At 38.1% G+C, this 70,616-nt stretch overlaps 6 protein-coding genes and 1 long non-coding RNA gene across 10 annotated transcripts in view; 3 read left to right on the top strand and 4 right to left on the bottom strand.

Annotated features, from left to right (window-relative positions):
* LOC116258057 (transcription termination factor MTERF9, chloroplastic) overlaps window positions 1-3,019 on the bottom strand; it is a 5,057-nt gene extending 2,038 nt beyond the window's left edge. The window contains exons 1-4 of the mRNA XM_031635133.2: window positions 2,319-3,019; window positions 862-952; window positions 595-785; window positions 1-517 (exon numbers count right to left, since the gene is read on the bottom strand). The exon at window positions 1-517 is cut by the window's left edge and continues 176 nt beyond it. Coding sequence (XP_031490993.1) covers window positions 1-517; window positions 595-785; window positions 862-952; window positions 2,319-2,612 — 1,093 coding nt within the window. The 5' untranslated portion in view covers window positions 2,613-3,019. The remainder of the gene's footprint in view (window positions 518-594; window positions 786-861; window positions 953-2,318) is intronic.
* A 1,770-nt stretch (window positions 3,020-4,789) lies between these two features.
* LOC116257291 (ergosterol biosynthetic protein 28) lies at window positions 4,790-9,632 on the top strand. Its single transcript, XM_031633903.2, has 3 exons — window positions 4,790-5,264; window positions 6,075-6,281; window positions 9,385-9,632. The coding sequence occupies exons 1-3, from the start codon at window positions 5,150-5,152 to the stop codon at window positions 9,450-9,452; spliced, it is 390 nt and encodes a 129-aa protein (XP_031489763.1). The 5' UTR covers window positions 4,790-5,149; the 3' UTR covers window positions 9,453-9,632.
* Window positions 9,633-15,260: 5,628 nt separating this feature from the next.
* On the bottom strand, window positions 15,261-21,333 carry LOC116257908 (uncharacterized). 2 transcript variants are annotated; one of them, XM_031634932.2, is made up of 7 exons: window positions 21,037-21,333; window positions 19,742-20,356; window positions 19,173-19,402; window positions 18,255-18,498; window positions 17,706-17,791; window positions 16,962-17,053; window positions 15,261-16,216 (listed from the first exon to the last, which is right to left on the bottom strand). In XM_031634932.2, exons 2-7 carry the CDS (start codon window positions 19,844-19,846, stop codon window positions 15,990-15,992), a joined length of 984 nt encoding a protein of 327 aa, XP_031490792.1. In that variant the 5' UTR covers window positions 19,847-20,356; window positions 21,037-21,333; the 3' UTR covers window positions 15,261-15,989. The 2 variants fall into 2 exon arrangements, with proteins under 2 accessions (XP_031490792.1, XP_031490793.1); XM_031634933.2 differs by lacking the exon at window positions 21,037-21,333 and adding an exon at window positions 20,775-21,007.
* Window positions 21,334-30,609: 9,276 nt separating this feature from the next.
* Window positions 30,610-32,045, bottom strand: LOC116257958 (chlorophyll a-b binding protein 5, chloroplastic). Its single transcript, XM_031634984.2, has 2 exons — window positions 31,812-32,045; window positions 30,610-31,351 (listed from the first exon to the last, which is right to left on the bottom strand). The coding sequence occupies exons 1-2, from the start codon at window positions 31,952-31,954 to the stop codon at window positions 30,700-30,702; spliced, it is 795 nt and encodes a 264-aa protein (XP_031490844.1). The 5' UTR covers window positions 31,955-32,045; the 3' UTR covers window positions 30,610-30,699.
* A 4,277-nt stretch (window positions 32,046-36,322) lies between these two features.
* On the bottom strand, window positions 36,323-56,071 carry LOC116257373 (nuclear pore complex protein NUP133). 3 transcript variants are annotated; one of them, XM_031634047.2, is made up of 9 exons: window positions 55,641-56,071; window positions 52,530-52,654; window positions 50,634-52,439; window positions 45,102-45,808; window positions 44,167-44,325; window positions 43,435-43,774; window positions 42,850-42,914; window positions 39,777-39,917; window positions 36,982-37,119 (listed from the first exon to the last, which is right to left on the bottom strand). In XM_031634047.2, the coding sequence occupies exons 1-8, from the start codon at window positions 55,829-55,831 to the stop codon at window positions 39,810-39,812; spliced, it is 3,501 nt and encodes a 1,166-aa protein (XP_031489907.1). In that variant the 5' UTR covers window positions 55,832-56,071; the 3' UTR covers window positions 36,982-37,119; window positions 39,777-39,809. The 3 variants fall into 3 exon arrangements, with proteins under 3 accessions (XP_031489905.1, XP_031489906.1, XP_031489907.1); XM_031634045.2 differs by lacking the exon at window positions 39,777-39,917 and having other exon boundaries at window positions 36,323-37,119; XM_031634046.2 differs by lacking the exon at window positions 39,777-39,917 and having other exon boundaries at window positions 36,323-37,119; window positions 52,530-52,651.
* An 846-nt stretch (window positions 56,072-56,917) lies between these two features.
* LOC116257065 (uncharacterized) lies at window positions 56,918-62,671 on the top strand. The gene is made up of 10 exons (XM_031633680.1): window positions 56,918-57,022; window positions 57,799-57,899; window positions 58,018-58,137; window positions 59,450-59,517; window positions 59,639-59,747; window positions 59,852-59,920; window positions 60,248-60,305; window positions 61,058-61,293; window positions 61,389-61,440; window positions 62,429-62,671. The coding sequence occupies exons 2-10, from the start codon at window positions 57,897-57,899 to the stop codon at window positions 62,494-62,496; spliced, it is 783 nt and encodes a 260-aa protein (XP_031489540.1). The 5' UTR covers window positions 56,918-57,022; window positions 57,799-57,896; the 3' UTR covers window positions 62,497-62,671.
* Window positions 62,672-65,059: 2,388 nt separating this feature from the next.
* Window positions 65,060-68,060, top strand: LOC116257281 (uncharacterized). Its single transcript, XR_004173329.1, has 2 exons — window positions 65,060-65,311; window positions 67,824-68,060. It is a non-coding gene; the product is annotated as an uncharacterized LOC116257281 (long non-coding RNA).
* The last annotated feature ends 2,556 nt before the right edge of the window (window positions 68,061-70,616 follow it).

Raw genomic sequence — 70,616 nt, 5'->3', positions numbered from 1 at the left:
AGAATCGGGATCGCCAGGAGTTGTCTATTTTTTGAACCAGAATCTGTGGGCTCAACTGAACAACTTTGCCCAAATCTTCCTGGCTAAGACCAACCTCCTCAACCAGATACTTGACTGTTGGCTTTAATGAATGCTCTATGCTATAAGAAAGTAGAGATGGAGCAGCAGCAATTACCTGCCCAACTTTAGAATCAGGCACACCAATGTCTGTCAAAAATACAACATGCGGCTTCAGAATATTGTCAATGGTGTACTCCAAAACCTGAGGCTGCCTCAGAATTATCTTAGCAACATCCCTCTGCTTGACACCAACACTCAACAAGTATTCTAGTCTTTCACGTGCAGAAGCAACATTTATCTGGAGACTGGGCATGTGCCTTTCATATATTTGGACGAAGTGGGACTCTTTTAAACCAAATGTGCTCAAGTACTGAATCAAGGGAAACCATTTTTCATCAAAATCCAATTCCTCCAACATTTGAAGGAGTTTGCTTTCTGTCATGGTACCAAGCTGATCCTGGAAGCAACAGAAACACAAAGTCAGATAGATTTATGAATCCAAAACATGTATTTGAGATTCTTACAAGGAAATACCTTTCTGATACTGTTTTTGCATGCAGACCCTGCCCTTTGATATCTCGCCATTATAGAAGCATCTCTGGTATTTATCTTATCCGGGATGTTTCTGTCCTGTTTAACCTCTCTAATGTAAGTTGAACTGGTATTGGTATTTATTAATGTCCCGCATTTGCTATTCCGATCTGGAAGTGAAGGCCTCCAAATGCCTGTTCATATTGCAGAAGAAACTAAGCAACATCTAAATTTCTCACAAGCTTCCCAACATACACTAAAAATTTATACCTTGACGAAGGTCCTTCCTGGAATCAAGACCCATTGATGTAGAACTAGCACTAGAATTAACATCATTTTCGCTACTTTGAAGAGGTTCATCCTGAAAGAAAGTTTATACAAGTCAATCAATCAATACACACAAAAGAGATGGATCCATATGCAGAATACGACTAAGCCATCCCAGGTTAACACTGACAGTTTCAAAAACTTGAGACACAGGGCATGTATACCAATTAGCTGCCAAAAAGGTGTTTGCATTTTCATCAGTGAACACTGGATCCTTTCCTAGGATAACAACAGCAGATAGGTGTTTCACAGGAAGCAGGGCATACTCTCCCTTCACAAGATCAAGTGATAAAAGGGAATGAGAGCCATCCTCTTTCGTGCCAGTGTTGCCTAAATTGGCCTTCAGCAAAATGATACTTTCTTCAAAAAACTCAGAAGTTTCATTTACCAAAACACACAGAGGGTGTAAAAGCCAATAAAAACGTCACAAAATACAATGGAAAATACAATATGGTGAATGTTGCAATGCCCTGAAATGCAGTGGAGTTAACGCATGTTACGGTAAAGGTAAAATACACATAACAGAGGCAGAAACTTGTCTTGATGCTTGGTGTGACCATGTAGAAAAGAAAATCTCATCTCAATAAAATGCATGATAAATTTGCTAACAACAAAACTGGCACGCAATGACCATGTTTGGCTAATGAGAAAATCCTAACCACATCATGTGCATCATAAAACATTGTTAGATTAGTTACCCACTTAATATCTACACACAATATGGGTTAAAGAAAATAAAAACAGTAAGAAAAAGGGTAGTAAAACAGAAGACCTCACACAATTAGCAAATAGTTCGGCCCTCTTGCTTTACGAAAGCCAACCCTAGTAAGTTCCTTACAGAGCAATGAATTCTGCAAAATCCATGGGGCTTAAGCCATGGAGGAATAAGGGTGGATTTTACTTGACAATAAATGTTGTGCATTCCTTTCGAATCAACAGTACCATGCCTTCGAGGGTTCACCAGACCACTGAACAATCTCATCCTCAAGCAATATAAAAGAAGGTTGGAGAAAAAAAGGAAGGAAGAGTTGTTGCAATTCTGCAAGCCTCCACAAAAACCAAAGATTTTGTGGAACCCAAGACTTCCTCCAAGTTACAATTACAAAGTTATCATAACGAATTCAATGATGCCAATTTCATTCACTAACACTCTGACACATATGGTAGCCGGAAAACCCCCATTCATTTCCCAAAGAACCACAAGGAGATAAGTTAACCAGCAAAATGTACAGTATAAAATCAACCTCCCATATCCTCCAATGCTAATTTCTTCCAATGAATTTCAGAAAGTTAAAAAGAAGAGAAGGAAGAACAAGAGCTGCTCAAGAACATATACCAAAGAAGACGACATCGACCAACAAACTAAAAACCCCCAACACACGAGAGAGAGAGGGACTCACGCCCGAAGCATCCGAGAAACCTTTACCATCTTCACTCTCATCGTCGTCGGAGGCGTAGAGCTGATACCCACTTCGGGATTTCCGATTGTTTTTAAGAATCCGGTGGTTGGAATGGGAGGAGAAGACGACGACCACTCTGCTTCTGCACCCGCCCCTCCCCTTCATACCCCTCGGGAATTCCACTTGTCTACCAAACCTGGACGCCGTCCTCAAGTGGCTGGTGGAGGCCGAGAAGAGTAGCGAATAAATGAGGGGCGTCGACCGGAGGAGGTCGGAACCACCAGCAACCGCCATGGGGCGAACAGAAGAGGAATGCACAAGAAAATCCTCCTCCGCCGCCAATCCAAGCTAAGTGTTCCGCAATGCCCACCTTGAGAACAAGCTTCCTCACCCTCCCTCCGTTATCCTGTTCTCCGCCTTCCCATCACATCTCCTCCGTCTTAGCCAGTGATTTGGAGAGAGAGCGAGAGAGCGAATCAAGAAACAAGTACTTGTTAAATGCAGAGAACAAAGCCGGGATGTGTGTGTGAAGCTGAAGCAGACCACGTCTCTGGTCACGTCTGTATCTCTCCCTCTCTCTTTCACTCTCAACATGGACGCATGGATTTCATTTTCGACACAGGCGACCCAGGTACAGAAAGACTCGGTTTCTCAACCCCCGGAATCGGCAAGTGCCCATAGGACCTGGTGGAGCCATGGAAGAACCAGAGTTCCTAACCGAGAGTAGGATGTTCCCAATATTAATAGAGAGTAGGGTGTCCCAAATTTTAATCGAGAGTAGGGTGTTCCAAATTTTAATCGAGAGTATGTTGTCAATGTCCCGAAATTTCGGACTGAAATCGAGTCTGGTTAGTCAGATTCTACTAGAAAATTAACAACTGTTCATTAAAGAACCAAAGAACATGTCTCATTCTAACAAATATCCTACATATAAAGGTCTGAATTTGGTTTCTATTTTATACAGTATCTGATTAGTAGAACTTTGTGGCAATTTAGAGGCGTTTGCCACGATAATACTGCCTTCTTCGAAACTTTATGTCCCTAGTATGGCAAATGATGCCGATGCTTACACACACATACAAACTATATACATATACCATGACCACTTCTGTAAGGAATAAAAACTAAACCCATTAAATTTGTGTTAAAGAGTGTTCTAAACAAAATATGAATCATGTGTTTATAAACACTAATTTTATATAAATCATATTTTAGTTCAAGTTGTTTTTGTGAAAAAGGAAATTATTTGTACTATCAAAATTTTGATGTTGTAAGAGACCTTTGTTTTTTGGATTATTATTAAAGTAAAAAATGACTAACTTAATACGTTTCTCACCAAATTACTTTTTAGATCATAGTCATAAGATTAGATGAAAAATTATTTTAGTCATTAACTTCAATAGGTCAAGTTTTTGTCTCTTACCCAAGTAATATGGTTTATATATATATACACATATAATCTTTGAATTTCTCCGTTTAGATGGATGAAGAAATCCCACTTCCTCTCGTAGCATACCAAGCATACCACTCGATGTATTGCATCACACGATGTGTTTAATCATACATGCCCCATGTAAGGCATTGAGCTGCTGTGATTAGAGTAAGATACAGATAGGCTAGCATATTTCACATTCTATCTCTCTTGATATATATATATATATATATATATATATATATACATACCAAGCATACCACTCGATGTATTGCATCACACGATGTGTTTAATCATACATGTCCCATGTAAGGCATTGAGCTGCTGTGATTAGAGTAAGATACAGATAGGCTAGCATATTTCACATTCTATCTCTCTTGATATATATATATATATATATATAAACAGACTATATTGGCATTAAATAACGGTTTATGATGCGGTGATGCCATGGTGTATGTTAGCTTTGGATACAATTTGGTCCTTTTAGTAATGCGTTTTCAAATTTAGTTATTCTACAATATTTGACTTTATATATATTGTTTTACTTTTATTCAAGTGCTTTCATATGATTTAACTTTTATTCAAGTGCTTTCCAATTATATCTAAGGCCCAAAACCACTTAAAAAGCATAATCTCCTTAACTGATTGTGTAAAGCCGTAAAGTACATTGATAAACAAATGAATGACTTGGTTAGCAAGTCTACTTGATAAATGGAAGCGTTAGGTGATATCATTTGAAGGATGAAATGAAGCGGATCATTAAGATGTCAACTAAATCCGTTCTCCTTGTTGTGATGGCTGTACTTCCAACTAAACGTTACCTTTAAGATCATTTTGAGAGCAAGAGAAAATTCTCCCAGATACGAGCAATTTCATGGTTTGTAATTGTGGATATAGATTGTTTGGTAATGGTTGACCGATGAGTCTGTGAACTTGTAAGAAAAAATATAGAGTAACCCATGAGCAGATATGGGTTTGAAACGTCCATTGATTGGAAAAATGTAATCATGAAAATGAGGATCAAACTTGACAGAATGGAAGAAAAATTTAGACCAGAAAACCATTTCTTTTCAGATATGCTTGTAAAATTTGATGTTTGATTCTTGTCGAATATAGTCATTTGCTGTGCATTGATGCTTTTTTTTGTTCGATCATCGATGCCTGGAAAGGGATTTGTTGATGCGTTTAAGAACTTCCCCAAAATAATTTGTTGTTTGGTATTCTGTAAACCGTCGCCATTTTGTCGTTACTGCAAATCTTTTGCGACTACGGTGAAATACCCAGAGGCAGCAGTGTCAAGCTGCAGCTGACGACGCTAGGGGGCAGAGGTGGTGGTGGCATTTGACGCGACGCGACAGAGAGAGAGAGGGAGAGAGAGAGAGAGAGAGGTGTGGGAATGGAGGCGCTAGGTTGGTGGTTGATGCTGGTGGGGTCTCTTCGCCTCGCCTCCGTCTGGTTCGGCTACTTCGACATCTGGGCTCTCCGCCTCGCCGTCTACTCCAAATCCTCCCGTCAGTCTCTGTCTCTCTCACATTGTAGCTGCTTGCAAGCGATGCTTCCCATTATTTGCATGTGGTGGTTTTCTCATGTCTCTGCGCTTGGCCTTGCTAGGTTTCTGGGTCCCAGTGCGTTCTTTGATTTGTTTATGATGTTGGTTTTCCATTTAGCTTCTGTCTTGGAAGAAATGAATATTGAGCTCTTCTAGATCTGTTGTTGTATTCATGCAGTTGGTTCCATTTAGCCCTTATTTGGGGGAAATTCATTTTGCATTCTCCTTCTGCAACTCGAGCCGAGCAGTTCTATATTATATGTAGAAAAGGAAACTTTTTTGGTCGTTTTTGAGCGGAACTAACTGCCTCAAGTATCTCCTGTCGACCATGCCCCTTCGTTCCATATATATCGAAAAGCCTTGAGTGCCAATTTTTCTCATTTTTCCATTCTCCTATTTCTTCCCCTTTTCTCTGTTTTTTGTCGTCTGTTTATATATATGAGTTTTTCTTAAAAGTGGCTCAGTTGTGCTGGTTATCACTTAGACATAAGTGTGTGAAATAATTGTGGGGGTCGTCTTTCTTCAATTCCTTGCCTCTTGCTTATTCAATATTGGATGGTATAGAGCAGTTTTTTCCTTTTCGATTATGCTCCCTGGTTTACATCCTCGCATAACTTTTTACGTTTGTTGTTTGATATGTTGAAGCTACAAGAAGTTTGTCTTTCTTTTTTTTAATTTTATTTGATTGCTAATTAGACCTATTCGCAGCATGTTCTCCACAGATGTGGTAATTTTTATGATTTGCTTTGTAAAACCTGGGTTCTCTGTGCAGTTACCGAAGTGCACGGAAGGACATTTGGAGTGTGGACACTTTTGACTTGCACACTTTGCTTCCTCTGCGCATTTAATCTAGAGAACAAGCCTCTCTACCTTGCCACGTTTCTTTCTTTTATTTACGCGCTGGGCCATTTCGTCAGTGAGTACTTGATATATGAAACCATGGCAATCACAAACCTTACGACAGTTGGTTTCTTTGCTGGTATGTGTTCTTTCTTGGTGCTTCTAATTTGATATTGTGTTTTAAAAAATTTCTGTTATTTTCCAGATTTTAATATGAAACCGATCAAAATTTTTCTCCTTATCTGAATTGTCTTTACTAAGAACATTTAAACTTCTCAGCAAAAGCTAGATGCTGCAGCAAGTCTGAGCAATAGTTTCTCTCTACGTTAATTCTTCAAGCCAGGCCGTTAAGAGAAGCTTATGATAATTCATAAAAGAAATAGGGACAGGAGCATGCAAAAATAGAAATGTGAAAAAAAAAACTCCTTGAGATGAATGCAGCTTCTCTTTGTGGTTTGTTTCAAGTTTGAATTTAATTTCTAGCTTGAGACTGGGAATTGGAAATTCTTAAAAGTTATATTGATCTAGTTAGATGGCCTTTAATTTTATGTGAATAGCGTGGGTTTGTAGACAGACCTACAATCTGCTTCAGATTTATAAGACTGTAGGAAATATTGTCTATGTATAAGGCACAAGCTTATGGCATGTCATCCATTTCAAAACCTTTGTTTGGGATTTCATGCCAAGTATCCAAGAAACCTGCTGATAATTCCTGAAAGCACTGTCATGAATGTTGTTCTTGACAAGAACTTCTCCAAAGTATGGTTTTCAAAAAAAAAAAAAAAGTTGAGTCCAAACTGTGACTTGAAATTGTATAGAATATAGATCAATAGAATAGGTTAGGAAATACTAGACTTTCTGTCCTGGTGTTTCAAGCAAAAATATAAAAGAAAACAACTGAAAAATTGTTTTAGAGCATAAAAGGAACACTGTAAAAGAAATCATATAAATGAAAATACGAAAGGTAGTAATAAGGATGGCCATGATCCGATTCCTAAGTACATCTGTCACTTGTGAAATCAACAGCCCAATATCCTGTGTAGGCCTTCTTTAGAACAGCTGATTCCTTTAAGTTAACAACGTCAGTTTATATTTGCTGCCGGTGTTGGGTTCAGGCTGCCTAAGTGTAAGCAAGTTCTTATGCAACTTTACTTCAGGTGGTCCAGTTTTCTATATAGGTGAACAATCAAAAAGGGAAAAAAAGAAGTGCTTGTGTTTCTCCTGGAAAAGTACCTTACATGCATGAGCATTGTATCATGTTGGTTATGTCTAGCATGTGCACTGCATTCCAAGGTGCTGAGTGATTTTTTGTTAACTCAGAGTTGGCCTTTTTGAGTAATAGCAAGTAGAATTGCCAATTGCATGGAAAGTGTTACTATTTGGGAATAAAGTGGTGAGGTCCCATATGCCAGTTGGTTATATAAAAAAGAAAAGATTGAATTGGTTTCCATTTCTGAGTTGTTGATTAGTGGGGAAAAGATATGGAAGCACTATAAGATCTTAGGTTTGAATTTTGGTAAAACTCAGTGGTCAAAGAATATAATGCTGTCAATCTTTTTGCTAATCGCTTGATGATACCTTGCAAATATGAGATGTGTTAGTGGAGGATGAAGCTTAGCTGGTTGTATGACTCCAAAACCAAGCTGTTGAAATATCAATTCAATCCAGATAATCAATTTAACTGAATATGTTCAGGTAGGTTAGATCCTATCCAAACTTAGATACAACCTTTGGAGGCATTAAAAAGACATTATCGTGTATTCTAAAGGGCAGAGTATGTCGAAAATTCCTGAATTTGGAAAAGAAACTTATAAATTAAAAAGTAGAATGGACTGAATGCAAGAAATATGTGTAGCTAATGGTTTTGACTTTCGATGAAATAGGAATATTCACCTTTATTTCTAGGTTCTTTGTCTGATCTTGTTTGGCAGCTAGCAAACTTAACTCGATCACATTGTAATTGGTTAATTTTGTGAACACCTAAATGCTAATTTATCATGTGCACTGGATGGCATCCTTTTTTCAAGGTAAAACTTATCTGTATTTTGGGAGGACTGAGAAGCTTCCAGGACTGTGCCTTGAAGTACAATCATTAACTCATTTTTTCAAAGGACACTTAAGATGTCTATGTTATATAGGATGTAGATTGCTCATGCTTCAAACTATAGCCCTTTCTGAAACCCTGTTGAACAATCTATGTTTGCCTTAAAACGGTATAGCAATTGATTTTTGCATTTTAGAACTTGGATCGTGATTTTTTGTCTATGGTTGTTTCTCAGACAAGTAATCTGGACTCAAAAATATGGAAATTGGATTTTCTTAGGGAATACTAAGGATTCCTGATAATGGAATTCAGATAATAAGTGGAGATATAGAGGGCTTTTTATTCCTGTTCATGGATCTCCTAGAATGGGGCATTCTCTGCCTGGCATTCCAGGAGTGGAAAGAATGAACACTAGGGCCTGCATTTGCTTTGTAATAAATGGATGCTCTGGTAACTGTGGCCATCTGTTCCTCACTGTCCGAGGGCATTCCATGTTTGCATTAATGTCTGATTTGCAGAATGCTGGGAATCAAACACTCTCTAGGTTTTGATGACATTACAAAAGATTAGTTTTCTGTGTGGAGCAGTTTGCAGTGAATGCGGGTTGACGCTGGTTGTCCTATTCATCTGCATCGTGTAGGAATCTCAAGTTATTCATACCCCAGATTAATAATAATATCTTGGAGAATTTTCCTAGTGGTTGATGATGAATATTTTCATTGTGAAGCCATTACAGCTTCTTGCTCAAAATAGGTCCAAATATATTGCCGTGAAAATCCAGTCTAACATGCATCCAACAAGTGGTGAAAGAGGAGAAACTCAACCTAATCGAGCTTAGCTTAGAAACATATGTTTTTTTTTGGCATCCAACGCAAGTTGGAGGATAAGGATCATAGTGGAATAGTATTGAAGTCAACATGTCAAAGGTGTTTCGTTTCCCTTTGTCTCTTCTATATATCTTATTTGAAAAGGTGTAACGGCTTCAGTTCTTGATCATGGTTTGCAAAGAAGTTAGATTTAATAATTTTGCAGGTCAGACTGCATTCAAGTATCTTATCCTGTTGGCCTGGCTTGCCCATGTGCAAACAAGCCTGATTGGAAGGCCATTGTTGTTTAGAACCATCATCCATATTTTAGTATATATCAAAATTTGGTTTCTAATGCAATCCATGTCTCACTTCCAAATGGTGTGAATCAGGTACATCGATCCTTTGGATGATCATCAGGTGGAATGCTCATAAACCTCAAGCAATGAAGCAGGAATAAACCATGTCATTGTTTTGTATATGCAGAGAGGACTAGCCTAGCTGATATCTGTTGAGTGGTCTACTGTCACAAACCTTTTGTCTCTCTGGTTACTCTGCTACCCTTTACCTCATGTTTGTTTGTTAAGCATATGAAAGATTGTCCTGTCAATGCACTTGAAATACGGGTCTCTTTGTTCGATTCCTTTTGCAGTTACTCAACTGCGAGCAAATTTTTTTTTTGGGTGCACCAAATTGCTTAGTGAGGGTTAATGTAGAAGGTAATTTTCAGACCCAAAAAGTTCGTTTGGTGGGGTGGACCACCAAGCTGTTGGATACGGTTATATTTTGACTCTCATGGGTTTCCGTAACCTCTTGCCAAGCTGAAGAAGTTTGTGTGCTTCTTTGGGTTGGGTAGATACATTTAGAGGATTTTACTGTTTCCCCAACGGCTACAGGTTTAGGTTTGCATTTCTGATTTGTTTGCGGTATGAAAATGTGATTTCCTGATAAAAGTTTAGATATCCATGTTATGTTCGACATTGTTTTTGAGTTTGTACAAGGCCGAGTTACTTATGATGCCTGTCGAATGTGTAACCTTGGATTAGCCTCAATATAATAGGGTATGTGTAATTCTTTCTGCAAAGTTCTATGTTGTCCTTTCTTTCTTCTCAACTGCTAAGATGGGTTGGGCAGATTCCTTCGAGTTCATTGAACACACAACTGATATAAGACCAGCAACAGGAAAGTGCAACCTGCTGGCTTACAAGGGTAGAGGGAGGATGCCGTAAGGTTGATTTTCTTTCCAACGGTAATTTTCAAAGCACAAGCCTGTAACAGCGAATGAGTGGATAGAAGAGGATTCAGATCTTTTATTATAAATGCTTTTAATGTGGTTGCTTGACAAGAAGTAAATAAAACCAGTCAAAGGTTGCAACTAGAAGGCAAAACTCTCACTGCGATCTGAGATTCTGAATAACATTGAGTATATTATGTGAAAGCAGAGAAGGGAGAATACAAAACACAAGCTATTTCCTCTCTTTACGTTCTCCTCCAACAGAAGAGTTTGGTACTCAGATATCTAGTTAGCTGAATCAACCAGTTCTGAACTGAATGGAAAAAACACAGAGCTAAGAAAACCCAATCCGCGGTATCTTAAGTAAATGATAGTAATATCTTAAGGAAAAATACAATAATAACACTTCTGTTTGGACGCACACATGTAGATGGGCTATCAATCGCACATCGTATCAGCTGTTCTTGTATTATCTCATAGCCAACATTGCAGTAATTGTTTTTTATTTCAGTCAAAAGTAAACACTTTGCATATAACTGCTAATGTGAGAAACTATCTTTTAACAATTATATAATTGTAACAATGCTATTTACATCTTAAACATAAACCAGATCAAATTTCCTCACCATTCCATGCTTTTAAAAAATACTAAATCTCTCTTTGTTATGTCAAGACATGCTTTTCTTGAGGACATTTGATAAAAAGAACATTGTGCTATTGGAACACATGGTGTTATAATGCTCGTCTAAAAAATCAGTATGCTATTCTTAAATCCAACAACAAATAGCTGGACATAATCACATAGGAATATAGTATTTTTTGCAGCACGTATTCTAAAAACATGTGTTATTAGTTGCTCTCTCTGGCTCGTATCTGTCTCTGCCATTAAAAGAGTGCCTTAGAAGGAAAGATGATAGAAAATGGTTCCTGATACGGCAAGGTTCTGGTTGGTTTACGGATGCTCCACCAACAGGCAGTAGAGGAAGTATTTCTATTCCTACAGTTAGGCAGATGATGCAGGAGTTCCTGGTTGATCTCAAGCCTGCCTTCATAAGCAAGGAGAAGATTTAATGGTGTGATCCAGTGACACATGTGTGTGTTTGGCAACAAGAACATTGTGTCCAGGACTAAATTTTCTTAAAAGAAATGGAACCAAGATGGAGATAGCTTGCACACTTCCTACCTACTATATAGAACATGCTTGGTTGGGGCTAAGTGGGTTTTATCTTTGCCAGTTTCGGATTTCCTTGCTTGGGGACATGGAATTTTTGTCTTTCGGTCTTGTATTTTAGAGCACGTTCCTTTCAATCTTTTTGGCAATCACATTTTGGGAGAGGCTCTCCCCAGCAGGTTAGAGAGAGAGAATGTGCAGTTAAAGAAAATTTTCAAATTGATTAAAGGAAAACGGTGCCATTTAGAGAGAGAAATGTATGTAGATAATTGGGGATTAATCAGGGAATTGAGATGCATTTAGCTAAATTTTCTACCCAAAACAGATTACCAAAACAATCATCTTCCTTCAAAAGCTTTTTCGACATCTGCCATGTTCCATCAGACTTTAAAATGACTAACACCCTTATGAATTCTTGAAACTCATGAAAATTTAGCAAAAGCCATTATCATTTTTGAAAAAAGCTTCAGATGATCATAGTATTTTCATCCACTTTCAGTAAGTAATATCAGAGAGAAACACACATATATATCTATCTATCAATTTCAGAAATGGGAAACTTTTGTCCAAATTTGAGACTAAATTCTCTCTCTCTCTCTCTCTAGATATTATATATATATCAGATGGCTACCAGATGTTTTCGGATAACAAAATCTTTTAAGACTGTCATTAGAAACACCATACAATGAATGGTTTAAGGTTTAGCAGCCACAGTCTTTAAATATTTAGCCATCCGGCAGCCTTCAGATTTCAATTTGTTTTATACATGTATATATAACCGGGGATGGAAACATAGTAAATGTTCATCCGACAGTAATAAGTACAGAGATCTCTCTCCCCTCTAGTGCAAGACAAAACATAGTAAATTGTTGACGAGAATGAGAAAAAAGGAGTCACAATGTCATTGGCAAATTAATCTTTTGGTGCTTGCATTATTTTGTGCATTGCATATTGATTCCCCATGATGAAACCCTAGCTGCAGGGGCTGAGCCAGAAACTTTACATGAGGAGGGCCAAATTAAAGTTTCTAAATTTTGACATAGACCGAACTATAATTTTTCAAAATTTTTATATAGAACAAGTAAAATTTTCTAACATTTACATGTAAGTTAAAAAAAAAAAAATTGAGGTGGGGACAGGGCCCATGCGGCCCCCCCTTGGCTCCGCTCCTCCTAGTTGTAAGTAGTGATCCAAACCCATGCCTTCAATGCATTTTTCATTGAGGAGTGAAGGCATTACTATTACTTGGACCCAGCCCTTAAGTGTATTTTTCCGTAGGTCAGAGCCGCTATGTGCACCTTTGAGCCAACATGTGGCTCGACCACTGCTTTACTGTACTTTGGTAAGGTTCTGCCTAACCCCCGCTTGCTACTGCAAGAAAAAAGCCGCATCCAAGGCGAAGGAGAAGTTTTTAAGATGTGGAAATTAGATATTAATCAGTTCTGCCTAACCCCAGCTTGCTAAATTGCTAATTCAAGAAGAAGCCGCAGCCAAGGTGATGAAGAAGTTGATAAGACGCGGAAATTAGATATTAATCATTGTCTTACAAGCTACATTGCAAAAAACTACATGTTTCGAGCAAGGTGAGAGTGGATAGAACACTACAGGTGTTTAGAGTGCCTGCCTTGAATAGATTTGTTTAATTTGTCTTTGATCATGACAAGGCAACTCGTTGTCGAATTTGGATTAGAAATCTAAATCAGGGTTAACACAAATATGTAATAAACTACCTGACTTGAAAGGAAAGACAGAATAAGTGGTGTGAATGGTTTTATTTGGCATATAGCTTGTAGGTAGTGCCACATCTGGTTATTTGAAAATAGGGTTAGAACCTAAGTCACACGGGTGCGTCAAATATGATGGCGCACCCTCGTTGACTCGGCTGGGGTTGCAGCCTGACATGGCACCCAACTCTGTCAAACCGAATCATGTGCTGCTGACTGCACCTGTTCTTCTTATCTCTTGTTTTTTTTTTTCATTTTTTTTTTTATGTTTCCCTCTTCTTTTTTCCTTCTTTTCTCTCTCCTCCCCTATTTTTATTTAATAAAACTTTAAATTTTGTATAAAATTAAGGTAACCTTGATAAAAAAAAGTTTAAAAATATTGACAAATAAAATTTTATATATATATATATATATATATATATATATATATATATATATATATATATATATATATATATATATATATATATATATACACACAATTCTTTTGGGAACTTGCCTCATCACGCACCAGCACCGGCATGGGCACCAGCACACGCACCCATGTGACATGTTGGAACTAATTGTAAGCAAATTCAAAGCAAAACACCCAAATTTTCCCGTTTAAAATAATCTGAATTTTGAAGCAAAAGTTTTTCAGATAAAAAAATCTTACACATTCATGAATGTCATAATTACTTTTGGTGGTGTTTGACAGCCTTGGCTTTCAAATCCCATTAGCATGGATCTCAGATCCATGAAAACATGAATCTAAGATCTGATCCTGCTGAGATCCCATGTTTGTTAAAACAGTGGATTTCACACAGCATGGTTTTCAGATTAACCAGGAATATGAAAACACCACCTTAACTGAAGGCAGGATTCAATTCTGAAAAAAAGAAAATGAAAAGTTAGGCTTGAAAAATGTTCTTGGAAATCTGTTTGGCTACCTAATTTTTTCTCTTGTTGCTTTACACGGAGAAAGTTTCACTGAGAGGATAAATCCAAGGAGAAACTCAAGACTGAGAAATGATGGGGTGGCAAAATATGTTAATACACATATTTTCAGAAAAAAAAGGAAAATATAAAAAATAAATTATGAAAGGGGACAACCTCTTTAATAATATTGTACAAAATCTGCTGCTCTTGGATCTGCCTGTCAATCAAATCTACCACCAATTTGATTAGAAGGCTGATTTTGGCAATGTTAACATTTTCTCTTCAACACCATGAATTGGGATGTAAATAGATCCAATATCCTAATGAACCGCATAAAAAATTGGATATGAAAAAGAAATGATATCCGGTTAACAATTCCGATCAGATTCGGATACAAAAATGACATAACAAGAAAGTTGAATTCGGATTTAAGCAAATATTGACTGGAATCAGATCCAAATCAGATATAGTTTTCAATAAATATCCTATACTCAATGTCTATAACGTGGCTTGGATTTGGTGTAAACTTCGGATTAAGATGTTAATTTAAAAGCTGGATTTGGGTTATAAATTCAGATTAAAATATGGTATAGCAAATTGCCTCCGAATTTGAATCTGAACATATAGATAAAAACAGATATGGTAAAACTTACATCTGATTTGAATTGGATCTATTGACACCAACAATAACATCAGTGCACCCTTCAACGCAGGTGTCATGTTGCATCACTTAAGATGCAGAAGCATAATGCCCACAAGAATCGAACTAAAAACCTACATTTTAAACAGATTTTAAATTTGTTAGTCAAATCTAACAAAGATATTGGATCTGAGTTCTATTTAGATTTGAATTCTGAATACAGTTTCATAGCAGCTGAATCAAAATCTGAATCCAATATCCTATGAGCTCTCATAAAATTTCAACTCAGAATACACCTAAACTGTGGAATCTTATGCCACTCAGATTCGAATTTAGTTTTGTAAAGTCCAAACTCGAGTCATCAAGAACTCACTACGCACAATCCCATCAAGTCAAACTCAGTTAAGAGCTAAATCCTGCCCAAATCCGAACTGTGTGCATGACTACCCCTTCTCATATATATATATATATATATATCTTCCTTTCAATTATGGTTGAAGGCAATGCTCCTTTCCCACAACTGTTTTAGTAAAGCAATAAACACATTTCCAATAAGAGAGAGAGAGAGGGGAAACAGAGCATTGCACTCACTAAGAACTACATTTTCAACATAAAACATGCTATGTTCAGATTGGTCCCATCTCGTGACTATACACAATTCCCTCCAAAAAACCTCGCCATATCTCAAGAAGGGGAAGGAGGAAACAGAAAGCTAGGCGCTCCAGCTTCAAGTACACGGTACAGAACCACGTTTTAAAGCAAAGGAGGGTCCAAAATAGAGAGCACCGCTACACCAGAGACTTTTTTCAAGCACAAAGCCATCCGGAACTTCTCCTCCATCCCTGTCCCTGGTCCTCTTTTGTTCCCACCCAGAAAAAAAGGAAAAATGTACAGCACCCTTTTTTTAACAGCAACCATGTAAGGAAACAGAAGCAAAACACCCCACAAGAACGTCGGCAACTTCTTGTCCCCGCCTGTCTCTCCCCATTAAACTAATTTCAGTAGCGGCCAGGACATCAACAAGAGAGCATAATATCTCCATGGACGCCATGTGAGTCCTGACATATACAGCAGAGCTCTCTTACCAGGATCTGTCACGTGAAGACACACAATAGAGAGAGAGACGGAGAGAACGAGGGCCATGGCTCTCATGAGACATTTGTTTTTGGTGGGGAGGGAGGAGCTAGTCTCTGGGTGTGATCATGACAGAGAATGAAAATAGATATTCCAACAAAGCCATGGCCAAGCGATAACGGGGACCATATACCAGCGCGGCCATGGGAGATTTGTTTTTGGCGGAGAGGTGGGAGTTAGTCTTTGTGGCTGAGGAAGAAGCGGAAGTCAGGGTGGGTGAGCTGCAACTGGGCGAGCCAGGACAAGGCGGAGGTCCAGAGGGAGTAAAGGCGGTGCTGGTCCCATGGCCCGCCTGACAGCCACACCTCTCCATGTAGCTTGTACGTGGCTATCCCGAACGGCGGCAATCTGATCGGCGAGGAGGACTTGGCATCGGACGACAACACAGTCCCGTCTTCCATGTCTGCATCCGACGTATCAGAAACAAGAAAGCAGATGATCAAATACTGATACGTGGAAAATTGAATGGCAAGAAACAGAGCAGCTTCATCTGTATGTTAAAGAATTCCTAAGATTTTGTCGAGAAAAATAAAGGCGAGATAAAATGGTACAGATTTTTTTAAAAAAAAACTTCTGCAACCAAATATACTTCAAACACACCTCCTCAAAAATTATATACAGGAGCATATTGTAGTTTGTACCTTATCAGAACTCCCAAAACAACCCCACAAGCTGTTCAAACTTCATTTAGCCTATTGCCGGGTACAATTTCAGGGGAGAAACTTGGTCCTTTTGAGGCACAACTTTCTTTACTTCTCTCTCTTTTTGTCTATAGAACATGAAAATAGTCAATTTTTTTTTGGTTGATTTCAAGACCTATGAATGGTTAAAATTTCACTGTGGACGTTTTTTCGGAGTTATCAAAGACCTTGGGTTCAAGTAATTTTTACTTTGACGCTAGGCAAATTTTTACCTTTCGGCAAAGAAAACCTTTCACTAAGGTGGTGAGTCCCGCTTTCTTCTTTTTACAAAAAGTTTTGCTCTTTGACTCTTTTTACATATTTTTGAAAAAAATGCTCTTTCTTCTAAACTAAACCACTTCCTTTTACGGGACTTGCTTCTCATTCCTCAGTGATGATAAGGAAGAGTATCCGCAACTCTCTACCTCGATTAGAAAAATACACAATGGGAAGGGACAAGAGGCTTGCCTTGAAAAGAGAAAGAAAGCGTATGGTAAGTGAGGAACGACGCCGAGAGATCTCGCGCCGTGCGACTCGCCGGGATGTGGTAGATAGGATACCTGCACCAAACACAAGGAAGACTGTGCCTTCAGTCAAAAGAGCGCAACGCTAAGCATCACCACGACGAACAACAAACGACCGCCATTAGTGACGGGAACTTCGATTCGTGGACAAGAATCCGCTTTAGATCCTCACAGTTCTTCACCACCACTCTATCATGTTGGCGCGTGTTTGGAGGGGATGATATGAGTAGGACATATTGGCAGTTGACTACTTATATAATAATGTTACATTATGTGCATTTCTTTTATAATTTGGCATCTGGATTTATATACGGAGCCATGTTTGATGCCCATTCTCGTGTGTTACGTCTCCCCTCCTGGTGAGCCCCGCACACCTTGTGTTGTGAGCATCGTAGCATAAGAGGGCCCTTGTTTTCTGGCACAAATATATCAGCTACCACAATATACAAGGGGCCACCAATTTGGCTGTGGAGGAGGCCCAAGTGGCAGGACGGCCAAAGACAACCCAAAGCAGACCAGTCAGAATATATATATATATATATATATATATATATATATATATATATATATATATATATATATATATAACCATGATTTAAAGAAGAGTTTCTGGGTTGGGCATCGCCATCAATCTTTATTGTAAATCAAAGAGATAAGGCTGATGTCATGTGCCAGGCTGCCAGCTTACCATGCAACAGACATCCAGCTCGCTGCAGAAAGGTCAATGCTCCTCAAGCTGTTGAGCTCCGGGTACTCTCGACTCAACTGATTGATCTGCGAGTTGCCAAAAGAAGAAAAAAAAAAGAGTTAAATCTTGAGAAGGACATCAAACAACACTCGGGTCCTTCGACGGTCAAAGGATTGGTTTTAAACATTTAAAAGGCAGTAGAATGAAGATCAGGAAAGTAGTGAGGATCATAGTTCCCCTTTCACGTTGCAAAGTTGCTTGCTTTTCATCTATAGTTGTCAGTATACTATAACAATACAGACAAGCCTCTAAAAGAGATGAGGGGCTCATAACGCTGCTCGGACTCTTAACGGGCAGACAAGCTTAGCCATCACACTTTAATACCTGGAAATCAGATACATATGAAAGATGCAGAGTCCACATTTGATACAGGTGGAAGAAAAGCAAGATTCAGGATAAGAATTGGATTTGTCTGTGACCATCCAATTCCAACTATCTAATGAGAATCTCAAACGCGGATCGCCGGCAAGGAGCAGATAGAATTAATACCTTCTCCATGAGCGGCACTCTAGCGTGAGGGGGCGCGTGCTCGAAGTAGTCGAGGTAGAGGTGGCCCAGGCGATCTCGCGGGCGACACCAGGTGCTCTCCTGCTCTCCGGCCGAACCGTTGGACCCACAGTCCCACGACTCGGCCTTCTCGCTGCCGCTGCTGCTGCTGAAGCTGATCGAGTGAGAGCAATCCGAGTCACTCATCTCCTCAGCCCTCGACGTCTCGGAATCGCTGAAGTCGCCGCTGAAAAAGGGGGAAAAGAAAGAAAATGAATCATGAATACCAAGGAGAGACCACTCATCAAACGCCCACCAACGATGGGTATGGTCATGGCCAATCCAGATTCCGACTAATTATTCAATACTCCTCCAAAACATAAAAATTAAACATTTCGTTGCTTTGTTGGATATACAAGGAAGATTCAGTCAGAAAGCTTCGAAAATTTCTAAATAACCAAACTTTCAGTCTATGAAATCGGCCTGAGCTGATTTCTGAATTTTGATCATCAAAATTACATTTTTCAGGAACTGAAAACTGACTCCTGAAGTGTAACTGCACAAACTTTGTTGCCAGCAGTCGATGTGGGATCCCCTAGAGTGCCACAGTATAAGTTACTACTATTTACCATCTAAATTTGTCCAAGATTATGAGATTTGTTTCACTGACATTCATGGAGACGGTCAGCCCTTTCTAGAGGGCAACAATATCTCTGGTGGGTCTAACAGGATCAGTAAGGTAAAGCTATCCATCACTGTCTAAGAACAGTAAGGGCAGCTCAGACGGGGACCAAGGGGTCCACTAAAGAACTCAATGTTTTACATGCACAACACATACTCTTCAGAAAGATGGGACAGAATCCCGGCGTGCATATATATATATATATATATATGTACACACACACAGAGAAAGATAGAGACCTGAGTGGGTCGGGAAGGAGGGCCTTGTGGGGAGCAGTAGTGTAAATCTGAAGGGCGGAGAGGTAGGGGACGAAGTACTGGACCACCCTCTCCTTCCCGCCGTTTACCAGAACGGGCACTGCCGCGCCATATGCGCTCCATTCATCGAAGCATTTCCAGAGGTCGCATAGCCTGAAGAACTGCGTGGGCATTTCCTCCAGTGGCTCCCACGCCATGCTTTCCTCCCAACCCTGTTCAAACACAACCCACCAAAAATGAATGATTCCCCAAGCAGTCTCGGGTATACTTCACCTTAAGTTAAATTGCTGTTAACTCGCTGGAATCGATTTTCCCAATTGAAGTTGCAATGAATTAGTAAACTGGATTGAGTTAATTATTTTAATTTGACTTTATAAAAGTAATTTTATACTGGGTAGAGGGTCAGACAACTCTTAATCAACTTATTTAATCTTTAGTTGCTCTGGATTCAAATGAAAGAATTCACATAATCCTTGGTAGATTTAAAGGAAAGAAGAAGAAGAAGAGGAAGAAGAAGAAGAAGAAGAAGAAGAAAAGGACTAGCCTCATACCTTTTCGAGAGGTATGGCCGGCACTGCCGGCGTCGTGCAGTCCAGAAAGCGTTCCAGATTCGACTCGGGAATCGCCTGATGGAGTAGCTCACGCTTGCCTGACATTCTCCGTCACTATCTTCGTCTAAGTCCCTTTCAGCGTGCTCAGAGGGAAGAACAGAGGAAGATCGAATTTGGTCGTGGGAAAACAAGAAGGCAGGCTAAAAATTATCCCGATGTCTCGCTTTATCCGGTATTGATCCGGCAGCAGAAAACAACGCAGATTTGTCCCACCAACCACTCGACGAGTTGTCCACCGAAACCGAAAAATCAGCGAAGGGAACCGAGAAAATCGCCTCTCTTCCCTGCTAAGGCTTCTCTGCGCTGGAGATCGGCGTCACTCCACCGCTAGAAGGAAAGCTTGTCGTATGAGATTTCTAACCCTCGCAATGACAGAAGGTCGAGAACCGCTCCTTCAACGCGTCGACGTCGCTTTCACGTCGGAATTTGTCTCTCAATTCTTAACCGCTCTTCATCTGCACCACAGAACTCCGCTAGGAAATATTAATAGTCTCCGCAGCACAGACCAAGGCTCGTGCCCCGCGGGAAAAAAACCCGTCTCCAGCCTCCGACTCCCTGAAAAACCTTCAAATTTTAGAACCCAGGAGCATCGATCGATCGTCTTGTTGCTTCATAAAACAGAGACAGAGAGAGAAAGAGAGGGAGAGTCTTGAACTCTTCAAGGCTTCTAGGACTCCCAAAATGTCCCACGACTGGGCACAGGGGAAGAGAGGGAGCACACTTTTAAAGGCCAGTTCAAAAACCAGCGATGGACGAAATCAAAGCTTCCAGCTTTCTTGAATAAAAAAATCCGCATCTAGAAAAGGACAATACAGGCACCTCCCTCCGTACATCGGAGAGCCAAAATCGAAGAAAAAGAGGAAAAACGAACGAAAGATAAAAAAAAGAGGGGAAAAAGAAAAGACTCCTCAACCGCCATATCACGGCACACTGGAAAAGAACCGATGTCTAAAAATGGAGACGGAATCGTTACCTTCAACAAATAAATAAAAGGCCAAAAAGCCGAAGAATCGGCCCGTTCAATTCCCAAAAATCAACGGTTTCCCCTTCCTTCCCGTTGACAAATCCGAGCCCAGAAACGAAGACGCCCTCCGCCGAGACGACGGCGTGGAATCTCCGTCTCGCAGCCTCCGGATTCACCGCTCCTCCACGGAAAAGAAGAGCAACCGAATCTCCAAAAGGAGAAAAAGGAACATCAGAAATGCGATACGCTCGGAAAACCGAGTCGCACTCACCTCGCCTCTGACGCGGGAACCCTAAACCTTCTTCATCCCGAATGATTCACTGACAGGAAGACGAAGACTCTCGTTGCTCCTTCTCTCCGATCGCCATTGGATTCCTCCATTGTTTCAGAGCAAGCTTAGCTCAGAGCTCAGATGATGGAGTCGCCATTGATCAGACGAGGGTGGAGGGTGTACACCTCTCCCTCGAGCCGCCGCAAATGACAGTGAAGGGAAGCGACGAAGGAACGAGTCGTCGCGTTCGGGGAGGACAAAGAAGGAGGGACAAGTGGCGGGCCAGTCGAGGACGACGTCCGGTGGGACGGGGCGTGAAGCCGAAGAAGCTCAGCTCAGTCCCAGGGCATAATTCTGGTTGGCGTCCGGCGGGCCCCACGCGGCGACAAGCCACTGATTTCTGATCGTTGGATCTCCTTCTACGGCAAATCTGTCCGTTCGAAAACGGAAAAGGGATAAAGCGGAGAGCAGCGCCTTGTTAACGCGAAGAAATAGCTTCTTTTCGCTCAGCAATCCTAAGCTTTCAAAAATTGACAAATTCATGCACAAAATATTTTGAAAATAACTTGTGATTTTAATATGATTTTCATTTTGGTGCTTTATTTGAAGGAACCGTCCGTAGGGTTGCACACCAGCCGAATAGAGCTCGAGTTCGACTCGGCCCAAAAAACTCGAGCTCAAGTTCGGCTTGAACTTGACTCGAATTCCTTATAGCAAGTTCGAGCTTGACTTGACCAAATAAAATCGAGTTCGAACTCGACTCGTTTAACCCATTTAACTCGTTTACGTGTTAACTCGTAGAAGCATTAACTTGTGCAACTTGTTCGTGTCACTTGAGAAACTAGTTTTGCAATATTATATAAAGTACCGGTTTGCAAGTCGAGTAGAGTATAAACGAGTTGAGTTCCTAAAACTCGAACTCAACTCGTTTATTGTTTTGAATATCTTTGTATGTTCGAACTCGGCTCATTTATAAATGAGTCGAGCATGAGCCGAGCATGAGCCGAGTTTTTTTAAGTGAGTTCGAGTCGAGCATGAGTTGGCTCAGCTTGTTCTGCAGCCCTAATTGCCTATGCACTGTTTCAACGAGTCGAGTAACCAGAGCTCGACTCATATAAGCTAGTCTCGACCTTCTTTTGCTTAGTAAACGAGTCAAGTTTAAATTAAAAAATGAATGCTTAAGTAAATGAGTCGAGATAAGTTCACCTTGTTCAAACTCGATTAACCTCATAGCAAGAAAAATTTGTAAAAACACACACACACATATATATATATATATATATGTGTGTTGGTTATGTAGAGAAGCCATTTAAATAAGGTTGTATAGCATATGTATGTTTGAAATAAAGCACAAAAAGAAAAAAGTGTAAACTAATATTATATAACGAAAATATTCATCAATTTTTCTTTTAATTTTTCTCTTAACTATTTATCATATGAATCATATGATGTATATTAAATGCTTGGAAAACTCTAAAAAGCTAGAGTCTCCATTCAATTTTTTTTATCTATCATACTGAATATTAGATGGTGAGGTAACTCTAAAAAACTACCGTTTTCATTCAATATATATATATATATATATAATCATTATGAAAACTTATATAGCGTACTATAATCAAAAGATATAGCGGGATCTGTTTCTTACAAAAACAATTTGAACGGATATGATCTCCACTTTCGGTATATAACCAAATGAAAAACATTATCAATTTCTTTCAACATATCGATCTTATTATACATATATATGACAATAGAGATAATGTTTGAACTTTCCACATTCATAGTTATTTCTCCACAAGTTGAAAAACATGGCCTTCTGTTTTATTCACAAGTTCCTAATGGTAAAGATCAACGCATGGTGTTGGTGATAAGTCTTTTCAAATATGTATGTGTCTTTCATTGTTATAAGTTATTTTTTATAAATACAATTACACAAATTTCATTTGTGGTGGGCGGCTAGTTAGTTAGGGTCTGCAAAAAAGCAGGTCTCTAGCTCAATTCCCATAAACACTATACTTTTATATTTTAATGTGGTAGGGTGCGACATAAAATTTGAAAGGTACACTACAGCCATCACTAATGCCAATGACCTCAAGATCCCGAAAACAAGAGAAATTTTAAGGCGTTTAGGCCCCATTCTGTGCAGTACCGATGAACCACTTGCTCACCTATAATTATATAGACTCCCTTGGAGGTCTTGGCATACCAGCTGGGGCCGTGGCGACGGGAGTCTCCAGTTGTGCAAGCCAATGCATTCATTGACCCTAGGGATGAATTACTATGATTTTGACTTTCACATTGCCCAGTAAGTAACAAAACCTATTGAGTTAAGGGGCTGTTTGGTAAGAGGAACATTATTAGGTTTGTGCCACAAAAATTAAATCAGATTCATGAAACACCTGCAAAAATATTCAATTATATTATGCATATATAAACGCTTACGATAAATAAAATTAAAATATGCTCTAATGTCAAAAGCTATAGAATTCATGTGCAGAGTGATTTGGTAAAGAAGAGTCGATTGCTTTCTTAGGTTTTAATTGTGTTATTTTAATAATCAAACTTTTAATGGTCGTTTGGCAGTCAGAATACTCTATAATAGGTAGTTTGGTTGCTGTAGTGTCCATACTACCAAACGACTTCTTAATGATAATAAAAACAACAGCATAATGTTTCATGATGTCTACCTTAATGATAGATTAAGTAGATTCATAAAGCACTGTAACATCAAGTGCGGACCCAATGGGTTGGGTACTTGCTCACAATGTCCGCTTGCATCCTCCTAGTTTCGTAAGAGATTCCGCATCCACATTGCCCTTCACAATGTGATCACTTGCAACGGTAAAAACCAAAGTTATTAAAATTAATTATTAGGTTTTTAAAAATGATCTTATAGATATGATTTAAGAGTGATTTGATGAGCAATATATATTAAGTTAGCCGTTTTCTTATTTAAATAGTCAAAAAATGAACGGCTCTTATAGCATTAAAATTTTAATTGTATAAAAATCAATTACTTTTACAAAAATGATTTGAACTAAAACATGATTTCTATCTAATGAATCCTTATAAACACATTAAAAGGTTCGCATTTTGCTTAAAATACTTTAAGACGTGCTTTTTTTAAATTTCCAATACATGATGAAAATTAATACTTATAATATTAGGGCATGAATTGACAAACAATATTACTATATACATTAAAAAAAAAACAGAAGCAAATATCTCAAATAAAAAATTTAGAAAATATATCCCCTTCTGTTGGCTGCTGCAAAGAAACTGATCTGCCGTTGATTGGCTTCCAATCAGACGGTGGCCGGCAGACGTTGTCACGCCTGACCGCTTCATGTCAACTACAGTGAACGTTAACTTATATATTTGGACCATCACATTTAACATTTCATGACATTCATTATATTTTAAAAATTTTAAAAATATAAATTTAATTAATATATATATATAATTTAAAAAAATTATTTTGGCTCTTGTTAAAATTTTAAAATTGTAGTCTAGCTCATGCGACAAAGATTTTCTAATCTGCTTCATGTGCGCCACTTCTTATATATATTGCTCTAATTGTTTCATAATTCAAAGATTAAAGCAAATAAGTTTTGGAATAGATTTATGAAACAAATACAAATTATGAAGTGAAACATTAATTTACATCAATAATTTTTTGATAAGTTTATTAAACAAAAATAAATTATTGATAGTACCGAATCATTCATAAAAAATAATTTAATTTAAAATTTATGACGTAGATCTAGCTGCCTACCCTAAGTGAGTCAAGTCACAAGGTTTCTTTTGTCGCCGATCGAGGACAACAATATGAGGTAAAACTTTGTGCCGCGTCGTGCAAATAGTTAACAATGTCGGCTCTGTTTGAGAATTTTTTTTTTTTTTAACTTTTACAAGACGGCAAGAACTGGACACGGACTTGACGTCCGAAATATTAAAATCTGACGGGGACACGTTATCACTTCTTTACCAACCCCACCTTTTTGACTTTATCCTTTGAGGTCCCCTCATTATCTGTTAATTTCTTTATGGTGCTAAAGGAACGGATAAGAGCAAGATTGTCAACAACTTGGAACCGGGACCATTTCCAAAGGCGTCACGTTTCTTGGTTTTGACGGTGAATGCGGCATTTATTTCCGAAGAACATTTCGGGTGGGGTGGGAGAAAAAAATCGCCCTTTGAAATCCAGAATTCTATCAAATCGCCTTTTCTGTCTGTCAGCTAATAGGGAAAATCTACGTTCGATGGGATGTTTGATTGAGGGAAAAACTTTCCTCTTCAGTTTCGTTTCTGTGAAAAATTCTAGGGATCACTTATCGTATGCTCCGGAATAACAAACTTGACAAAAGCTTTCCTGAATTATTTTTTCTTTATTACCTTACAAAAAGGCGATTTTTTTTTAAAAAAAACGAAAGGCTTGCTAAATCTTACATATATATATATATATATATATATATATATATATATATATATGAATTAGAAAAACGTTTTGTTTTTGGGTTACCACTGGCGTATTTTTTTGGGTATATATATATATATATATATATATATATATATATATATATATATATATATATATATAGAGAGAGAGAGAGAGAGATTGGAGAAATGTTTTGTTTTTGGGTTACTAGAAACAAGAGTGGAACGAGGATTTTTGTCGGAAGCAATTAGAAATATTAAATGATTTTAATGTAAAAAAAAAAAAGAGAGAATTAGTGTAAAATTGAAAGAAAATGGAGAAGCTGGTGTGGGCAACTGCCCACACCAGCCTATATGTGATTCCGCCATTGAATCTCATGCATCAGAGACCCTCTTATGTAAGTCAAGATCATGAGGCGCACATCGGCCTGGTTCGACCTCCATGACTCTCTCTTCAATTTACATGTATCCTTTTCGTCAGCATTCAAGACACGATATTTCTAACATTTGCACCAACCACCTAGATATCATTGAGGTGAATGGAATCCACTTAGTTTTCTCATTAAATAATTGCTTTTGTTTTCCTTCCACCATCGATTGTCACCAGTAATGTCCAAAAACTGTCTTTATAAATCTTGCTTTTATATATATATATATATTCGTTCTTCTTGGTTGTGAAGTCATCAACCATACAAGTTCCGCAAGTGGTCACAATGAGGTTTGAATTCAAGTCAACCCTCCTTCTATCCCGGTTGCATACGGCACCACTTGTTTGTTCATTTATATTTACGTGACTGAGATAAGCGACCTGACCCACGTCAAAGAAATATATTATCTATCGAAGTTCACAAACTATTTTAAAATCCTCGAACGGGTTGTCCCAACGAATGAGGCAAGGCTGGTAACTAGTCGGTCTTTACGGAACATCAACTTTTTGTGCTGTAAAAGGAGGAATCAATATCCAAATTAAAGCATAACGGAAAAATATCCCTGGTATCCTAGGGTGGAAGCTTCGGCTCTCTTGGTAAATGATAAAATGAAATACTCTTTTATCCACCCAACAACAATGAATTGTTTTAAATGGTTGAGTCCATTTGCTAGGTTTTTATTGCGAAGAATGAAAACTATGCACAAGCTAAAATAGTAAGTAGATAAATTGTAGATGGAAGATTGTGATGAAGTTAAAGCACTTATTCTGGAAACTTTATGTTTTTTTTCTAAATTAATGTATAGCGAAGGTAAGCGAGTAAACTTGGGGGGTGTTTGCATGACATCTTGTGTAACCCAGTTTGACGAAAACTTAGCTAGTTTTTAAAACCCTTGTTTAGTTGTTTAGATGATACACTCAAAACTGGGCTTTTGAATCATTTGAATTTTAGATAAATTCTTCCCAAAACCCGATTTTGTCAAAACTGAGGGTTTTGATGACATCCAAACACTTCAAAAGTGTCATCCACATGCTCATATGACACCCTCGTAAAAAACTGTTTTGAAATAATTGGTTTTATGAAAAATAGTTTTTTAATCATTTTTTAAAAATTGGTTTGTGTTTTTGATGACACACCTAAAACTCACTTTTTTTTTATAAATAATCTGGGGAAGAGGGCAGGTTATTCAATCCCTTTTAAAAACAATTCTTCTTATTTTTTAAAAAACGTAGTTTATCACGCACCACCTTAGAGCTTTGTGAAAGTGTCGTTGCCTTGATGTAATTTTTTTCACTAAGATTCCGTTTGATGAACAATAAAATTACCATAGAAAAAGTTGATGGAAAAAAGTCCGAATTTTTTCTAGGGTAAAATTACCTTGATTTATTAAATTTGACACGGTAACTTTTTTTCCGTGTTTAAGTAAAATTACCTTGATCTATTGAATTTGACACAGTAACTTTTTTTCCGTGTTTGATTTGAGTATGAAAAGCTGTATAAAAACAACAAGTTTCTGCAATGCACAGTAAAATCTGTGCATCAAACAAAGCATAAATAACCAAGAAAGAGTCAAAGGGCCCTAAAACCAGGGGTCTGGTTTTTTTTTTAAATGGAAAAACAGGCCCCTTTATGATATTCATGAAATAAACATAGCATATAGGATACCAAGATTTTAGCTAAATGATGGTTGGATTTTTGCTCTTTTTCCATTTCAGGTCAGCAAACTTTTGACTTTTTATGAAGAAAAAGTCTTTTCTGTCAGCAAATGGAGTGTGATTTGTCACATCACTTTGGTAGGCAATACAACCCCCACTATTAATAAGGACAAGTCCTAACCAAGGGGCTACTATCTTTGAAAATTCAGAAAAATGGCAGATAGAAAGTGTTATGGATAATGCTGAGTAAAAGATTTTAAGTTTTTTGAAAAAACCAAATTCAACCAGGGTTCCCATGGCATGCAGCTGTCTAGAAAACGGCCTTCAATAAAAAAAGAGAAAAAAAATATGAGCCCCATTTTTGGACTACCTGAAATCCCTTGCTTAAATTAATGCAGCATAAAAGTCTAACATATTTGCATTTATTTTGAAAATTGAATTATTTTGAACTTGGCCCTTCCATGCGTCATACAAGTTTAGAATATATGCATTCATTTTGTAAAGAAAATGATTTGCACTTGATCTTCAAGGGCTGTTTGACAACAATAACAGCACATTATTATTGTTTCATGAATCTGCCTCAAAAAAAAAATGTTTAAATACTTCAACAACCCCTTAAAGTCATTTGGAGTATGGAAAAAACATTTCAAACATTAAAATCAAAGTGTCTAGTTTTCAATATATATATATATATATATAACTGTTGATTTCTTATGAGCATCATAAAATGTGTTACGGTTGTCGTTGTCTCAATTGACATAATGAGAATGATATATGACATTTTTTTACCGATATGATAAAAGATTCATGATAAAATTCATGGTTCATCAAAGTAAGGATTTGATGTTATGATTAAAATTCATACATACTTAAATCATTACTTTATTTATTTGCATTGAGAGAAAGTGGGATTTCTTGAGCCACAAAGGTTCAAATCCATCGTGTTTGCATCCACCACAGATTGGACAAAGCAGTGAATTTGAAATCGACCCCAGCTGGTGGGCATTGGAAATCCCTACCGTTGTTCGCTCAAACAATGGATTTCACGCTAACGTGGATTTCTAATCACCTCGAGTTGAAAGCCGTGAATAAGTTTTGATATTTACTTGAAATCTGCGTTTGCAGTTTCCATGAAAAAGAAAGGTTTGGATCGGGAAATCTAAAACGTATGAAGCTCGTTTCAGATATAGTGACCAAAAGGTGGACCATCAATGAAATTTACCATTTTTAAGAAGATCCAGGCGACCCAAACGTGTTGAACGGATAGGTTGGTGGTTCTGAGAAACTACCAAATTAAATAATATTACCACTTTCCACACACTATCTTAATTCACATTTGACTTGTTTGCCTCTCCCCAATTTGCTTTAATTTTTTTGTCTCTTATACGCGGCATTCACATCAATCCCAAGATCTTCTTAATTTTTTTAAAAAAATAACATTTAAATTTTAAAAAATTTTACTTGAAAATTTTGAAAAATGATATTTCGACCCTTATCAAAATTTAAAAACATTAATTCAATTCTCATCATAAAAAATTTCTGACTGATCTCAAACACGAGACCTAGCCGCTGGTCTCCATAGCATAAAAACTCATACGGATTTATTTTCTTTTGTTTGAAATGGTCAGATTGACATAGACTTGAAGGGCATAGATAGTTGGTCCCTTCAAAACTCAGATCCATTCTGTATGTCAATTTTTTTAATAATAAAGCATAAATGGTCCGCCAATTGATGTGCAACATGGGCTTCAAAAGAGGGTTTATTTTGGGCAGTAAAATGAAATATTTTTTGTGTTCAGCTGATATAATAATAATTATTTAATCTTCTGTTCATATCCTCAACCATGTATCTTCTTTTCAGCTTAAAAAATCTGAAATTTGTAAGGTCTTTCAATCTGACAGATATAGTTTTTTACCTTTTCACGTTTTATCAATAAAAAAAAAAGTGAGACACATATTTTTTAAGTTAGTAAATGTGAGGCCATGCTTTAAATCATAGCCGCAAAAACTGAGTCATAAAATTGGAAAAAAAAATAACTTGGTCATATATGACTTTATCATAGAGTCTAGAGTCTACTCCCCCGTTTATATTTTTCTTTATCGGCCAAAGGAGAAGAGCCAAAGGTCACCTGAGGACAAAGAGGAAACCCAGATTTTTTCTCTTGGAGGAGTCGAGTGGTCCACAGATTTTGTTGAAAATCTTTACGGGCTTTCTAAAAAATTTAAACAAGTTTCTACTATTTTTTTATTTTTTTAATCGGCTCAAATTAAAATTTTCTATTTCGGCCATCTTTCTCTCTCTCTCTCTCTCTAAATTCCGGCCAGACGAGGGTTTGGCTGGCGAAACCCTTGCCGGGCCTTTTCTCCCCTCTCTCTCTCTTTTTCTCTCTCTCTCTCTCTCTCTCTCTATATATATATATATATATATATATATATATATATATATATATATATATAAGAACACCAGCCTTCACCAGCCTTCCCCCCTTGCCGGATCTTAGATGCAAAGATTTTAGCCCTTTTTGAGGAATAGAAACTGGAAAATTTTGAGGTCCGCTGCTTGCTAAAAATGAAGACCTCGTGGGAAAAAATCTTAGATCCGGGGCTATCAAATGCAACCTTAGTCCGATCTATTAAACGAGAACAAATCCAATTATAGTCATAATTTGACTGGACATGCATTCTCACAAGTCAATGTAAGTTATTAAGTTTTGATATGAAGGATACATTTTACAAGTTGGCATATTTTAAGGGAAATCAACACATAAAAATAAATGAATGATCGAAAACACCCATATGAAGAAAATTTGCGGGGCTGGTGTGGGCAACTGCCCATTGCAGCCTATATGTGGCTCATATGAAACCAGGTATAAGACCCAATAAAGGATTCAACCTTATTATACATAAACTGGATGCAGTTTCAAAAAAAGATCTCCAAGTCCATTGGATCGATGGGTAAAAGCTGGATCGAACCAAAATCCAGGCAACTTACATCCCCAACATGTGCATGCGTGCGCGCACACACACAGAGAGAGAGAGAGAGAGAGAGGAACAAGAAAAGAAGAGTAATTCATTTAATTGACAAGAGCTCAGCATTGAAGTACATGAAGGGACTGAGAGAAACTAAGTAATTTTTACACTCACTTGCCCGGAACAAAGTTGGTGGCATAGGCCCAGGCGTTGTTGGTAGCTGGGTCAGCCAAGTGGTCATAGAGGTTCTCAATGGGTCCCTTGCCGGTGACTATGGCCTGCACGAAGAAGCCAAACATGGAGAACATGGCCAGTCTGCCATTCTTGAGCTCCTTGACCTTGAGCTCGGCAAACGCCTCCGGGTCATCGGCCAAGCCCAGTGGGTCAAAGGCGCCGCCCGGGTACAGGGCATCCAGGCCCTCCCCAAGAGGCCCACCCCCTACTCTGTAGCCCTCAACAAAGCCCATCAGCACTACCTGGCAAGCCCATATGGCCAGTATGCTCTGTGCATGGATCAGGTTGGGGTTGCCCAGGTAGTCAAGCCCACCCTCAGAGAAGATCTGAGCTCCAGCCTTGAACCACACTGCCTCCCCAAACTTCACCCCATTTTTAGCCAGTATCTCTGGGAACACACACCCCAGCGCGCCCAGCATCGCCCACCTTGCATGTATGACCTCCAGCTCCCGGTTCTTGGCGAATGTCTCTGGGTCCGCCGACAGCCCCGCGGTGTCCCAGCCGTAGTCGCCGGGGAATTCTCCGGTCAGGTATGACGGCGTTTGCTCGGAGAATGGGCCGAGGAATTTCGGTCTGTCTGGTCCGTACCTGAAATTCAAACACACACACAAACATGTTATATGTGGTGCATATTGTGTATGTATGAGTGCATGTGCATGAGTGGAATCACTGTCTCGGTTATGAGATTCATGGTGATGTGAGATTTTGGAATCTTAAATCCAAAGATTTCGGCTTCTGTATTTCCAACAAAATTTTGAAATTCGTATCATGAACTTGCATCAAGATCTTAAATTCACAGTTCTCAAATATGCAGTTTTCGAAAACCATAACTTAAAGTGAATCCCACCTACAAAAATCTTTTGAAATCACCCGCATAACATGATCATTTCATTCAGCTCTGTGAAGTGATCAATCTGCTGGAGTTGTTCTGGTTCTTCTTTTTTCCTTCTCATATTTGAGATATGTTCTTTAGAAGGGCAGCAATGAGGGGCATGAGATTTGAAGTGAAACTACAAAGAGTTGAATCAAAGAAAGAAGAAAACACTACCAGATACTCTGGGGAGTACTTTTCACGGTCCGGCGCATGGAGATCCGGCCGCCGGAGACGCCGACCTTGCGGACGAGCTCATTCTGGGGCTTGAGCACAGTTTGGCCGGCGAAAGTCGAGCTGTGGATCGTGGAAGTCGCCATTGGAACTGGATGGGAGCTGGGAAGTCTCTGAGAGTGTAAGGAGGGAGGCTTCTTTGTCCAGTTGCCTTGAAGGGGAGTGAGCTTCTGCCTTTATTGATGGAGCCTTGGATGAGTGTAGAAGAAAGATAGAGGTGAAGATGCCAATTGGTGGATTTGGATATGGAGATCTCCATTGATCCCTTCTAGGATGAGGCTCGATGGCTGGCAGCGCGCCACCTGGCCTTCGAGGATCTCGCCGGGGCCCGCTTTTGCTTTGGTGGCTCTTGTGGCCCAGAATTTGAAGCATTGAGAGCCACATGGTTCTGATATTTCTTCTTGCAGGACCTTTCTGAATCTATCTTCAAAATATCGCCATTTTTTTTTTGCCTGATTTTTTAAATAGATCAGTACAATATCATAACGTTGTTTTCTTCTGGATCATTGTGGATATGGATCCAATGAGTATGTGAGAAACAACAAGGGCGGAGTCAGAAATTCTTCATGAGGAATGGTGAATTAAAGTTTCTAAATTTTGACTACGGTTCAAAAATTTTTATATAAAACAAGTGAAATTTTTTAAAATTTAAATGTAAATTTAAAAAAAAATTGAAGTAGATTCAGGGCCCATTCAGGCCTCCCTTTGCTTAGCCCGTGAGAAACGGGATCTGATAGGGGACTAGTTCTAGGGTGGTGGGTGGATCTTTTTTATCCAGATCAAAACTTTTAGATTGGATTCAGAACAGATGGTTGGATTCTATCCATTTGTGTTGTCCAATTATATCTAAATCATGTTTTTTTTTTAATGTGAAAATTAGATCGGTGAATAACTTTTCATTAATGCGAGAAGGATGTGCAAGGTAGATTTATAAAAATTGGGTATATCAGTAAATTTCCACTATCTTAAATTTGTCCATTGAAATAAATTTATTGACGTTAGAGTTGACAAGTATAGAACTTAGACATGTTTTTAACGATATTTAAAGGTTGAATATTTTTAATTATTACCAAACATTTAAGTGGATTTAAGTTTCCTGATTTTTCTTCGAAAATTTTAGAACAAATATATTTATCGCCTTTCTCCGCTTATTACAGAACATAAAACTCAGACACCATCCACTTGTTTTTTTTTTTTTTCCTTTCTTCTAAATATTTTATGCTTTCTTTTCGTCATTTATGGTATCCACTCATTGTGACCAAATTTTTGCCCAAAGAACAATTATTTTTCACGAGTTTCTGTTCATTTGGCAGATTATTGATTGTATGGTGCAGAGAATCTTCAAGTCTGGTGGACATATCTTGAGGGTTCCATTTGAGAGCTGGGAAAGCCACAGAAACCAGAAATGTGGATTGACATGACCCAGTCAAGCTGCTCACCATGAGATTTTTACTCTCTCTCTCTCTCTCTCTCTCTCTATATATATATATATATATATATATATATATATATATATATATATCTATATATATATATATATATATATATATATATATATATATATCTATCGAACTTAGCCTAGCTGGTCGGATTGATGGACAATAAAGGGTCTGTCAGCAGTTTAATTGTCGTGGCGTTGAGTTTTTGGGGACAAGTTGGCTATCTCTCTTCCTCTCTCTATGTGTGGTCGAGCTAAGGAGTGCCACAAACAGTGACATTTGTTATCGGACGAACCACATAATTCTACGTCCATGTTCCCAACTTTGAAACGTCAAGTAAATCCCAATTCATAATGTTTTTAAACGGATTAGATCTCTCTCTCTCTCTCTCTCTCTCTCTCTCTCTCTCTCTCTCTCTCTCTCTGTTGATGAGTAGTGCAACCAGTCAGGTTGGGTAGCTTGTTGTAGTCACTAATCAGTTTGATTCTTGGGGGCATTGATGGTATTGAAGAGTAGTATTGATTATGAGCCCAAGTGGACCTGTTCTTGTCCCTCCTCTTCTCCTCTCTCTCTCTCTCTCTCTCTCTCTCTCTATGAGTAGTGCATCTGGTCAGGTTGGGTAACTTGTTGTGGTCATGTCCTCAGTTCAATTTTCAGAAGGTGCTACCTTAATGGTATTGGGAGTAGTGTTGATCGTGTCATTATGAGGCTGAGACCGGTTCTTGTCTCTCTCTCTCTTGCAGAAACTCCTTGCCATAATTGGCAAACCAGGAATCAAACTCAGATAAGCGGATGGCTGAGTCAGTAAGTTGACTCGATGACTTGGCCATGTCTGGTTGAAATTTTTTAGTGTCTTTTTATTATAATCTTGTTATATAATCTATTGCCTTCCTACTTAGTATGGAGCAACTTAATCTTGGTTATGATTTGTCAACCACTCTAACCATAGAAAAAAGGTCATGAATCTAAGAAAACTTAACTTATTTATCAAGAACTCTCTCTTTCTCTCTTTTCCTCTCTCTCTCTCGCTGTCTCACTCGTTGTACCAACAACCTGATTCTCCATCGGTCAGTAGATGTTTGGAGATTAATTGTGAAAATATATTTGCAAATGGTTGGGATAGTATTTCTTTTATGTCACTTATCAAAGTTTTCATAAGAGAAGGAAACAAACAAAAGATTATTAAGAATTTAAAAATCAAGATAAATGTTTACACCTTAAAAGAGTTAGCACCCAAACTCGGGCAATTATAAAGTCACCAATCCAGCAAGTCAGCTGATTCTTGGTCGAGTTTCTCAAGTTTTGGTGCTAATTGACCTTGGTCCTAACTCATTCCCCAGTGAAAGAATAATCTCGAGCCTAACTCGACCAATTCTCGAATCAACTCACCAAGTTTGCCAACAATTCTCCTTGCCCAAGCAGAAACAATGTATCACTTGAGGCAGGCGAGGGTAAAGGCAAAAATTTTGCCAAAGACAACAACAACAAGAGCCATATAAACCGAGGCCAGATGGTGGCCTCAAGCCAGAAACAAGTGCCAAGACTTTGGTTCCTTGTTGCAATTATGAAACATGGCTTCCGCTCTTGCATTCATTCAATTAGTCTCCCATGAAGGCAATTAAAAGTAAAATTGTAAATTTACTTTGTTGAAATAATAGAATCACAGTTTTCAAAAGAAATTTTCGTGGCTTTATGTATGAATTTATGTACGAGTAAATTGAGGAGTCATTTAAAGAGATAATGAAGGACCCCAGAAATTTCTCAACTTGTCATATATTTGGTAAACTGAAGGCATTTATGTTATTGCAACATTAAAAGGAAAGGGATTTTCTTCTTTGCCGCCTGTGCTTTTTTTTTTCGCCCTTCTTTGTCATATTCAGCTGCTGAAAAAGAGTTCATTGTTCCTCAAGCCATTTTCATTTTCTTCCAGATAGAATTTTCCTGAACATTATACAGGCAATTATTCATCTTTACACTGCTTTTAGGGAACCACAATAGCACTTACAGTCCATGAGCTTGTAGAGGATAAATAAAGACTTTTCGCACATGCAGTTTGACAAGAGGCATTTACTTTGCTTGATGAGTCGACAAATCCGTGGTTGCACCTCCACAACCCCTGATACACATGGCTTCAGTCTGCACAAGTTGACGTCCATGGGAGATGGACTATCTCTTGACAGCGGTATTACATTGCCATTCATGCCGACCCCCTTGAGTCATATAGGCCTATACGTACTTGAATAGACAAGATGGATACAGAAGAAAGGTGTTGGTATAATCATGCAGCAAAAGCACAACCATCTCCTCCAAAGACCATCAGTCAGTCGGTTTTCATATGTGAAACATGAGCTTCCCTGTCCCCTCCAAAGGCCAGTCGTTCGGCAGCTTTCAGATGTCAAACATGTGCTTCTCATCCACCATGTGGAACATTACCAACATAGAGGATCAATGCCAGAAGCTTTATATGAAGGTAAAGCTGAAAGTTGGACGTCAAAAGGTAACAAAGAACCAAACGAAAGGGCATGCTTGCACCGTTTGTGAAAGCGTATGTCAAGTGAAAAGACAAAAGCATGAGAAAGGCAAGGAAGAAACAATGAGAAAATGAGTGAAAAGAACAATGCAGTGCCGCTAAATCTGGGGAATTCAAGTTAAAAGGCAATCGGAAAAAAATGCTTGAAGCTCTGACACTTGCAGGAACTACGGCAACAATGTACTGATATGACCAATATGTGGAACCTAGTACCTGAATGAAGCTCCTTTCGACTTAACACTTAACAGGATTTTTCTTCTTAAATCTGCAGAAAATAAATGATGAGCCAAACCCTGATTATGCAGAAAAATAGATGCCTCCAGAATCAAAATCCTGCCTCTTGATCAATACACCACCCTTAAATCCTGTAACTCCAGAAATACACACCCAGTTTGATGAACACCCTAACATCATTGCCAAATTGATTAGTAAAAGGCTGGTACCATTTACTGCCTCAGTTTCTAGAGAAGTAACAAAATATGATATCTCTGTGAAGTGTGAAGTCGTTACTGCCCATAATCTGGATGTAGTAGCACTGGCAGCATGTTTAGGTCAGAAAATTTTAAGGCTGTTTCAGGGGGCAGAAATATTCAACATTTCAAGACACTAGCTTTACTTATGTTACATTAAATGATGAAATGATGCCCATTGATTAGCAACAGATTAACATGCACATAGCATTAGAAACATTTTAGCTGATTTTAGGCCATCCTAGCTTGTGTAAACTCATGATCAAATGACAAAAAGTGTACTATAATCAGGTAGAAATCATTGGTGAATGTACAACTCCAACTCCATTACCAAATTTACCCCTCACTATTGCAGTGATCATTAGTTTCCCTGCTTCAGGAAAATCAGGGTGTCGCATCAGGATTGCCTCTACGGACGAACATGAATCCTTTTCACTTGCATCTATATCTTCCTGTAATAAGGGCAGTATTTCTCTGAATCCTCCTTCATAGAACTGAGAGTCTGGACCATAGCACCGAGTTGCTGCTTTAAATAAGCCTGTTTCTTGCAGTGTTTCCAATATCTTGTCATCGCTCCATCCTTCTGAAACTGATTGCTTGTATATCCTTCCCCAGTCATTAAGATTTGCTGAATACATCCAACATTCCTCCAGGAGATTTCTGTTTGACATTCTGAAAGAAAAGCTGGTCCAAGCAAACACATCAAATGTTCGGAAAACCAGTCTTGGCTCTGAGCTTCTCAAGCAGATTTCAATAAGTTCTGCAGGAGGAATAAGCCGATCTCCACAATCATAGAGCAGATGAACCTCTTGCTGCAAATAGATGGAAAAAAGTTTAATGCTTAGACTTGTGAATTGGAATATTATATTAATTAAAGTATGACAATTAGCTGATTGTGAATACATAAGCTAGACGTTTCCCCAGAGATAAAAGAAAGTAAAATACACCAGAGCCGAGAAGGTTGCTCTGTAGGCTATCGTGTAAGAAGATTGATCTTTAAGATAAGAAACAGCTAAGGTATAACTGCAGGCAAGTGAATAATCAAGGTTTATACATTTCAGAATGAATCATTTCTACTAAAAAGCAAACAAAATTCACATAAAAGTAAACTCATATAGATGGTTCAATATACTACAAAATAGTTGCTTCAAAACTTCAAAAATATATAAATGCTCCAATTGGATCATAAACACAGTTTCACACTTCCAATCCTAGTCTGGCAGTTTTATTTTGGTTTCTCAAACATATAAAGTTGGAGAGAATCAAAAACATAGTGTTTTCTGGAACTACTCTTTCTTTTTTTCTTTTTTCCTTTAGGGCCCGTTTGATTGCCCGGGTAAAACGAGAGAAGTGGGTGAAATCTGTACGGGCGGGTGAAATTTCACCCGCCCGTCTCACGACGTATCAAAAGGCGTGAAATTTCACCCGTTTTTCGTTAAATCGAGCGGGTGAAATTTCACCCGCTCGATATTTTCCCTCTCACGCCCATCTCATTTCACCAGTCTCCTCCTCCCTCCGCAGTCGACGACAACTCCTCCTCCCTCGCATTCGAGAATATCTCCCTTCTCACCGTCGCCACTCCGCCGGTTCGTTCGCTGTCATCATTTGTTCTGCTTCTTTCACAGAGTAAATCTAAATCCCCTTTTGCTTTTTTTCTTGTTGTTTCAGTTCTGGTTTCACTGGTAATATGAGGGAAATGCGAGGTTTGGGCATTGTGGGGTCTTTGTTGTCCACCTTTCCGATTCATTTGTGTTTCGTTCTTAGCCCTTTTCCTCTCGTTTCTGTGTTGGTTTCAAGGGATTATACGAATGAAGTTAAGTTTGGGCTTTATTGATTTTTCAGTTCTTTTCTTGCTTGGCTTCCCCTGCCGCCACTGCTCCCACTTCCTCTTGCTTGGCTTGACTCTTGAGAACTCGCAGATATACGTTTGCAACTTTCTGTACATAGTGACTGCCATAACTTGCATCTACTGTATGGCATTCAACGTCTCTCATCAAGTGGACTTTTAGTTTGCTTACAGATAGCATATAGGCTGAAACAGATCAGTCCATGTTGGCCTTTTTTTTTTTTTTAAATAAGGAAACTAATTACTTTTTCTTTGAGAATGACAAATAGTAATTACCGGTTGGCAATTACAACTGTATCAAGGCTCTTTCAACCCTTACCTCAAATTGTGTTTCCTTCACAACTGTATCAAGTGCTCTTTCAAAAATTACCTCAACTCACTGGATAAACAAATCCTTTAAAAGTTGTGTGAATTTCTTTTTCCCTTTTGTGTGGAGATGCCTTCAATTTTCTGGGATCATTTTTTACAATGTGTAAAGATTTTCAGTAGCTTCCACTTGTCTACTCATGTTACCTGTAAGTATGAACATTTGATTTTCAGTGGAAAAAAAAAAGGAGAAAATCGATCTAGAGATTGCAGGGATCCAAGTATGGTCAGTCTAATGTAGCTTTGTTTGCCTTCTCTATGCATGTCAATTTAGTTTCCACCTGCCTATTCACTTTCTGGTAATCTGCTTGTAATTGTTCTAAGAAAGATGAGAATAGTCACTAGGATGTACAGAAGTGAGAAGTAGCAGTGGTTTCATTTACTTCTTTCCTTCATTACTTCTCTGGATTTTTTACGTTGTCTCATGCAGATACGAAGGTTTGGGCCGTTTCATAAAGCACCGGCTTCGATTCATGCCTAACATGGTGGGCTTTGTAACTGCAAAAGTGGCAGCTGACGGGCTTCTATTTGGACCACTAGATTTATTAATGTTTTTCACATATATGGGATTCTCCAGCGACAAGAGTTTTGAGCAGGTTAAGGATGATGTAAAAAGAGATTTCCTGCCAGCATTTATTTTAGAAGGTGCTGTATGGAAGCAATGGATTACTTCTCTCGTAACTCTGAAAGAAGAGGAAGGGCAGAGATGACTCTTTTCATTCTTTCCTCTGCTGTTGTGCTTAAGTTGATGTTTTTCTTCTCCCCATATTAATTCATGTACATGTGAAAAAACTACATGAATACTTATTAAAAGTTGTTTCTGAAGGGGCTGATTGTTTTGTATACAATTTCTCTATCGACAAGTGTCCCATTTTCTGGCTAAGTTGTTACTTCATTCAGGCTATTGCTTTTTTAGATGAGATGAGCACTATGGCAAATTCATTCTCTAAAGTGCTGCTTCATCTCATCTGACCTATGTTTCATAACCATGTAAGTAACACACCTGGAGTAGCCATGATCATGAAATGGTACAACCCCTTTGTAAGTGTATGGCAAAGATGGAAACAACATATGGCCAAACTACTTATGATGTGCATGATAGCTGAGAAATGAAGTCAATCTCTGTATTAATATGTCCATCACTAAAATGAGGCACTCTACTCATTCTTCAGTCTCTATTTATGTTGCCTTCGTTTAATCATGCATCTGAATAAACTTTCAAAATCATGGGAACATTCAACATCATGCACAACTCACATGAAACTTGTACGGTACAAGGGTGGAATTTATTTACAAGAGCCCCCTCCAAGCGTATGAACTAAAACCCCCTCCAAGTGGTACCCTTGGCTTAAACACAGCAATTGTTGACAAGTACGGGCAGCGATTGAAGCAAATCCTCTGCATACAACACATCAGTATGTTTTTTCTCAAATTTTCTACCTTGTGCATCAAACAGGGTTAAACCCTGCAAAAAACTACCTTGTGCATCAAACAGAGTTAATTTTACCACGTTAAATTCTACCTTGTCATCAAACAGGACCTCAGATTGAAAGAGGGAGAAATTTCATCCTGTAATTTTTTCCAGAAAAATTTACCATGGTTAATTTACCACGTTAAATTCTTCCAAGCCATCAAATGGACCCTTAGAGTATTATGTCGACTTACCTATCCTAAAGTTTTAAGCCTTAATTCATCCCTTGCTTCAAGATAACAGAGAGTTCTTAGTACCCCCCAACTCTTCACGCATTCTTTCACATACCATTTACTGGCGTTGATAATTCTCTGATATAAGTCACCAACCCATCTTCAACCTACTTGTTTTGAATAGTCTGAATGTCATTTCTATGGTATTATTCTCCTAAATTCTACAATAGTTTTGTGGAACTGTTTGAAGCTTTTTTTTCATACTCATGCTCAGGAGTATATAAAAAATAAGTCCTACTAGGAGGCAGCTTGTTTCAGATGGCACTAGAGCAATCTCCTTGAGGCAGTGAACTTGAAGGGTCTTAGTGAAAGAACAATACAGAGAATGGGTCGCATGACTGCAGGTCCTCCATTGAAGGAGAAGGAAATGATAAAACTGAAGGCAACAAATTGGGATCCCATGAATCATGCACACTTATCTTGGGATTATCCTTGATATATTACAGTATTAATGCCTTTGGAGTACAAAGGTGCCCTATACAAGCACATAGGTGTTAGCACAATGAACAGATGAAAATGACAGAAATGCCTTAAATACCTAAGAAAACATTTCAGTTCTCTGCTCAAGGTGAACACAGACCATAAATGACCATGTGTTGCTAATCTTTTTCCTTCTTAAGCCAGCTCTACAGAGTGGCTTAGTAACAGATCTGCAGATTCAATCTGCTATATAAGTGGAAGTTGAAACTCTGAAGTATTAACTTTTCAAGGGAATGTCACAGATCCGCTTGTTTCCACCACCAAATGGACGAGCTAGGATAAAACATTTATTGTCTTCCTCATCTTCTGGATGCAAATTAGGCAGGAAGTCCAAGAAAACTTTAAGGTGAAAACAGAAGCTTTCTAGATTTATTACTTACTTTAAGTTTAGCATCAACCCATTAAGAGGACTATTGCTCGATGGTAGGAGGCAAGTGCAGTTTCAGTGTAACAGATTCCAGTGAAAATGAAGAGTGTGTTAAGTTGTAATCTCGTTGTGTCTGTGTACATAAATATCAGTAAATAAAGGCACATACATATTTATTTTAAATATGTATAAATTTTTTTTATCTTGTGCATTTGTTATTTTCTTTATTCTCTTGTATTATTTAGTTTTTATTTTTTGTTAATAACCATTTTGTCAAATGAAAACGTGGCCTTAGATGCTAGACATTAGCTCGTTAAATGCCTAGATTCTTAGCCATTGAGCCAGCCAATGGCTAATCCTTCTACATCCCCTTCCACATATAAAGGGGGTGTGCCCCCTTCTAAATTGCATTCTTCCGAACTTCCTTGTCCTTATTTCGTATACCTGTTAATCTGGTGATTTATTCAGTATCTTTGTATGCTGGTTGTGTGTTTTTTGCTTTATTTGTTTTCACATATAGATTCTGACAACGAATAGTGGGATATCTCCCCTTCTCTCGCGGCCTCGCCTTGCTCGGTGCTGGACTTACCCTCAGAGCTAGTAGCAGTTTCGACACGGAAAAAAAGATCACTAAACGCAGAATACAAAATGAAGACAGAAGAGGGAGTTGTCTCAGTTGTGCAAGTAGCACAACTCAATCTCATTCTCCATTAAATCTTCAGCATAGATCATTAATCAGAAGAGAAATAAAAACTGTCCCAGTTGATTGGTTCAGAGCTGTTAGGATATATATATATATATATATATATATATATATATATATATATATATATATATATATATATATATATATATATATATATATATATATATATATATATATATATATAGAGAGAGAGAGAGAGATTGTGTGTGTGTTCTTCCTCAAGTAATTGTTCTTCCTTTTTCTTCTTTATTCCTCAACAATAAGAGAGCCATGCATGCCTAAGACTAAACCTAGGCGCGCGGGTACCCAGTATGGGTCCGGGTCTGGGCCCGAAAAACCCGGCCCAGTACGGGCCCGATAGGCCAGCCCGAGTGGGCCTGATGGGGCTCGATCCGGCCCGGTAACATTTAAATAATATTTTTATTATTAACAATATATTTTTTATTGTAACCAGGCCGGGCCCGGGTTTCGAGCATCGGGCCCGGATTTCGGACATTGGGGCAGGCAGGCCCAATGCCCATGCCTGCCTAAGACATCAATCATGTCTAAGAAAAGGTGTAAAGTTGTATGTAGCAATTCACGAGTATTATATGTCCAACATATGCAATTGCCTTGAGGAGATTGTAGTTCAGCCCTCCTAAGAACATCTTTTACACTTTAAAGTTTAAAGTACTTTCCAAGTGATTTATATTGAGGTTTTATTTAGGCATTTGAACCTTGGAGTGATGTTTACAGAGGTTCTATCTATGTTACTTTTGCAATTTAGTACTAGAATAAACTATTTGTCCGTTCTATCTAGTAGATGTTATCCTTGCATCAACTGCCTATACTTATAAATGATACCTCTTCTTACAAGGCCCAGAATAAGGCAACCATGCATCTGCTATATACAACAAGAGATTGCTTAGCTCAAGGGGGGAGAGAGAGATCATTGGACAATAGCTTACCACATGGTGCCTAATTTTCCACCATGAAAGAATTGAATTTAAATCTCATGATAGATCTGTAATCAAGTATTCAACTGCCTTGCCTATTTTTCATTTGCACAATCCATTACATGTAAGGAAATTTACCTGCACCATCAAAATATGCAAATCTGCTTCAATGCGCTGTATCTTCTCAAGATCAAGCTCACGACCTAGATCAGAAGTATCACCAATAAATTAAAGAAAATATTATAAATAACTAGAGAACAGTCAGAAGTAGAACATGAAGCCAAAATATTGATAGGAAGATAACAAGAGAAAAAAACACCCGAAAACTATGACAAATGAAGCAAAATAAGCTACTACTGGTTGTGCATAACCCATATTGGCCATGCCTCATACAAAATATGCACCATGACATGATGCATGTTGTCATACGAATCTTCGTTAGTGAGCTATGCAATGTAATGTAATTTAACTTGTGAGTTGCAAATTGCAACCCATTTCAAAAATAGCAAGTACAAAATCACTATATAACAGAAACTGATCATAATAACACATATCAAAACTAATTATAAATCTAGAATATACACTATGAATCTTGCCAAAAAATAAAGAAACTAAAACTTAACCAAAATGATTCATAACATTATATTTAAACAAAAAAAAAGCATCAACGTTTAGCTACAAAACCATTCTCTAGCCATTATAAAATATTAAGGGAAAACAAACCTGTGAATGCAGATATTTTGGAAAGTTTCAACAGACGCCTTCGATCCACAAGAGACAGACTAGACCTTGTATTCTCATTGTTAAAACTTTCAACATTTGTCATTTGGAATTTGTCATCCTGAGAAAGTGCCAATTTGTGAAGGGTATCTGACGCAGATGAGAAACGGTTCAAGAATATCTCATGAAGCCACAATAAATCCATATGTTGTTCAAGAAATGAAACAAGCTCTTCCTGAAACTCCTCCCCAAGCCTCAGAATCTTGGAATATTGACGATTCTCATAAAGCCTCTCAAAGACAAAATGACTAAACCGACCTTCTTTCAATCCCATACTCTCATACTGCAAGGAAAAGATGCAGCATTCAAGAAACTGTAGAAACTTGAAATATTGTGAAATGAATCATAAGACAAACATGTAGTATGTACACACACACACATATACTAGGAGTGTCCTGAACAAGTCCCTTCTTTCTTTCTTCCGCTTTCAAACCTATATCCTCTCCTCCTCTCTGCTCATTTGATGCTCAATAATAACCACTAAATGAGAGCGAGGGTGGGTAGTAAGAGGGGGGAGGGATAGGAGAGAGAAAGAGAAGAGTTCAGTTCAGCCAGTCCTAAATTGAGACCAGCTGCATGAACTCCTCACTTTCCTGGGAAGAGAAGCACAATGCAATGAGATCAAAGGCATCATTGCAACATTTAAAGCTTTTAACATCAAGAAAGTATGCATACCATTAAGGTTCGGAGAAGCATTGTGTCATTCAAGTCACAAGAAATGTCCCACAATGTTTGATAGCCTGCATGTCTTCTTGCAATAGCTATCAAATGTCCAGAAAACTCCTTAAGGATAGCATCTTTCATTTCAGGAGCTTCAGAACCTTCACATGAGTCCTGCAAGAGCCACATGCAAGTATAAGTTTAAGAATTCCACAAGTAAGAATGTCACATGTACACCAAAACTAAATTCGTAATAAGGAAATTAACTGGTAAATATTCCAAACTTGCAAACAAACAAAAAAAGAACTATAAACCCAAGACATGTTATTACAGGGATGAAACAACCATCACATGACCAAGAACAGTCATGTGTACCAATTACCATGCTCTTCTATACGACAAAACTTTGGTCATGGTTGCGAAAAACGGTAGCAGAAATGATCGATGTATTTTTCCTCTGTTATAATCACATAGCTGTATGTTGTTTTATTTTCCCTTCTCTTCACTACTGTTACCCTAATGAAGGCACTGATTTTCCAGGATAAAGAAGCGAGGTCTGACCCAACTAGGGAGACTATGAAGTTGAAGAATCATCTAACAAAGCTTCTACATCCAGTCCTCAGGTTTGACTACATTCTGCTATTTGGTAGAAAATAATTGTCAAACATTTTAAAGAAAAAATGCAGTAAAGACACTCCAAATTGCAAATATACTAGTGAAGAAAATAGCTAAAAGCCTAAAACAAAAGTACGTGAAAGGACACCACCAAGTAGATCAAATGTTATTGCAGCACGAAAAAAAAATTGCTTCCAAACTCATTAAAAGTGTTCTGTATACTCATACATACACATGTTTGTGACAATGTGACGCTGTTATGGAATAAAGTATTGAGGTCGCCACAAGAAAATTACATGAAAATGGGGGTGGAACTGTAAATGGATAAATCAGACCTTATATCCAGCTTCTGCTAACTCCTTCACGTGTTGATACATGGGACCAAGGAGAGCATCCCGTCTAACAGCATATTCCATCTGCAATCCTTTGTAGTCTTCCTCTCTTTCTATCTTCGCAGTGAGAGACCCTGCATATGCTTCCAAAAGAACATCAGTAAGCTCTTCCAAGTGGATAACAAGTTCCTTTTTTATGGATGGATCTGATCCCTGAGATTCCTTTAGCAGCTGAAGAATGAGGGAAGCTATGCTCCAAAGGCCAGATTGCACTATAGGCTCACAGTTCCATGGACATAAGCCTTCAGGAGATGGATACCATGTTGATTGTATCTTCCTGTAGTTAACAGCAGCACTGACCAACATGGTACATGCTTTCGAGATTTCACAAGCACGATGTATCCGGGACAAAGATGGATGCACTTTCTCTGAAATGTATGAAATATAATGATGTATACATGAGAAGATCTCCTCAATTTCAGAAACTTTGCTGTAGAATATCTCTACAGCTTCACGATCCATTAAAAGCACATTGTTCCTCCTTGCTTTCTCACCAACTAATTGGATTAAATCCCAAAGAGCACCAGATGTTTCACTACCTCCAGACCCATCAATGGAATTTTTTTGGCTAAGTGCATTTTGCAAGTCTCTCAAACAGATCATGCTAGCAAGCTTCTCACCATGCTCCAAAATAATTTGCAAAGATCGTCCTGCAAAGTGCCCAGGGTTCAACACATGTGCATCCAAAAGTCAGATTACTAGCAAACAGGAAAGGAAAAACAAGAGCATAGTCACACCATAATATGTTATTTTAAAGTGATGAGAGATAAGAAACAATCAGAACCTATGTCACAAGTATTTGGCTAACAGGCCCCTGCATCTGCACCGAAGCGGGTGCGGCCCGACACAGTCAACGCATGTCCAGTGCAGTCTGCCGCACCTGTTGTAAAATATGGCGCGTCGGAGGTGCACCCGATTCGGGTCAATGCCGAGTCGGATGCAGTCAGGACACGCGGAGGACAAATATGTCCTCCTTTTAACGATTTCTTTTCAAAACTTGAAAATCATAAACCCTTGTCGAACAAGGGTTTTATTCTCTCGTATTAGGGCTTCGTTGAAGCCCTTCAGCTGCCCAACGACCGAGGAAGACTGCTGGTCCTGTGCTTCGTGAAAAGCTCGTTTCCAATGGCCGACGAAGATTTCCGGCGAATAGTGGTTCTCTACGGCGAATCGTCTTCTTTCCAGCGTCGTCAAACTCGCCAGCGGACACTAGCTCACGGGCACTCGTTCCTCTTTGGTCAATTTTTTGATGCCTACCTAACCGGTCCAGCCACTCTATGCCACAAGGCTTCCTCGACGTCCGCTTGGTTTAGGCAGGTGCACTCAACTACTTCATCAACCGATGCCCTTCACAGTTCACACTCTATTTCCGTCGGATTTCACGCCGTTTTTCGGCCAACCTACTAGTTACATGACGGGTTTCCCATCCCCCCGCCCCAACTAGATATTCCCAACATTCAATTGAAAAGCCCCTTGCAGATTTACCCATTTTCCCTAATTACTTTTGATTTCCTCTTTTGAACATTCCGGCAATTCCAGCTGATTTCCGACGATTTTTTTTGTTGTTATGTTGTCATCAACTCATCTTCTTATATTCTATATTTATGTTTTCTAACTTTCTGTTTATAGCATTTTTTTATTTTTGTTCATAAGCATGTTAGCGACAGATTTTCCTCTTGTTGGGCTTTGCTGATTTTTTTTTTTTTCTATCTTTTTGTTATTTGATTTGTATATTTTTTTATGTTTGAATCTTACATTATGTTCTTCAGCCTGTTTGGGATTCCTACATGTTTTTCTGTCATCATATTGGTTGCGATAGATTTTCCTTTTTTTGTGATCAGCTCGTGGATTTGATGCTTGAATGGTATATGGTAATACAGTATAATTGCAATTTGTTGTATATAATTAATCATGAATGCTCGGATCAGCAGCTTGTGGATTAGATTGCATATATGTGTTAGATTTATCAATTATCATTTAACTTTTCAGTTTTGAAATAAAGGTGAAATTTACTTGATGGCTGACAAAGGGAAAGGAAAGACTACTATGTTAGAATCTCTAGCAATAAGATCTTCTTCATCAAGTGTAAATAATGTTACACAATCAAAGTCTGGCTCACAGCCTGGTTCTCTGTAAGTGCAATATTGTATATATATGTTAGATTTATCAATTATCATTTAACTTTTCAGTTTTGAAATTTGAAGGTGAAATTTACTTGATGGCTGACAAAGGGAAAAGAAAGACTACTATGTTAGAATCTCCAGCAATAGGAACTTTTTCATCAAGTGTAAATAATGTTACACAATCAAAGTCTGGCTCGCAGCCTGGTTCTGTAAGTGCAAACTAAGAGCAACCATTGTGGAAAGCAATTCAGGTGGTCACAAAACATGCAGCTGCAGGCAACGGTAGCAGTGGAAAAGTATGTTTTGTGTGTAAATATTGTGAGGATTCAGTTGTTGGATCTTACACAAGAGTAAAAACGCATCTCTTGAAGTTAGCAAATTTTGGAATTCAATGATGTAACAAAATTCCTACAGACAAATTTAGAGAGTATGGGATTACAAAAGATTGCTGATCAATGCAAGAGAACAGGCAGTGGTGACAGAACCATGTCTCTTAAGATTGTTGATAAGAAAAGAAAGGCCCGTGAGAATACTTTTAGAGCAATGTTGTAAAAGGTGTAACGTAACGCGTATCAATCAGGCCTACCTGTACACCGTATTGTAATGTATCGCAAATGTAGCGTAGCGTATTGTAAAATTAATTTTGTTATTTAAAAAATATTAAAAATAAAAAAATAGAGAAAAACATATACAATATAAAAAAATCATCATACATAAGGAACATTCATGTATATCCACACATTCAAAAATAAGAAATCAGAGATTTAAGATAACATAATAAGCATCCATCACAATTTTAAACTTGAAAATTTTATAGAATCTTAGGACTTAGAGTCTTAATACTTGGAGTCTTAACCTCTTATGACTTAGATTACACGTAATTTTTTGCCTATCTTTGGGATTCACTCTTGTACACCACAGCCATGTAGGGTCCGACATCATATCTTCACAAAATAAGTAAAAACCTACGATTAACTGTAAGAAATAAGAGAAATGAACAATTTAACAGCGAAAATGAGTAATTTTTTACCTTCTTGGTGTTAGAAACCAAAAAACTTAAGTGACACAGGTACTATCATTTTTGCCCAGGTACCTGTGTCGGTATGTGGGTATGGCAACACGGGTACGAGGTACGGCTGCATTTTAAAACATTTAAAATTATATTTTCAAACTTAATTTTTTTCTCTAATTTTAATTTTTCCCTTCTTTTATATTTCCCTTCTGCTAAGATTCTATATTTTCCTCCCATTTTTCTTTAATTTTGAGAATTTTTGTGGATTATAAGATTATTAATGCTTTTTTTCATTTTATCATTTTCTAGAATATAAAATTTGTCATACCCGCGCGTGCCCACAATTTTCAAAATTGTCGTGTCGGAACCCATACTGCTGGTACCCGAACCTGTACCGTGCCCGCACCCATGTGACATAGCAAAAAACTCTCTTTCTCCAAGTTTCCCACCATTCCCACTACGAGAAAGCATCTTCACCGGCTAGTAGGCTCTCCCAAATCGATGAATTCTTAGTGATTTCATAAAAAATAGAAAAATAGAGAAAAATCTTGAAAAATCAAGAAAAATGTGTTATATAAAAAAAACCCAGTACAAACATAATAAACATTCTATAAAATAAAATCTGAACTTTAAAGTATTTTACACCACACCAAAACATATAATCCATAGTCATTCACCTTCAAATTAGAACTGAAATAATGTTGATGACTAAGTAACATCATGATTATTGACAATCAATACAAGAATCATTATCTTCTTCATCTTCATCATCTTCCCTACAAGCTGGTGATTTTTCCCTTAAGACAATGATTTCTTGGTAATTTCTTTTTCAAATAGTAAAAACTCACCCTCCCACAACTCTTGGAAATGTTGAAAACGAAAGGAGAGAGAAACTCTTAAAAAATCTCAACAAAAAGGGGGCATCATACCCCTTTTTGAAAAACAGAGCCGTGTCATAAGAATAAGATACGGCCTGTATCGTCTTATTGTATGATATAGGGCCATATCATAAGATACAGCTGATACAGGCACAATACACATGCATTTCGTGTAGTGTGTCTGTATCGTATGATACGATTTTGTATCATACGATACAGATAACACTGGAGAAAAGGGTTGTATGTGTGTGTCTGAATATGTGTGTGTGTGTACAGAATGCAAGAGAGAGATAGTACTATTATTGGACCTCAGATCCAAGGTAAACAACGATACCCTTAGTGTGCCCATGGAGGTGTGATTGTCAGCCATCTAGATGGTACTCCTATTATCACAAAATAATTTCCCAAATTCTTAGAGATCAACTCTTATACTTTGCATTAGTTGTAGTCATGGCAAGGGAGCCACATGAGCAAGGGGGGCTTATGATAGCTCAAACTGATACAAAATAAGGTTCAAAAAAACCTAATTTCAGTTCACACATCTGAGGAGATTAAATGCTCTCACAAACACACAGTATGCAGTATGCACAATAGGGCAAGATAAAAATAAATACATATTCTCACCCAAATTAAGAGTAAAAAAAACATAAAGAAAAAGGGGGCAAACGTGAAATGTATTCAAGGAGCAAGGAGGGGCTAAATACTGGGCTAGTTCCCGGCCCATATCAAAAGCACTCACAAAATTTAGAGAACAAAAATTACAAAGCAAAAACAAAATGGAAAAATAAAATTACTTAAGCCTATGTACAATAAATATTTAATTTGCAAATATTATGGCAGTTAGATATAATTTTATATGTAAATACACACACAGACACTTGGCATTATATATATATACACACACACACACACACAAAGAGAGAGGATACAATTGTATTTGCATAATCTTGTAACAGTTACAAGTACTATGAAGGCGCCGTTCACATTTAAGGAAGAAAACTTGAATTTAGGGTCAATTTTTTGGCTGAAGGAGAGCTCATTTATTTGTACAACTCAACATGGTCCACTGCAATCATCAAGTTGTTAAGCTTTGATTCTAGTTATTTCCCATAAGATACCCATGATGCCAATAGCAAAATAATATTGATTATCAGCCGCTCTCTCTGCAACTCATAATTGGCATTGTTGTATGTTTGCATTATAACTTTAAGATTTTTTTTTTAATTGCAAAAGTTCTTTAAACATCTTCAACAACTATGTTTTAGTAGTATGTTATGGCACATAACAATTCCCATGTAGGTAGATTACAGTTACACTATGCATTTTACAATATTAAAGTAGCCAAGAAAAGATATCAAAGGCAATACGCACATTTAATAAAAGTATAAAACAATGAAATACTGCACATTTAGAGAAGAAACTGAACATATTTGAAAAGATAGTATGGTATTCGACTGCATACGCTGTCCGAAAGACAATTCTTCATGGCACTTTGACAGAGCCAGAAAGTGGAGATATTTCTGATGCTTCTGCTGCTTTTCCACAAGCTGGGATGACACCACAGCCATGGCTACAACTTCAGTTCCCCTAGTAGTTGTCCAATGCTTGGGAAGTGTATCTACAATTGATTTGCTAGCACACGCAAAAATATTTGTTTCACCATCCTTCTCAAATGCTTTAGAATTTTTTAACTTGTCAAACACACCTTCAACTTTCCCAGAGTAAAGAAAATCATGAAAAAAATTAAGAACCAAAGCTTCCATTTCCTTATCATGAGCAGATTGGTGAATTTTACCCATCAAAACAGGCCTTCCTGTGTCACCAATCTCCCATGCTTCAGAGCTAGCCTTCCTAGGACCAAAATCCCTTGCAAATGGAACACTTCTTTGTTCTTCTCCAGGAGATGATTCATTTGCACTAAGACAGGGCAGACTCTGTTGCTTGGATGATTCTACTCCTCCAAGTAAAATAGCTTTTTCAGGAATAGCCCATATGCCATTTTTCTCAGTAAGTATGACCCATGCACCCTCCTGTGAACATCCCATGGAAAGAAGAACTGAGCCATCAATTACATTCCCTGCATCCCACGGCAAATCAAACTGATAGAGGCTAGCAGCTTCCCTCCAAAAATGAGCAATTGTAGCAGTCCCATCCCTAGACAGTATCATCGCAGATCCAGAAGGCTTCCCACCAATACGCAATTGCATGGCAGTCAAAAAGTCATCTTCCTCAATCTGAGCGCTAGCAAGGATCACCTGAATAGGACCTTTTTTCTCCAAGACCTTTGGATTTTTAGGTGCACCATTTTCCTTGGACATTTCAAGAGCATGGTTATACTGCATTTTCAGTACAGAATACTGAATGTAATTTGAATTTCCCACTTTATCTTTACAAGAAGTAGCAATTAAAATTGTCAGCTCTTTACCAGCATCGTCCACCTTCATATCCAAAAGACAGACTTGTTTTTGAGCAGTCAGATCTTTCTGACTGCCAATTTCAATATCCGTGCCAGTTATTTCCTGACACCATAGCCTAGAAGCATTTATTTCCCCTGTAAGGTTGATATTCCAACACTGAATCTTTTGATTTGTAAGGATCAGAAACTGCCGGCTATATTCCTTTGAGGAAACATCCTGACAACGCCAACATAATGATCTTGTGTATTGAGTGCTACTATCCATACCCCCAGATGAACCATTGTCTAACACTGCAAAAATTTTTTCCCTAGATACACCATCAGAAGTACACCTGAAGAGCCATACCTCACCATTTGAATGGCAGGCAAGGGCAAGGCACTCATGCCTTACACAGTCAGGAACTGAAGAAACAATCAAAGAGTTACACTCCGATAGATTGCTCAAGTTTCCACTTGTATCTGCCATTATAGCTTTTGCCTCATGTATCTGTTTATGCTCATTTTTTGGATGGCTAAAAACTGCAACCTTCTCAGGCTCCGAATATATATCATTCCAGTATGCAAGAGCATGTGTTTTCCCGCTAACTAAAATAACACCAACAGAGCACTGGTTTTCCAAGACTTCACTGCTTCTATTCTCCTCATCCCATTTAACAACACAGAGTAATAAGTTATTATGCCTTGACCTTGTAGAATAACCTGAACTTTCTAAAAGGACATCAGGCAAATCAAGAACTGTGCACTTTTGAGTAGCCACACTGGACATGTAACTCCAAATGAAAAGCTGATGACCACATATCATCCAGGACAAGCAAGTATTTCTATCCATGCCTCCAGATATCATGCAGCCATCTAAAAGGAAAATGAAAGGGAAAAGTAAGCTTAAAAAAACCAAATTTTTACACAATTTGTAAAAAATTAATTGGAAATTAAACCACATACCAGTCACCCCCTTCCGAAGTAAACTAGCTTGTGCACTACGAAGTACTTGTGGAAATTCCCCTATTTGTACAGGCTGAATTTGGTCATCTGCTCCTTTTTCTGTTTTCTTTGTTAAAGGAATTCTACTTGTAGAAGGGAACAGGACAAGTCAGAAATAACAAACCAAGGAGAAAATAGCAGCTTGAAAATGAGTCAAGACATTTAACCAAGGTCGGAGATATATAAATTATTTCTGTACAAGCAGCATTTTCTTTGCACATACTCCTCGCAGACAACATCTAGGTTCAAGGCTTCAAGCTATCCTTTGCTCATCAAGCCTTCGAGATGAACATCAAAAAGCTTCCCACAAGCCAAAATGAGCAGAGGCAGAAGCTGCTCAGTTAATTTAACAGCCATTATACAAGGCTATCCGTCCCTTAAGCATGGCACATAAGTATGTTACTCTAGATCACTACTTCCCAGAGCAGCTGTTTAGAAGGCCTATTAGCTGTAACACTTTGTTTTATTATTGGGCAAGAAACCCCAAACAACCTTTTACAAGTTATTGTTTTACTATTTTTTTTTCCTGCAATCAGCATTTCAAGGTTTTCATGTCTAAGTGAAATATTGGGGAGAAGCACTTAACCAAAAGCCAAACCAAGGGCAGTATAACTCTCCTTTGTTTCTTGTAAAGGTATTGATGTGGGTTTATCTTTTCATGACACGAAGGTCCATGTCCAGCATGTGTATGAACGATTAAAATGGCAAACAAGGTAATAGTTTCCATGCACATGATTCATCTTGATTTTCCTTTTTTTTTTTCCAGTCTTTCTCTCTCTATTCTAGGTTGCTTCATCAGTCACCTATTTCTGTCTGTTATTCTTTCATCATTAAGTTTCTTAAATCCCTTTACAAGTTTATTTTCCTTGTCCTTAAATTGTCCTCTTACTAGTAGTTATTTTCATAAAGTATTCTTTTTCTTTGAAAACTTATTACTATTTCCTAATGCTTCTGCGTAAGAGATAGGAGGGAAATCATCAACAAAGAAACTCACCAACCAACTCCAAATTATCATTTATGACCAAGGATTCTGTTATGGCGCCATTTGCTGCATCACGGAGTATTGATTTAACCTATAAGTACAAACGCCCTCTTTTCAACCCTTGCATTCTCCACTAGGGAAAACAAGAAAAGTAATGATGAGTTTGTTTTCACTTTTCACCAAGTTGGTCCCTCCAAACACTCCCTACAACCCTTAACTGTGAATTTATGTCCTTTAGGAAAGCCTACACAAGCACATGAAATTGTTCACCATATTAATCCCCCCTTAAACAAATTACATTATGGTTCTGCCTAAGCTTCTCAAGCACAAACTTAGTATCTAGGATCACCCAGGTGCAGGCACGTCAGCTCTTTTTCTCCTTTTAGATTTGTTAACATTTATAAATTTAGAATAATCTGTGAGAAGTTTTCTATCTTTTATGTTGGCATATCATTGGTTTAATTAATCCCATAATGTTTAATCACTTTAATGGGAACTTTGTTAACTTTAACTTTCTTTTGGTCTTGACTGGGACTTTTTAAAAACTGGTGCCTAAAAGTTGACCAGCCCTTGCAACTAAATAGAAGTTGACATTGAGAGCAAGAATCACATGTTCATTGTCCAGAAGACTGCATCTTGGACATATACATCAAAGAACCAGAGAGTTTAGACTTTGGATTGCATAATTCACTTCAAAAGGGATTGCAGCACAAAGTTGCAGTCTTAATATCATGTGAAGATTGGGACACCAAATAATTGTTAGGCACATTCATACCCAGTATCATACTATCATGCATCTAAAGTATCATCTGATTGTAGATAAGAATAAGAAGAATCAAATAAGTCAACAACACGTCATCAAAATGAAAGGCATCTATGACCAACAGATTGTATCAGATAACTAATCACTACCTTGACAGAATTCTATATGCACTTCAAGAATTGGGAACCGGCTATCTCAATTGTTAAGGTGTCGCCTAGTCCACACCTAGGCATGAGTCCACACCTGTCGCCTAAGTCCATCACTTAGGCAATAGGTCTTAGACTAGCACCTAGATGCGCCTAGGCTGGACTAGGTGGTAGCACGTCTAGTCCATGGGAAGGTGAAAAGTCACCTTCCCTTCAAATTAAGTTCTGTAATTTTATTATACACTGTTATACCGTATATACTTATATTATGTGCAGTTATATTATATAACTTCGGTTCTTTAAGTAAGGTTTGCTATTCGTTAATTACATATTCTATGTCAACTCATCAAGTGGAAGTTCCAGCCGTACGTTAAGTACATATTCTATGAAACCATGAATTTCTGTATATATCTTACGTGCTCTAAAACATTTTGTGGAACCTATGCCAGCCTTCTTAACCATGTGAGACCTAGGTTTATGGTAAGTTTGGTGCATGTCTAGCAATAAGAGAAATACGTGCAGACCTCACTTCCACATAGTCTGATGTTATACATGCAAAGAAACAATATGAACTGTGTAGATGATAGTCCACACATGAAGCATAAAGCATTTCCTAAATTACTATGTAGTAAAAAACCTCTTTGATGCATATTCTTATCAATTCATGGTCATCAAATATCCAGTACACAAGTAACAGAGTAAAAGTTTGTTCCATATGGGTAAATTTCTTCATCTTCATTTACAGATTAAATGCAATTCTTGATTATGACAATTAATTTTAGCTAGATAGGACTTAATTACGGAAGAACTCTCAAAGAACTGAAGTGTTAGTAACAGAATAAAGTCTGTTAGACATGGGACGCCTTTTTAGGCCAGGCACGCCTAGGCAGCGCCTAGAGAACTAAGACGGCTATGCGATCTTTTTTTATGCCAAACCACCACTCTCTTGTCTACTTCATCCCTGGATGTTGCATGCTTGGATCGCATAATTCCTAGTAGTTGATATAAAAAACAATACCCCAACTTACCCCGAAATGTCCAGATTACAGAGCCGCGTCGCAGGGCCGGATAATTCCTATAACTCGTCATACACTTCTTATGAAAAGGACAGGATCACGACTGCGCGTAAGCCTAAAAAATAAGCAAACATATCTAAAGCGAGAAGACAACGGTAACGCTACCTGGAGACACCGGAAAATCTCGAACTCTTGGGCATAGGCGTTCCGTAATCCGGCCGATTAGGAACAAGGCCGCCAAGGGCCGGCCTGTGGGCATTCGACGGCGGCGTGGCAGGCGATCCGGGGGCGCCATGGATGGAGCTCCGGCCTTTGTGGGCGCCCAAGTTAGGCCTCTTGCTGGCAGGAGAGAACATGAAGAACGAAGAGGAAGAAGCAGCAGAAATGGCAAGTTCTGAATGCCCTCACTCCTCCTCCCCTCCACTCCTCCTCCCCTCCACTGGTTAGGCTCTTCCGTGTGTCGCACTGTAGAGAGAGCCAGAGAGGCACTAGGGCTGCGATGTGGGACTGGGAGGTTGCCCGCGCGGTGAGGAGGTTTTTGAACAGACAGAGAAGAGCCGGCTCCTGAACGATTTAGGCGAGGGAAAAATGTGGTGATATTTACGCCGGTTTGGTTTTCTCGACAGGCGTCGGGGGGAAATAGAGAGAGAAGTGTCTGAATCGCTCCGCACTGAATCACATGGCCCGATACGTATGGTCTTTGATTGTTTGCCGATACGACACGAGATCGATACGAACTGATTTTCATTTTCTATTTTCTTATGTGGTTTAAAATATTTTTTTTATTTTATAAAATTGAAAAATATGTCCATAAACCCAAATGATGCTGGGGCAAGTGACCGGATGATTTTGAATGGCCAATGGCTGAGGACTCAAGCTTTGTTCCATTTCCTGTCTAATAGCTGTTTTATATGTTTTTTCATGTAAGCATAATGAGTATTTCATTATTTAATTGGAATGTTAAACTCCTTGTTGGTTCCACTCTATTACTCTATTGAGACAACGGGATTTGTGCTATTCCATTAATTTGATGTAAACAAATAGGTTTTGTGTTTAATACCAATGTTAATGCACTTTATAATCGCTGCAGTTGAACAAGTAAATATGCTAATTGGTAAAGAACCGAAGCTTCCATCCAACTCTTTTTCCCTTAGATCATGAGGTACATAAAAAAAACCTCACATTCTAGATTTGAAATATAAAAACAGCTCAATTGTGATTGCGGAACATAAGCCCTTTGAGATAATGTGCTTTATGTGTTCAACTAAAAGAAATGCCGATCTCATGATCTCATCCCAGAGAGCCGGCACCTAGGATGGACATAATGTACGTGTTTGGTAAAGGGAACAGCTGCGCTGCTACCAAACGGCGGACACAAGAACGTTGAGAACAAATTGTTCTTGCCACGCGTTTTGTTTTCCTTTTTAAACCACCTGGCCCATGGAACGTGTTAGGGGTTTTTCCGCTCGCGTCTCCCCTCCTCCCTCTTGTTTTGCTCGCGTCTCCCCTCTCTTTGCGTGTGCTCGGTCGAGGGGCCGTCTCTTCTGGTAAGCTCTCTATATCTCTTTCTCTTTATGTTCTTGTTGCAGCCCGAAAATCTCTCTCTGCGTGTGTGTGTGGCCGCCGAATCCACTGGAATCAATATTTTTTGACAGAGTTGCATACTAAAACGACGGCAACTGATTGATGCTAATCCTGTGCTGTAAATGTTTTTCTTTTTGATTGATAAACAAACGGGGAGGAAAAGGGTCTAATTAAATTTGAATCTGAGGAACTTCAACTTTAACTAACTGCAAGCTTTTTTCCTCGCTGATTGTACTTGACTACTTTCTTCTTTTTCTTCTATCTCCCTCCTTTCATTTTTCTTTATCATTACGTCGGTTATCTTGTGTCCTTGATGGACACAATGTGGTTTCTGGTCTTTTCATTTAATGATTCTTTGAAGTAGGTTGTTTTTATTGTTCTTTGGGGTTTTGTTGGTTTTAGCTTTCGTATGGAACTGAAAGCATAGAAATAGGGGAAGTAAGTTATTGTGCTGGCGGATACTCAATTCCCTCCTTGGGGAGGGACTTTACACTCGATTATCTAGAAGTATGGGTTTATAATTTGAGAAATTGTGCTTATCTATGAAGTATGAACTGCGAATGTTTATCTGGACGAATGGGTGTATCTACTTTCCACAATATGGGATAAAAAAATCGTCTATTCCTTTGTGAGATAGCATAGAAGAAGGGTTGAAAAATGTAACCATGGTCTTAAGTAGGAAGTCATTGTACGCATGCATAAAGCAGGTACTAATTTTCTTTGCTTCTTTGGTATGCAGTCGGTACTTTATTCAAGTAACGAGTCAAAAGCCTTCTGCTGAAGCCCTTGCTGAGCTCTCTTGCCACATCTGTCGTTGTTTCCAACCGGTTTTTAGCAATGGTTCTCTCTCTCTCTCTCTCATCCTATTGATTTCCATTAATTTTGGTTATTGTTATCGGTGATGACTCTTCTGCTTCTGCTTCTGTCTTTTATTTTTGTTTCGTTTGTATGCTTGCAGCCGCAGGGAGATTACATCGAGCTTCACAGGAAGCGGCATGGATACCGCCATGACCACTTTGAAAAGAAACGCAAGAAGGAGGCGCGTGAGGTTCACAAGCGCTCTGCCTTCGCCCAGAAGGTACACCATTTCCCATCCCAGCTTCTCCTTCCCCTTCTCTTTGTCACCTTCTTTGGTTGTTCATTGTGGTAATCCTTTTCTTTTCCTTTTCTTTTGGTCACTGGTTTGGTAAAAAAAATGGAGTGTTTGGAACTTTTTGAGAAACATCCATTGGTGAAGAATCATTGAGAAAATTTGGACTTTTTTTAACCAGGAAATCTGATGCCTGGTCTTCCAAATGAGTATAGGGATAAGTAGCTAAGAAAATAGGGGGAAGAATGAAAACTGTTACGTGTTCAAAGCTACAAGGATGTCTTTGGCTTGTCCTTTGATCGACAGTTTAGTGTGTATGGAAACACAAGAACAAATGATGACCTTGTTTATGGGATCACAAAGATGATGAACTTCAGCTTTTTCCTGATCCCATTAAATTCAAGTATTCAACTGTAGCTACCAATAACATTCTTGCAAAATTTTAAACTGAATTACTTTTAGGAGATATTTTAGAGATGCAAATTTTCTTGGGGAAAGGCAAGAATGCTTAGTGGTAAGATTGAACAACTGGCCAACTGAGATCAATTTACTTATGATATTTAGTTGAACAGTCAAAATAGATATCAAATGAATTATGGTTCAATAGATCCTGTTTAGCATGGATGTTCCTTGCTCATTGTCAGACAGTTAATTATTCTCTGTGCTTTAAAACTTTTAAAAATAATGAAGCAAAAGAAGCTATGAGGTAATAGGTTTTCCAATCTCTTTCTTCCCAAAAATATAAGTGTGTAACATATCCTCTAGAAAACATAAAATTAAAAAAAAATTGCACATATTTTATAGGTTACTCTTCCTGGAATGTGTCTGTTGCTTATGGACTTCTGGTTTATGTGGATTTTCCAAGTATAGCATATCCTTAGTTACTTCAATAAGGAGAAACATGTTTTGGTGTCTCTGTCTCAATTAAACAAAGGTTTAGGTAGATTTTGCGAGTATAACATCTTCCTAGTTTTGAATAGGAAAGACATATTTTGGTTTGTCTGCCTCACTTAAACAACAGTCATTAATGCTCTGATGCTGATAAACCTGTGTTTCAAGGAAGCTTTACTAAATTGGCAGCCTGCATTGTCCTTTTATGGTCCTTGGATGTTTAGCTCTTGGAGATGTATTTTTCCTTGTAAACACTGTTTACTTGTCAGAATGCTGTGCATGTTATTTTTGTTGCTTCTGCTGTGATTTAGTTTCTAGCATGATAACCTTTCCTGAGTATCAAGGTCACAAGTTCTCAAATCATTTAACTTGATTTTGTCTCACATTCTTTGGTTTACTCTGGTGACAGGCTCTTGGTATTAAGGGGAAAATGTTTGCCAAAAAGCGATATGCAGAGAAGGCTTTGATGAAGAAAACGTGTGTATCTATGAACCAAACCTCACTCTGCTTTCGAATAAAAATACCTATTTAAGCTTTCAGCAAGCTAAAATGTTGTCACATGTTTACTATTGTTAATTTATGTCTGCTCTCTCGGCAGGATTGCCATGCATGAAGAATCATCTGTGAGGCGTAAAACAGATGATAATGTTCAAGATGGAGCTATTCCTGCATATTTGCTGGATCGTGAAACAACAGCACGGGCAAAGGTATCTTTCCATGAACTTGCTAACTTATTTGCTTTTTCATGCATTATTAACTAAGAGCATCAGGTGCGTTTAACTAAATCAGCACATGAATGTTTCTTGATAAGGTACTCAGCAACACTATCAAGCAAAAGCGGAAGGAGAAGGCCGGCAAATGGGAAGTCCCTTTGCCCAAGGTATAGTGATTTTTCATTTAGACTTTTTCTTCTGGAAAAAAGTCGAAATATGAGTTTTTGATATTTGCTGCAAAACTGGACCCTTCCTCAAGGAGATCATGCCTCAGGGCTTGGTTTTGATTTCCTTGAATCAATCTACTCTCTCTAGGTATGGTTGCCTTTCGAGTACCTCGAGGTCCTTCTCATACGTCTTTACTAGATAAGATGTACTTTACAGTCCTGGTTTCTTAGTTAGGCGATTGCATCTGCTTGTGCTCTTGGACCATTTTCTGCATTGTTTTGTGGTTTTAGTGTGTGCTTTACCCTTACCGTGTTTTATGTGATCAGGTGCGGCCTGTTGCTGAAGATGAGATGTTTCGAGTAGTCCGCTCCGGCAAAAGGAAAAGTAGGTCTTATTGTATTCATCAAAATATTGCTACACTTATGTCATCACAAATATTGTTTTCATTTTTAAGTTTCCTAAGATGGTCTTATTGTTTGGAACTAGTAATTGACAGTCAGTTGGTCGTGCTGCAATTTGCAGATTCTGTTGTCTGTGTTTCTTGCACACTGCATGTCATGTGTGTGCAACATAGCGGACGCAGGGCTAATCTGTGTGGTTTGGATCTGAGAATGGATCCACCTTTTATCTGTTTCATTAACTGTCCATTTGATTTAGGTTTTGGATCCAAACATCTAGTGTGAATAGGAGTCCGTCCTTATTTGAGGGCACATTTTGTTATTTTGACAATTATCGAAGAGAATTAAAAATTTTTTGCTCTAATTTCCGTGTGAATTTCTGTTTTTCATTTATTTCTGTCATTCATTTTGGCTTCAATTCATCTTCCTGCAGAGATTAGAGTGAGGAACCTCAGAATCACTACTGCAATAGCTATGCAGATAAAATTTTCCTGAGACCATAGAAAAGTGTTTTCTGATTAAATATCTGACAATAACAAATTGACTCAAATATGTAGCTTAGGTCAACAAAAGTTTATGAAAGATTTCATTTTCAGAAAAGAGGAAACAAAAATACTATCGTTATGATATTATTTTGCCGATTTTGGTCCAAAAGGATTCAGCAATAAGAGTGTAATATCTTATCCTTTTGAAGTGTTTGTTGGTGGACTGTGTTAATGGTTAATTTTTCATTTGCAGCAAAGCAGTGGAAAAGGATGGTCACCAAGGCCACATTTGTAGGACCTGGTTTCACAAGGAAACCTCCAAAATACGAGCGGTTCATTCGTCCATCGGCGTTACGATTCACTAAAGCACATGTTACACATCCAGAACTTAAATGTACCTTCAATCTTGAAATAATTGGAGTTAAGAAAAACCCCAATGGTCCAATGTACACATCCCTAGGTGTTATCACCAGAGGTACCATTATTGAGGTAAAGACAGAAGTGGACTTCTTTCTCAGCATTTCTTTTAACAAACATGTTTTTTTACATCTAATTGAACTTTCTGTTTCTCTTCAAACTTCTAGGTAAACGTTAGCGAGCTTGGTTTGGTGACCCCTGCTGGAAAGGTTGTGTGGGGTAAGTTTCTGTTGTTGCAAGAGAGCTTACTAATCCAATGATGCATGTGTATTCAATGAAGTAATAATTCAGCTACTCTTTTTGATGTTTAGACTTGTCTGCCTACATAAAGATTTCTACGCTTTACTGAGTAGTTTTGGTGGTTACACTCTGCCATTATGGGGATTTCTATATCTTATTTTTGCTAGCAGTTCTCCTTTGGTGCTGCTGCCGATCGAACCTTTTTAGCCCTTATGGGCTTTCAAATTTCAGTTGTGGCCCTTCCACTTTTTTCCATTTAGCCATAAAAATCACCATTAATGTATCTTCGGATTTGAGTATTTGGTCCTACATTGAAATGACATGCTGTTTTTTGGGCTTCAGTTTCTTTATTATTGTGATTTGCTACTGATCCACTGTTCCTTCACCGTGACATGGTCCTGCACAAGAGACTTCCCCAGATTCACAATTCACTGCTCGTGGATTGCAGTTTGGAAGTCACTTTGCAGAAAAATCAGATGGCCTCAATCAGATGGCCTAACTAATTCATTGTTGGAATCTATAGGACGATCTTATTTTAATCCCATGTGGGCCGGTTTCTTGTTTTGTCCACCTTAGATGATCCATCCTGGATTTTCCTTGCAACTACCCTTGGCAGGGGACCTGGGTTCTGTTCGACACCTTTATAAAACCAAACATATTATATAGTTGGAACTTCTGCTATTTGCTGATGATGATATTTTCTTGCTGATGATGATATTTTCTTGTTTCGCAACTTTCATTCACGTTCCGGCCCTTGATATGCATTCTTTATGGACAAAGGTTGAGGCATCAAGGCCATGTTTTGCTAACATCGGTCCTTTCTGAAACAAAGAAAACAAAGTCCCTCTTATATACAGGAGAGGAAAATTGTGTCCTCTTGGTAACTTGATGATAAATTAGACATTTTTTGGGTTGTTAGTCAACTGAGTTAATGCATGCTCAACTTACAATTTCTGATTTGTTGCAGGTAAATATGCACAAGTTACTAACAATCCAGAGAACGACGGCTGCATAAATGCAGTTTTGCTTGTTTGAGAGCAATTTGCGGTCTTCCGACAAAGGGCAAGTTGCAGTTTTTGTAGGCTTTCTCGTGCGGTAGCACTTGCTAAGTAGACATTTCTGGCCTTGTATGCTACAGAATGCACTATCACATCTTCTGTTTTTGGTACTTATTGAAATTCCTGTAATGAAGAGCGCTTTCTTTGAGTAATCATTCTTTCTTTCGTGTAAATCTTTTTGTTGAACTGTTGTTCAGAAGACTACCGAAACTCATGGTTACATATCACCGATCACACTGTCTTGCTTGGGAGAATTCTGAAAGTGGGCTTGGGAGAATTCTGAAAGTGAAGGTGTTTTTCCATCAGCAGTTCATTGATTAAGTGGTGAAAATAATATATGCAGTGAGACTTTAGAGTTGACTTTTTTTTTTTTTTAGCCATTCATCGTTATGGTATCTGACGACACAAAATCACTATCATATACGAGGGTGTGATCTGAAAACACCAAAAGCAACTTTGGACCGTTGAGGGAAGGGGGGAAGTTCCGTCCTTCACTTAGATTGTGGGAATTGAGATTAGCTTCCAGCTCATCCTAAATCAAGTAAATGACAAAATTACTAAGAGTTAGTTACCTGAGTAATAGCAGTTTATCAAAGAGTTACCCGAGTAAAAGCAGGTTATCGCTTGGCCCGACCCGGCCCGAGGGAGCCGGCAACATGGGCCGGGCTGGGCCTTGGTATGGTGGACCTGGCCCGGTACCCAGCCCGTCAATATTATCGGCCTGGGTCCGGGCCCAGGTTTGGGCCCAACGGGCCCGGCCCGGCCCGATACCCACCCCTATTCACCGTTGTGCTCTTGTTGAAGAGTTACCCAGTAATTACAATATTAGGCTTCGATTGATTTCATTTTATTGAGGGACACAATATCAGGATTAAGAGTAATTTGGGGGCAGTTAAACAAAACTGGAGGTGTTAAGGTAAGTTAAATGAAAAGATAGGTTGTAGGTCTTGAGAAAAATCTGAAACGGGACTCATACACCTACGTTCTTCCATGTTGGTCTTTACTTAAAGCATGCTGTTCCATGTTGGTCTTTTCTTAAAGCATACTCTCTCACAACCAGAACCATGGTTCTGTTGACATGGCAGGATGCATATGAAAACAATCATAAACAAGGATGTCAACAGATCATATTCTTGTTGGATTTACTCTTTATCATATCTGCTTTTTGGAATGTCCATAATTAGGATTCAAATATGAATGAAAATAAATATATATCATATCCAAATCTGATCAAATGTTGATATTTAAATTAACATTTGAATTTGAATCCAACTTTTAAACGGAATCCAAACTTCATTATGATATGTTAAGTATAACTTTCAAGATGTATCGACATTGGATATAGAATATTCATTTAAAATTATATCTGATCCAGATTCATATTTGAATCCGACTTGAACTGTATCGAAACCACATTATAGTGTGTTAAATGCAACTTTAAAAAAATATAGAACATTTATTTAAAATTATATTTGATCTTCAAATCCAAATTCGATTGGACATTCACTTAAATCTGAAACCAATTCCAAATCTAGTCGATACCCTTTTTTTTTTTTTTGACGTAGTTTGATCGGATATATGGTCTAAATCAGATTCATTAACATAGTTCACCCCTAGGGACAATTAAATTACAACCAAAGCAACGAAATTGTGAGCTATTAGGATTCAACTTTTCCCTGTGTATGGGGAGAGGTCTTCTATAGTTAAACAGAAGCGTTTTGATCATTCATAGTCCATAATCCGTTGCTCCTCGTTAGCGGCAATTACGCTGCGTTCCAAACATGCCCTAAGTATCAAAAAATGAAGAACAATTGATGGTTTTGAAAAAAGCGGCTCAACTCCGACCGGCGCCGATAACAACGCCGATAAAGAATCCGGCCGTCATTAGGCAAGAAGAAAGGTCTCTCCGAGTAAAAAGTGTTCCCTCCGGCGGTGCCGCTGCTGCGTTGGCGTTGCGTGGCGAACTTAGCGCGTTGCTTTCAAGTCTCATCCTTTTTGGATGTCTTGCTTTTGGATGGGCTTTTGTTTTCTGGTTTTGCAAACCGGTGCTGCATTATTAACCAAATTACCGAAGAGGCCCTTTGTTGCTAACGGCAACTTCGTTTGGAGTTCGCATTGTTGAAAGTTACTTTTGCAAGTTATCTTTTAAAAATCCTTCACGTCTAAGATGAAAAGAATCAACTTGAAATAATGTTCTTTGGTTGGTTAAAACAAAATTTGAAACTCTTATTTCTGCACATTAAAAAAAGGCCTCTTATGTATTTTTTTTTTTTAGTTTTTAACGTAAAAAGCGAGTTCACATAAAACTCGACAAACATAAAGCTGAAATAATATTTTTTTAGGGAACATGTAAGCGTGGCAAACTACTAAGCAAAATAACTCTAGCATTTGTTAGCAACGGAACTTACACAATATACAGGCACTAGTCCATAAAAAAACAAAATTGAAGGACTGGAATGCAATACGATTTATCAGGCAAGGTTTGTTTTGCAATTAATTTTTTTATTTATGTGCCGGCACAGAAACAGAGACACGGCACAGAATAAGAGAGAAGAGGAACTTCTTTCAGACGAGAGGGCGAGAGAGGGAGAGACTCTGTTCAGGTGGTAGTAGAAGGAGCGGGCGAGAGAGGAAGAGACTCTGTTCAGGAGGTAGTAGAACGAGGAGGTGGTGCGAGAGAGAGACATGCTAGGACTCTTCGTTCTGGGGTGCACCGGAGTGGTGATCTTCCTCCATGGCGCCAATCTCTTGTACCATTTTCTCTCCAGTCATGTGGCCGTTCGCTCTCTCAGGTCTCTCTCTCTCTCTCTTTATCAATTATTTTTTCATATATCAATTATGTCTCAGTGTTCTTTGAGTGTTGTCGCAAAAATTTCTGGTGAATTTGGTTTCGGATGAATAAATTATATTCGCCTTCTTTCGGTGTTTTCGCGATAGTTTCTGATGAATTTGGATTTCGAATGACGAATTTCCATACCCTTTTGCTAGTTGCTGGGTCCTTCTTCATTCATTGTTGATCTGAATGTATTTCTGAGCAGGAGCTCATACTACTTAGTTATGAATATCTGTCAAAAGCTTGACGGTTGTGAAAAAAAAATTGCGCCTTCCTGCTTATATGTGTTGTTTGAGCTTTTCTGCTCTAAATTTGAGACTTAGTAGATTTATTGTGTAGTGCTCTTTGGGATGTTCTGGTTTTTGAGATGATTGCAATTATATGAATTTGTTCTTTTTGCTTCCTTGTTTTGGAAGTATTTGCAAGCTTGTGTCGAATTTTCCCGTATTTTTCATCTAAATTAAAAAGTTCATAGCAAAATCTTCCGTGTCATGAACTTGCTTGATATTGTAATGTGTGAAAACGAGTATGAGACCCGCCAAAAATTCAAAAGCTTGAGTCTCAAGATGACATGTAATCAAGAAAGGAATGATCGTTGGTATGATATCAAGGAGATTGATGGTTACTTAAGTTCATATATCCATGAACGTTGTCCTATTCGATCGAAATTGCCTCTTCATATTGTTGTGTCCATGCTACATGAGTATATAATCATGGAGATTCAGCTGTCCTTTCAATAGGATGGAAGACCATACCAATTAACGTGTACCTGAGAAGAGTGCTGTGAAATTTTCTAGCACTAATGACCATAAGTCCGTAACTATCTTTGAATGGACCTGGTCCTACTTCCGTTCATGCTTTCAGGCAATGGTGGTGTTTGAGGCCCTTTAGGGCATTGTAATATTTTCTGCTGATCAAATTACTGTGTGACAGCCATCAATGCGGAAACCTAGTTGTTCACTACGAATACCTTATTACCTTTCCCTTTAAATGGAAGGTGCCTGCCCTCCCGAGTATCTTGGTAAAGGGTGATCATGGACATACTTTAGATCCAAAATATATCCCAAGATTGAGACACGGTCACCTTTGTATAAGCTGGCTATCATTACTCAGTTGATTGGTGTCCCCATATAATATCTGGAACAAAAACTTATCCTCAACCGATAATGCACTTTTATGGATTCAAGATATACGACGACTTCCGCAAACACCTCCTTGCAAAATCCTTAAATGTATGACTCATCATTATCTCTGTGTAACATCGATCGAGTCATGGTTCTGCATATCTTTGAAGGACTGGGTCTGGATACAATATAGAGACCTTTCCGACATCCGTCAATGCTTGATTAGAAGCATGAACTCCAACCATAAATGAGAACAACCGCAAGATGGAATTTATCAAATGAATTTCCATCTGCTGCCAGTATGTTGAGGATTTGCTGTCGATCAATGAAATTTTGTACTTTTTCATTGTTTTCTCGAAAACTAATTGGAGAGAATCTCCTTGACCTTTATACTTACTCTTTCAACCATTTGACTTACAGATTGTTTTTGTGTAACGAAAATTCGTATAAAGATTATTATTAGGTCTTGTAAAACTAATATTTCCGTTTGTGATTCTATATGCCTGTCTTGAACTTTACCCTTGTTCAGTTGTTCACACAGTTCATACTTTTTAAAGTGAGATTCCTCCTCTCTCCATTCTCCCCACTTCCCACCCCACGAAAGAGGGGGAAAAAAAGGGATGTTAAAGTTATCGTTCATGCTTAGAGTCCTTTTTTTTACCTAAGGTATTGGTTTCTTTTTCATTTTTTTTTATTTTTTTTTTTTTTTTATATTTTATTTTATTTCACAATATTTTCTTTTGTTCTTTTGTTTTACTGAGGTATTTGGTTAGTCCTATCATGTTTTGGATCCAGGTTTAAATGGTTCGTGAATTATTATTGGTTTGTTTTTAGTGGTGATTATCCCCAGCTCCATCTTGGAATGTTGATGGTTTCAGTCAGATACCTTTCTGGTTACTTGTGTATATAAACTGCAGTAGTTCGATCAAGTACTCAGAGATGGCTTGAGTTCTCCCTGATTGGAATTGTTGTGGTTTCTGATAATAACACGCTGATCTTGCACGTCCTCCTTTTCTTTTGTGTTTTGAACGGAGGACCACTGTCCACTAAAGACATTAGTAAGCCGGTCTTTGTTTTTTTGTTTTTTTATCTTTTCCCCATGCTTTAGGTCTTTGGTGCACAAATCTTCTTGTGCTCTCACCAACATTTTCTCGTTGGGCTGGGGACAGACATTAGCTGGTTATTCAAAATGCATCTTATGAATCTACACTGATTGAAAATCAAGCGGTCAAGTTTGCAGCGACGCTGCTATATAATTTCCCACCGTTTTGCTTCCTCAAGTTCTGCATATCTTTATTGATTTGAACTTTACATTACTTAATATGTTCTTCTCTTTTCATCTTACAGCTTCCTGGGGTCTATAGGGTGGTAGACTGATGTCGTTGATTCTGTGAGGGAGCAGAGGACATGGTTCCTTCCTTGTCTCATATAACACGTTGATTGGCTACTAAACTGTACAGAATCGAAGAATAACAAGAGGATCACGTCCGTGGCGAGCTGCTTCAGGAGTATGGATTGGTTCATGCTGCTTAACAAGAATTTTGTAATTGACAAAAACGTTAAGTTGCACTGTTTATTTGCTTCTCTGCTTTGTGTATATATGTGCAATCGCTTGTTACATGCCTAAGACCTGTTAGCCGCCTTATTTAATGTGAGGATTAATTTACACGGCAAGATGAGTACTGAATAGACACGTCGATGTAAGATGCGTCCTTTCGTTATGATATTTTTCATTCACTTTTTTTGACAATTTGCTGTATGGATTTGATCTTTACATCCAAAATATTATGAAATAAATAAATCTTAGTAGCATATATACTTGGTGTGATATATATATATATATATATATATATATATTACTCTCTAATCAATGGTGATTGAGATAAAAACAAGGAGAAAATGGTATTATTTTTTTTCTTTTGAAAAAAGAAGGCAAGAACAGGCTATGCAAACATATTCAGTAATTAATTAACTACAAAACTTGGTACCAATTGCTATTATTGATCATCGAATCACCAGCAGGGAGGTTGCCGCTTTCTTCCTATACTCTCTCAGCCTATTTGCTTATGTAATATGAAATGCAGCATGCATGAATCTTAAGCAATCCAAATGAACGGAAATGAGCAATTGGAACAAGCAATCCTGAGGTATGCATTTGCTCATAGAAACACGCTAACAATATTTTTTGTTCTTTCTTTCGCGATTGTTCTTCTCTTCTTTTTTTTTTCAAGTTGTCTTAAACCCTTTCAATAGTCGTTGTTGTAGCTTGTCTAATTGATTCAAACCCCTCTAGGTGGTTGCCTGGAGCATGAATACTTTAAAAGTAAAATAGCAATTTTACAGCAATCGGAGAAATATAAATGATTAAACCGTTTAATAATTAGCACACTGATAACTGATAACTTTTAAATTCATTTTAGCCAAAAAAAAAAAGAAAGAAAGAAAAAACTAAACACGAGTTTACATAAGGGTGTTTGATATGCCTGAAATATTTTTCATGGAGTACTGGAAGACACAAGCTTCACCTGCCCTTGAACCCTAATTTAATCAATGTTCATGATATTTAACCGTTAAGGTCATAGCATTCACGAAAAAAAAGTCACGAAAGTTTCTCTCCTGAAAACTCCATTGTAAATATCAAAATGGATCCAGGTCTCGTACAAGAGATCGAAAACCCAAAAATGATCTTATCAACACAATGAAATCATAGATGGCAGCGTACATATCATAACTGGATCCATTTGGTTCCACTTAGGTCCCACTCGGTTGTGTCAATGCTATGCACCTAAAAATACATGTAACTTTTTTAATATATGGAGTTGAACCGAACTGAAAGTAACACTTAATTGATGAAGAAATAACTGGAATATATTACATTAATAGTTGCTTTTCTCTCTTTTGTTTGAGATGGAGACAGTTAATTATGATGAAGTTTGTTCGAGTTTAAGAGATGATTTACCGCAGGTGGAACTTGAAGATACTAATATATAAAGAAGGTAATTATGTTGCATTTGATAGCCTCGGATCTTAGGTCCAAGGCTACATAAAAGATGTGTTCTGTGAGATCTTCAATTTAAATAAACTGAGGATCTCAATAGCAAATTCATGCTCCATGTTAAAAACCATGGATTTAAGGTCAGATGGAAAGGAGGGGAGTCTGATCTCAGATCACTAAGATCTGCAGTGAAACAAACACAACCATAGTAGAAGAGAAGGGAGATAAGCCAGGATGCCAACGTTGCTGCAAGCATTCTGAATAGCTCCAAATCTTGTCGTGGTCACTAATCAATGGGTCTCTCTGTTAAAAAATTTAATGAAGGTGGTCACTAATCTATGGGTCTCTCTGTTAAAAAATTTAATGAAAACTTTTGCAAAAACAAAAGTAATAATGGAACAAAAAAGACTCGACATATAGAAACATGATGGTTTTCATGACTAGATTTCAGCCGAATTCTCTGCACAGTTGAAGCGCGCAAGTTTTCCAGTTAAATGATTCAATGAAATAAGGCGAATCACTGGAACACTTGCCGGTGATTGAAATCATCACGTCTCTTAACTCCATTTGTTTCAACTTTCAAATGATCTCGTTCCTTCCCTCGCATGGTGAAAAACAAAAGAAATGCATAGAAACTAAGACTAGGAAGCTGCTTTTCAACTGTGAGCGTAATTTTCTGAAAAGCTACTACACACAGTTGATCTTGTCCAAAAGGCCAAGAAAGGTATACTAGATTACCACTTATCGATTTATCACTTTTAAGCAAGTTATTTCACTTTTTTATTGTTTTTCAGTCTTTTTTTTTTTTGGTGAGCGTGTTTTTGTTTATTACCAATATCAGTTTTCCTACATGAAAAATTAGAAGAAAATGATATAAGTTCTACTTGGAACATTTAGGCAAACGGCCCGTAATTTTTATTCTTTTCCATGGGTTTTTTGCAATTTGTTCTCAAGGGGTTGGTGCAACACCTTGAGTCAGGGGTTGGTAGGCAATTAATCTCCAGTTTGAATATATAAAAAAATTCAACTTCTTGTAATACAAGAAAGAAGGCTATTATTGTGCAGTTGGAGTGCACCAGATGCACCAAAAGCTGACTTGAACCTTGAGAAAAAAAAATAGTAAGGACCAAAAACAGACTTGAACC

Source organism: Nymphaea colorata, chromosome 7 (genome assembly GCF_008831285.2).
Source record: "Nymphaea colorata isolate Beijing-Zhang1983 chromosome 7, ASM883128v2, whole genome shotgun sequence".
Lineage (NCBI taxonomy): Eukaryota > Viridiplantae > Streptophyta > Magnoliopsida > Nymphaeales > Nymphaeaceae > Nymphaea > Nymphaea colorata.
The sequence above is the reverse complement of the archived record's forward strand: the minus strand, read 5'-3'. Positions and strand labels throughout refer to the sequence as shown.

Coding starts and splice junctions, on each gene's coding strand:
- LOC116257291 (XM_031633903.2), top strand. CDS start 5,150: ATGGAGGCGCTAGGTTGGTGGTTGATGCTGGTGGGGTCTCTTCGCCTC. Junction 5,265..6,074: donor CGTCTACTCCAAATCCTCCC/GTCAGTCTCTGT, acceptor TTCTCTGTGCAG/TTACCGAAGTGCACGGAAGG. Junction 6,282..9,384: donor GACAGTTGGTTTCTTTGCTG/GTATGTGTTCTT, acceptor GGTGTGAATCAG/GTACATCGATCCTTTGGATG.
- LOC116257908 (XM_031634932.2), bottom strand. CDS start 19,846: ATGTCAGGCAAGCGTGAGCTACTCCATCAGGCGATTCCCGAGTCGAAT. Junction 19,403..19,741: donor CGGCCATACCTCTCGAAAAG/GTATGAGGCTAG, acceptor GTGTTTGAACAG/GGTTGGGAGGAAAGCATGGC. Junction 17,054..17,705: donor AGCTGGATGTCTGTTGCATG/GTAAGCTGGCAG, acceptor TGTTTGGTGCAG/GTATCCTATCTACCACATCC.
- LOC116257958 (XM_031634984.2), bottom strand. CDS start 31,954: ATGGCGACTTCCACGATCCACAGCTCGACTTTCGCCGGCCAAACTGTG. Junction 31,352..31,811: donor AGTACTCCCCAGAGTATCTG/GTAGTGTTTTCT, acceptor TTTGAATTTCAG/GTACGGACCAGACAGACCGA.
- LOC116257373 (XM_031634045.2), bottom strand. CDS start 55,831: ATGTTCTCTCCTGCCAGCAAGAGGCCTAACTTGGGCGCCCACAAAGGC. Junction 44,326..45,101: donor TAGCAGAAGCTGGATATAAG/GTCTGATTTATC, acceptor TGGCTCTTGCAG/GACTCATGTGAAGGTTCTGA. Junction 43,775..44,166: donor TGCTTCTCCGAACCTTAATG/GTATGCATACTT, acceptor TTTTCCTTGCAG/TATGAGAGTATGGGATTGAA.
- LOC116257065 (XM_031633680.1), top strand. Junction 60,306..61,057: donor CCGCTCCGGCAAAAGGAAAA/GTAGGTCTTATT, acceptor TTTCATTTGCAG/CAAAGCAGTGGAAAAGGATG. Junction 61,294..61,388: donor CCAGAGGTACCATTATTGAG/GTAAAGACAGAA, acceptor TCAAACTTCTAG/GTAAACGTTAGCGAGCTTGG.